The 71,064-nt window shown below is 41.2% G+C and overlaps 4 protein-coding genes across 7 annotated transcripts; 2 read left to right on the forward strand and 2 right to left on the reverse strand.

The window, feature by feature from the left end:
* Window positions 1-3,604: 3,604 nt before the first annotated feature.
* Window positions 3,605-11,962, reverse strand: kcnk1b (potassium channel, subfamily K, member 1b). The gene is made up of 3 exons (XM_085428389.1): window positions 11,358-11,962; window positions 8,429-8,824; window positions 3,605-6,388 (listed from the first exon to the last, which is right to left on the reverse strand). The coding sequence occupies exons 1-3, from the start codon at window positions 11,710-11,712 to the stop codon at window positions 6,132-6,134; spliced, it is 1,008 nt and encodes a 335-aa protein (XP_085284515.1). The 5' UTR covers window positions 11,713-11,962; the 3' UTR covers window positions 3,605-6,131.
* On the forward strand, window positions 11,959-15,030 carry LOC146655785 (uncharacterized). The gene is made up of 2 exons (XM_085428390.1): window positions 11,959-13,803; window positions 14,107-15,030. Exons 1-2 carry the CDS (start codon window positions 13,412-13,414, stop codon window positions 14,144-14,146), a joined length of 432 nt encoding a protein of 143 aa, XP_085284516.1. The 5' UTR covers window positions 11,959-13,411; the 3' UTR covers window positions 14,147-15,030.
* A 3,126-nt stretch (window positions 15,031-18,156) lies between these two features.
* On the forward strand, window positions 18,157-40,167 carry map3k4 (mitogen-activated protein kinase kinase kinase 4). Of its 3 annotated transcripts, none has more exons than XM_085428391.1 (27): window positions 18,157-18,389; window positions 23,960-24,150; window positions 24,257-25,662; window positions 27,355-27,615; window positions 27,782-27,934; window positions 28,015-28,172; window positions 28,310-28,426; window positions 28,520-28,619; window positions 28,786-28,869; window positions 28,975-29,244; window positions 29,344-29,493; window positions 29,855-30,016; window positions 31,362-31,495; window positions 32,010-32,088; window positions 32,179-32,257; window positions 34,044-34,140; window positions 34,440-34,562; window positions 35,847-35,947; window positions 36,040-36,120; window positions 36,240-36,431; window positions 36,519-36,589; window positions 36,694-36,810; window positions 36,889-37,048; window positions 37,139-37,261; window positions 37,640-37,746; window positions 38,973-39,152; window positions 39,244-40,167. In XM_085428391.1, exons 1-27 carry the CDS (start codon window positions 18,358-18,360, stop codon window positions 39,262-39,264), a joined length of 4,749 nt encoding a protein of 1,582 aa, XP_085284517.1. In that variant the 5' UTR covers window positions 18,157-18,357; the 3' UTR covers window positions 39,265-40,167. The 3 variants fall into 3 exon arrangements, with proteins under 3 accessions (XP_085284517.1, XP_085284518.1, XP_085284519.1); XM_085428393.1 differs by lacking the exon at window positions 18,157-18,389 and adding an exon at window positions 18,528-18,662; XM_085428392.1 differs by lacking the exon at window positions 34,440-34,562 and having other exon boundaries at window positions 18,158-18,389.
* A 5,703-nt stretch (window positions 40,168-45,870) lies between these two features.
* On the reverse strand, window positions 45,871-51,218 carry agpat4 (1-acylglycerol-3-phosphate O-acyltransferase 4 (lysophosphatidic acid acyltransferase, delta)). Of its 2 annotated transcripts, XM_085428396.1 has the most exons (10): window positions 50,924-51,218; window positions 49,357-49,537; window positions 48,945-49,114; window positions 48,698-48,859; window positions 48,427-48,580; window positions 48,189-48,291; window positions 48,035-48,110; window positions 46,970-47,168; window positions 46,843-46,861; window positions 45,871-46,311 (listed from the first exon to the last, which is right to left on the reverse strand). In XM_085428396.1, exons 2-10 carry the CDS (start codon window positions 49,532-49,534, stop codon window positions 46,275-46,277), a joined length of 1,098 nt encoding a protein of 365 aa, XP_085284522.1. In that variant the 5' UTR covers window positions 49,535-49,537; window positions 50,924-51,218; the 3' UTR covers window positions 45,871-46,274. The 2 variants fall into 2 exon arrangements, with proteins under 2 accessions (XP_085284522.1, XP_085284521.1); XM_085428395.1 differs by lacking the exon at window positions 46,843-46,861 and having other exon boundaries at window positions 50,924-51,216.
* Window positions 51,219-71,064: the final 19,846 nt, after the last annotated feature.

A 71,064-nucleotide genomic window follows, 5' to 3' on the forward strand; every position in this document is an offset into this window, starting at 1 on the left:
AGTGCCTGCACGAATCTTGATGTGAGCTCAGTCTTGATGTCCTCCAAAAATCACACTCCACAGAGATAGTTTTTCACTGCAGAATAGCTGTGAGAGAACAAACGCCTGTGGCTACATCATCCAATTAGCATCTTTCGTCTCTTCTCTCCTCCCTTCTGGTACTGTCAGTCTGTCTCCCCTCTTATTCATTCAACACATAGTTAACTGGAGCAATCTGCAAATGTCTTTACATATACACAGCAACTGCAACCTGAAAGACATTGCTTGGTGTGATTTTAATCAGTGGTATCAATCTTGAGTACCTTTTAAGTATAAATAACACCCACTGTATGTCAGTAAAATGAACATGTTGTGTTTGCTGTAGCAAATGAGAGCAGTTGCAGACTTAGCAGTGGGGAATAGTTGTGCTTGAGGCCTCTCGCGTTCACATTGTCCCAGTGTGTGTGTGTTTGTGTGCCTGAGCGTGTGTTTCAGGATATAAATAGAGTTGCTCCACCATCAGAAAGCGGTGCTATAGGGTAGATGCCAGTCGTCGCCTCAAACTAGCCCAACCCACCCCTGTCCTGCCTGACCCCTGAGTGCCGGCACTGTGAGCATATGAGGGCCAAAATTGTTCTAAAAGCAAACAAGATGAAATGTCAAGCAGTATGCAATATATGACTGGGTGCTACTACAACAAGTTTTACTTTTAAGTTATGTGAGAACGAGTGTTTAATTTAAGCTGGAATATATCAGTCTTAAATGACGTGCAATTAACACCAGATGAGGACTGTTTAGAAACAAACTTTACATGATAGGTAATACTGTCAGGATGAGACTTCATATCTGGTTGTTTGGATCTGGATCCCTCAGACAGCTTCCCATATGCTCATAAATCATGTTAAAAACAAAAAGGTCAAATGGCAATGTTAATGACAAGAAACTGCTGTTAAATTTCAGTCAAGTGTGTAGAGATGAACCTTCAGGGGATGCTTCTGTTCTGCCCCGTTACATTCTTGACTGACAGCCCGGCTGCGTCTTCTGACAATCATACGTATGTCAAAAGACGCAGCCAGCGTGGGTACAAATTAATAGCAATAAAAACCACACAAAAAAAACTGAAACAATGGATGAAGCATCTTAACTGGTAATAGGCAAATACAGAGGGGAATGTGGAGCTTTAGCCAAAGATGGAAGCTATTTGGTCGGAGTATCTGGAGTCTGGAGTGACTCCAATCTCATTTTGCTGTAAGCACAGATGTTACTTGTGCATGCACAATGCTTCATTTTCAGTGAGGGGGCAATCTCGCTACTTTTTATTCAGCACTGTTTTCTCTGTGTTGGCAGTTAAATGTCATCCATAATTTACAGGCATTATTTAACAGCGGAGATGGAGAATTTGATTAAAATGAAGATGGACGGATGGACGGATGGACGGATAGATAGATAGATAGATAGATAGATAGATAGATAGATAGATAGATAGATAGATAGATAGATAGATAGATAGATAGATAGATAGATAGATAGATAGATAGGACACAGCTATTCCAGTTACAGTTTGAAGACAGATAATTGCACTCTCACAATTGGCTTCGAATAAATACTTGCTTCGAGCGTGTATTATATATTCATGGAGTTAATAACATGGATGTCAGCTCATTGGCTGCTGCAGTGAGAGGTGCCTGCATGTCAAAGTTGGTTACACTTCTCTTTGACATGAAGCTGCTTAATAAAACAGAAGCACTGCACAATTAAATTGACTTTCCTTAGATATGTGCCACCTGCAGCTAGGAAAAAAAACAGCAACAACAGCAATATAATATGTAGGTAGGATCGATTGTGAGGCTGGAGGGCATCACAAAATCACGGACAAACCAAGATGCAAAACAAATATTTCAAGAGTTTTGCTGTTTGCTTTATATATTTCATTGTATCTGATATTGTCTGGTCCTAAAGCCTCTATATGTTATGCAAATTCAAATCCTTTGCATGATATTGTGGGAAGATTTTGATTGCAATCTTGCATATTTCAACAGCTACTAATGTCCTTTCTCTCATAAAGTTTCCCAGGAGCCTAACTATTGTTTGTTTGCTGAAATGAGAAATAGTTTCAGATTAATCACTTCTTTCGGATCCTGCAGAGCCTCATGTTCACCTCCAGCTTGAATGACTGGCAGAAACAAAGTGTGATGAACACCCATATCCATTTTTAAGGTCATAATGGTGCATTCAAGTATATATATATATATATATATATATATATATATATATATATTTAAAAAGCCTAGAAAAGACCCTGTGGTTATTTGTTCTGCTTTTACTTTCCAATTCCTCCTACACAAAACCAGCAGAAACTGACTGCAAATTTCCCCTTCATATAATCATGTGTTTCTACAAGAGAACACAGGTGTCGGGGCACATTTCCTATGAGCTAACACTTAATTTTCCTGTGTTCAAATTTTATAGCATTTTGCATGAAATGCCTCTCATGGTCCTGGGTCTTTGAACAAGTGTTTTTGAGTTTATTACAACTTTTGTTTATTTATATATTTTCTATTTGAGTTTGCTTGGTGGTTATATTTACAACTTTATTTATTTGCTTAGGGAATTTACTCGTAAGTTCTTACATCCTCTTTGCATAACAGTTTAATTGTTCCCGCAGTGCTTTTTGTTCCATCCACTTGTGTCACTTCCCCTATATTAAGTTCGCTTACATGTTTGTTTCCCTGTTTAGTTATCACTTCCATTCTCACTTCAGTCACTTGTGGCAGTTTTTTATTTCTAGGATCTTACGTTTAGTTTTACCTTCTCTCCTGTGTCGTTGTCTTTGATTACTATCACCTACATCTCGTTACCCAGCTGTGTTCACTTACCCCCTTAATTGCTGTCTTGTGTAAAGGGAGGTCAGTGTCCCCTTTAGTCTTTGTCACATCGTGTTCTCCCAGCTATCCAATCGCCTCTGCTTATCCATTTCAGGGTTGCGGGTAGGTGGCTGTAACCTATCCTGGCCGCCGTAGGCTGAGAGTTGCCAGCCTGTTTTGGGGCTAACACAAAGAGACAACCACTGATACTTGCATTCACACCAACATCCAATGTAGAATCACCACTTAAGCTAATCCCAATAACTGCAGCGGCATCCCGAGAGAACTCACACTGACATGGGGAGACAATAAACTAGAAAGGCTCCAGCCAGATGGTGTATTTGAACCAAGGACCTTCTTGCTGTGAGAAAACAGTACTAACCACTGTTCTCAACCAGCTGCTTTGTACTTTAGATTCAGTTAGCTTGCCCAACTTTGTGTTGGATTTTGTTATTAACTTTGTTGGCTTTGGAAATTGCAATTGCAAAAATAAAGGTTAGTGTTTTGTTACATTTTTTTTTTTTTGCACTTTTTAAAAACACAACTTTAAAGTGTTGTGTTGCATTTTTGTTGTGTTTAATTGTGCTTAGTGCCAACATGGACAGTTTCCAATTTCGTTGTACTATTGTACTAAGTATGACTGTGAAATGACAGCAAAGAGTTATCTTATCTTATGTTATCTTATCTCACTTGTGTCATCCTAATAGCCAGCATTTTGGGTCTGTGCTTTGCAATTCATGACACAAAACAAAACAAAGAAATCCAATTAATTAATAACAAACACTTTATTTAAGACACACTTTTACAGTTTATTTGTTTCTTATTCCTATGCTGAAATGAAGTTCATGTAAAACCTTGATACACAATGGTATTCATGACAATCGTAGTCTTGCAACACTAAAGTACTTAACAAGAAATGTAAATCTATAGCATCCACCACTGAAGAGATATGTACAAAAAACTCATGAATACAAATACTCCAAACATGCCATTTCTCAGCATGAATAAATAACGTCAGTGTACTTCCATTTGTAATCCTTCATACGATGTTTATTCCCGAATCAAAGCTAGAACTACCTCACCTGATAGCCTTTGCCTTTGATATAACATGTAGGATCAAAGCCTTAGCATCAATTAGCTTAATCTGTCTACAAAGCAATTTAAACATCTTACAGTAAAAATAAGGCGAGTAACCCCCAAGTTTCAAGTTCTCCTTCTTCTCCTGAAGAAATCTGAACAAGATCAGTGTTTCACAGTTCACATGAAGGACCAGACTGGCATAAAAATAGAAAGAGAGAAAACCACTGATCTACAGAACACACTGTTGCAGATCAGTGAACCAACTCGAGTGGTAATCTTTCAGGTCATGACACCTGTATGCACTGTTCCAAACAAATGAAACTGAATTTAAAGTCAGCAGAGGAGTCAGTTTTTCTGCACTCTCACAGGGCTTTAAATGTCATGTAGCAAAAAAAAAAGGCATTAAAAAACATTACATTCAAAACCTGATGAAAAGCTGTAACCTGATGCGAAAGACGAGGTCAGAACTTTATCTCCATAAAACAGATTGTACCGGTGTCACCGTTCAGAGAAACGGGAGGTGCTGTGATTGAAAACGAGGTTTTTCATTACAGCAGCATGCGTCACTGTTTGAGCGGTCGTCTGTTTGCACCAAACAGATTAGAGGACGGATGATGACCATGAAACTACTGTATCTGACATAACACTTTCCCTCAGTCCTAAAACTCGTTCATTTAAAGTCACTTAAATCGATTTAAATCTGAGACAATGGATAAAAACTGGGATTTAGCTGCGCTCCTACTCTGGAGTTCATAATTTCCTCTTTTCCTATTGCACCGTGTATAGAAATGAATTGCTTGAATTAATTACCGAGAATATTTTGTAAACCTTCCCCACTTAATATTCAAAAACGTACACTTCTTTATTCAAACTTTGTACATACGCTAAAAAATGTGCTGTTCAACACTGTTCTTTTCTAGCTTAGAGCAACTCTCAAGTTTTACGAAGTATCCATGAACAAAAACAAAGTCTTTCCAATAAAAAAATTAAAAAAAATCTAAGGTTTTCAGGAATTCTTGTACTCGGGTCCTTGTGCAAACTGAGCTCTCTTTGTTGAAGGTAAAATGCCACGGGTCAGCCCTCTGCAGTTCTCTGTTCGAACCGGGCTAACGTCACATCCCTTTTCAGACACTTTAGCACATGTTAAGCCATTCAGATGAATCAATAAATTATAGTGCTTGACACAGTAACAACTCCCAAACAGAGCTGCAGCATGAGAAAATCCACAAATGTTTTTCCCGATGTAATATGACAATGTGGAGTGCGACCGGAATATTTAACACCTCTATGAAGATGACCCAAGCAGACTTAAAAAGAGAAACAACATGCTTGTAAAGTGTTTCTAATTGGAAGTCCGCTGTGGGGGGAAAAAAAGCCTGTTTTTTTAAAAAGCTTTCTCAAAACGATCATGTTCTCAGGATGTATTCTGATGTCAACCTCATAAATCCATCGTGAAAAACATAATATGCAACGAAAACAGGAACCTGAAACTCAGCAGGAGCCAATTCAACAGCGAGGAGCGCCACAAACTGTGCCGAGCAATAATCTAATTTGACTTTTAAAAAAAACAACTTTTAAATAAAAATCTGATGACACGTTTCAAGTAAACAGCTTAAAATAATTAGTTTCCTTTTAGATGTATCAACATCACTTTGAAGCATCTTCACGGCGTGGAATAATTGGAGGTGTCACATTTACATTTTCAAACATTAACCTGATTATGTACATTCCACATATCTGTCAAGCATCTCTATTTACAAGATGCACACATGTTTATGTACTATTTTAAGACAGACAACAGAGATTTGTCCTGCATTTTAGCTAAATTCAAAAAAGCCTAACTTTGAAAGTATTCCTAAATATGCAATAAATAATGCAGCTTTCAATGGTGCCGAGCGTCTGTAGGACAGAAATACAGCAGAAGGTTTTTTTCTCTTTTATCACTGCCTCTGTATTTATAGCCACTGTTACAATATTCATTTTCTGCCTTATTAATATACATAATTTTAATCTCTGCTGCGTAACACTATTGTCAGTATTGTGGTTCACTAAAGGAAAACGTTTGCTTGATCTGAGATCTGCTTGATCTCTCTTTTTTTCTTTTACGACTAAAATTTGCAGGGCTGAGTGTTAAACAAAGCCTACAGCTAAGATCTACTCATTCTCTCTGCCTCACTTCTACATTTTTAATCCCTTAATAAGTGAATTTTACTGGATCATAGGATCGTCGTTGGGAGAGGCCAGAGTTGGGACGCTAACAAACATCTGGGATTTGTCCTGGCTCTGGGTTGTGCCGCTGTTGGACACCGTAGTGAAGGAGAGTTGATCGTGTTCCAAAATGGCGAGGCGGTCGACCGGCTTCTCCTTCTTCAGGTAGAACATTTTCCTGAGCTGCTTCAGTTGTTGCAGCTCACAGAAGGTCTCCAGCACCACTAGCATGACTATGAGGCCCAAGATCAGGTAGACTGATGAGACAAAAAAAATAAGGATTAGGAGGCATATGAGTAATGATCTGCAGTGCTTAGTGTAATTAACACCATATTAAAAGCATTTTCTTTAATCCTGATGTGAAATCACTTCCCCTGGATTTAAATAGAGGTTTAAAGCCTGACTTAATCTCATACCTGCAGCATATTTATCATTTATAATGCAGCATATTTTTTCAGCATGGTAGCTGCAGATGATGTTTTGCTACTTGATACAAACCCAGTGGATTTACTCATAAACACTGTTGTTTTATGGATCAACACAAGAGGGCAGTGCAAACCATCCATGTTAACAAAAACATGGAGCATGCTTTAGAATGAAACAAAGAGAAAATGGAAAGGATAGTGTAACACTGATAGTTGGTGGTTTTTTCCATATCAAAACAGAGCCTGGCATTTGTAGGAAATGCTATTCTTTACTGTTTTTATCAGTTTAAATGCACACATACAGAATGCACTGAATAGTGCAAATCCCGAGTGCAACTCACAGAAGGAGTGGCTGCTTAACCCCAAAGGCAAGACTGAAGAGATTTTAGCAAATGAGGTAGTTTGTTCAGTATATACTAAACAAAACGCCTGCTGTTTTTTAGTTGTTCCACTTACATCACAATGGTAACACAGTTATGGTCATATCACTTCCGATGCATGTAATTCTTCACAGAGGAAGTTGTACGAATGTGTCTGGAGCCATTCATGCAAACAGACACGTTCTGTTCCTGCCTCGTCTCCTCCTACAGACTGGCACATTGTGCCTACAAATTGACGTCTATTTCTCTCTCTCTCTGGCTCTCTGACCACACACCCACATCACAAATGCTGGAGACAGTCGAGTGGAATAACATTTGACATTCGTGTGCACGCACTCCCTGATGAGACTCTATGGGTTTAAACTGAGTTTCACTTTTTTGCACTCTTAACTTTAACGGTGCTGCTAAGAATATGCTGCACAAGACAACCAGAAAATGCAGGCAAGACCTTCCTGCTGTCTCCAGTAGGTTATCGTCCAGATTTAAAACTGCTCTAACCTTGTTTATTAGAATAACTAATATGGCTTTAAACACATAAAAAACATGCATATAACTGGCAATTTTAACTGAAGGTTTTAAGAAATTGAATGTGCAGACTCAAGTAGAAGGCAGTGATTACTTCTACTTTACTGTAGAAAAAGCTATATCCTAGACACCACGTGTATATGGCCCTTCTTTGATGATGACATAAAACCTACCTGCCTGTAATTCTGATGCATCCACTCACAACACGGCGCATGGTGTAATTTTCACAAACAGGTCAAAGATAGACCCAGCTAACTGTGTCACAAAGAGGCAGATCAAAGTTGGCCATATTAAAACCCGCTAAAAGTGATTTTTCTCACATCGGAAAAATAACAGCATTCGTTCTGACACATTTGCAATTTAAATGAAGTGAAGCCTGTGAGCTAATTTGGGCAGGCAACTGGCTCACCCACACATAACACTGCTCTGCTTTCATCGTACCAAACACGCCCTCCTGATCTGCTGGTCTAGTTAAACAGCATAAGTTCCTGTCTCACCCTCTGACGTGTTAGTCCTGTTGCTGCCCTGCATTATCTGCTGTTTTATCCCTTACACCACCCTCAATTTAATCCATCCGTGATAATGAGCTCAAACTCTGGCCGTATTCTACAGCTGTTATTTCCAAATGAGAGTTGAACAAATAAAGACAATCTCTTTAGCATATGTTACACATTCTGACACTATGTGTGACTTGTTGAGGCTCTTTCCTCACTTTATAGCTTAATTAGGAAGCGAGTGCTGTTTTTAAGTGCAAACAAAGCAGGTCCTAGTTTATGAAGGATGTTGTAATTTTGAGAATCAGAGGCACTAAGAACGATACCGTAATCCAAAAATGTATTTTCTTAATAGTGATTAGACCAAAATAATAGATCTACAGAATAATTTAGTTATATAATATCACTAAAAAACCTCTGATAAGAATCAAAGTGGACAGTTAGCTACTAACACTCTCAAAAGCGACACTCACCAGTGATGCCCACTTTGTAGAGCTCCCTGAACTTCTGATTGGCAGCCTCTCCGGGCACGTAGTCTCCGAGGCCAATGGTGCTGAGCGAAATGAAGCAGAAGTAGAAGGACTCCAGGAAGTTCCAGTTTTCTTCCAGCGCCGAGAAGATGGCAGCAGGGATAAGGAAGAAGCAAGAGACGGCCAACATGGCGAGCACAGTGGCATGAACAATGGCCACCAGTGGCTTGGACAGGCCCCAGTGTGTGTGGATGTACGTGATCGGCCTCCGTGTGCTAAATACCATGATCCGTTGCACCACAGCAGTGAGGAATAGAAGGGTGAAGGGGATGCCGATCATGGAGTAAATAATGCAGAAGGCCTTCCCGCCGTCTGAGAGTGGTGCTGTGTGCCCATATCCTGCAGAGGAAAAACATTAAGACCATCAAAAGCTGCAGAATAATGTAGGATTGCAACGCTTCTGTAATCACTGCTATAAATCATAGTCTGTTGTTCTTTCTCCTGCCACGTCAGGTGTGACTGCAGGAAAGAACCACGCAAATATTTACCATGAAAGGCGATCTGTAAATGCACTGTAAGATTGTAGCTTGTTTGCATTTCATGGGAAGAGAGCTCAATTTAACTAACAGCAACATCCTGCATCACAGTTACTGAGTAAAACAAACATTTGGAGGATATAAAAGTTACGACTTCTTTTTTTAGTATTTTGTGGCACGCAACAAGTTTCCTTTATTTTTTTTAATGCAGTTTGTCTTGAACTTCAATCTAAATTTAAGATAACTGAACTTTTTTTTTTAAATTTCATTTAAAAAAGTATATATATGAGCTAATTTTGACTTTTACAGCAGCAACAGATCTCAAAAGTCTGAAAAGTGAGTAGTATTTTATTCCAACTAATTACATTATTTGGCAACAGGTAGGTAACATGCTTGGGTATAAAAAGAGCATCTTATAGCGGCACAGTTTCTCAGAAGTAAAGATGCAAGAAACTGCATCTGTAATCTGTGGAACAATCTCAGAATAATGTTCCTAAACGTAAGACTGTGACGACTGTAAACATCTCATTATCTACACAGTACATAGTGTCATCAAAAGAGTCTGAAGAAGTCTCTGTGTGCAAGAGACAAGGCTACAAATCAGTAGCAGACTTCTATAATCTTCAAGCACTCAGGTGAAACTGCAATAAAAACAGGAATGATTTTGTTGCCACAATCACTGAATCTGCTCAGGAACACTTCCAGAAATCATTGTCTGCGAGCACAGTTTTCAGGTTAAAGTAGGTCCTGTCTGAGCCAAATCTCATTTTGTAAGTTTGTAACAAACGTAACAAAAAAATGTTATGTTTAAAAACAAAAACAAAAGAAAAAACATGGATACTGGATCCTCTGGATTACAGAGGAGAGGGACCATCTGGCTTGCGATCAGTTCAAAAACCTGCATCTCTGATGGTATGGGGGTGCGAACCCGTGACTATGGAACTGACATTGTGCACATCTGGGAAAGCACCACAAATGCCAAAAAAGTATGTCTCTGCAGCTGGTCTCCTCCAGATGTTTAGACTTATATTAAAAGAAGAGGGGAGGCTAAACAGTGGAAAACATGGAACCTTTGCGACTTTTTGCAGACATGTTGCTGCAACCAAATTCAAAATGAGCAAACATTTTTCCTAAAATGATGCATTTTTAAACATTTTATTTTTTCTGTGTTTTATTGTGAATTGAGATTTGCAAATTCCAGTTCCAGCATTTATATTTTAATTGCACTTTATATTAGTATGCATACAGTCATTCCTACACCTTCTCTGCAGCCATGTTTCTGTCTGCTTAAGCTTTATCAGTATCTGTGGTCTAGTTTAAGTCATGCTGAACAACTTTGTGCTCACTTTTCTAAACTTGCATTGGTGTGAAAACATACCAGACCTAAAAAAGAGGCTGAAAACACAGGACTACCGCCTCACAACATGCAAGTGATAAAACTGTTTCCTTGTGACAAAAATCCCAAATAGTTCACCTCCACTTGTTAGTTAGCAGCTACAGTGTAACTACATCACTTCAGAATAAGACCTGCCCTAGGTAATACCATAATTGTCACTGCACATCTATTGAGTAATGTGTTTTTGTAAGGTAACAAAGGCAACAGAAAATATCCAACAATAACAGGGAGTGTCTGAGACTGAATGGTAAAATGACACGCAGGCAAAAACGCAGACCTCAGTCAGGTCCTGTTTACAGTCATCAGTTCTGTTGAGACTTAAAACAAGATAATGCGATCATTTTTTCCCATTTAGGAAGCAACTGGGGCACAGGGTCCCTTTACTACCGTGTATGTTGTAACCTCACTGCTGCCAATCTGTCAGGCTAAAGTTCTTCCTGTGCGCTGACTGATCAGCAAGGCAGGCGTGCCCTTTGTGAAGTTATCCGGGAAAAGAAATACATAACTTCTAACTTAACAAAGCTATTTCTTACACCTTGGAAAAAGTGACAGAAAACCACGTGTGTGATGCACTTGCCTAAAGCAGAATATGTGTGGCTGTCTGGGAGGGTTAAGGCCTGCTTCTCCAGCTATAGCTGTTAGAAGAAGATATTTAAATTTCTATCGCTAGCTGTAAATATATATATATTAATAATAATAATGGATTGGATTTATATGGTGTGTGTGTGTGTGTGTGTGTGTGTGTGTGTGTGTGTGTGTGTGTGTGTGTGTGTGTGTGTGTGTGTGTGTGTTGCAGCAAGGGTTGCTCTTTTAGAGTGGGTTAATGTGTGTAAACGGGGTTTCCGGTGTCAACATAAACGCAAAACACAAAGATTATATATTTCAAAATATAAAGTCCCGTTTGTACTAAGACCCGTTTGTGTGGCCTTGTCATGCGCCTTTTCTGCGCTATTCTGCGCCATGCTCGGCTGCAGCATCACCCGGCCTGCCCAGGACCTACCTGTGGTGGACAGCACCGTGCTGGCGAAAAACAGCGCTGAGGTGAAGTCCCAGTTCCAGTTGGCCGATGCGTTATTCAGGATGGATACCCCGTAATTGCTCGCCTCCAGCGCCTTCCTAAGAAACTGCTCCAGCCGCTCCTCGGAGAGGCAGTCATTTTCCTGGAGGAACTGCTTCTTAATGGTCCTCAGATCCTGCCGCAGGAGGTCTTCGTAGGGCAGCTCGACCGATGAGAAAACAACTGCGCCGAATATGAGATAGAGGAGGTAGCCCACCACCAGGGAGACGAAATACCACGTCGATTTGTGAGTCTGTATCAAACGCACACAGGAATTGCTGGCTAAAGACTGGAGCATTTTTAAGAGGTGTATCACACCGGTGTGATACTAAGCTACGTTTGTCTACGGTGTTAATTTGACCGTCTAACGTCCTAAATTGACAGCATATATCCTACACGCAGGGATGTAATAGAGACAAAGAGCAAAACGAGGAACCGCTTTCCCCTGACTGAAACCTGCCACTTGGTGCTTTCAAGTGCAGTCGGTAATCTCGACGTAATATCTTTACAAAAAGAGTGTTTATACTACAAACGCGTATCGAGTTGGTACGCTGTCGTCACTGGAGATCCTTTGGATAGATAAACCCCCCCAAAAGGCACATTTCTAAGAGGCTGACTCCTAATCTAAGCGTTTAGCTTTTACTCAGTGGGGGAAAATCCGAGCTTCAAGCGCTTCTGAAGGCATCAAATGATGTGGCGACGACAAAGGGCGTGTGACGCAAGAACTTCCCCTTTCTCCCCCCGCAGGTAGCCGAGCCTGTCTTTCGATTTCTAGTCAAAACAATCGAGAGACGTCAGAAAAGACCACAGATGGCTGTCATGTTGGGTAGATGAAGAAACGCCCCAGTGTACCCACAGGGGGGCCTGGGGTTAACTGAGGCGTGGAGACTCAGGTCCCAAATGGCTAAATTATTATTGGCCCAGTTCTGTGACAGCCAACACTTACTTCTGTCCTACATACAGAATGACAGAATGACGGCCCATTGCTGGTCCACTCCTGGCTGCCAGATCTCAATCACATGAACTGAGGTTTGTGGTGACACAATACCTAAAATATCAAAGTTAAAGCTAATGCAGGTAGAATGGGTGTTAATCATTGTTATTAAAAATGAAACAAGAATATTTTGGAAGACATAACAACTAAATATGTCAGATAGAAGTGATATATCCAATATGTTCCATTGTAAATATATATATATATCACCATCAGACAACATACAGTCGAAATACGCAAGGGCGACTACATCACAGTTGTACTTACTGAAGAGTGTTCTTTGCATTGATGACATAGAAAGGAAAAATACTGAGTCAAAGGTGTGGTATGGTTTACAACGATGCATCAACAGTCATTATGCATGGATTACCCTGTCAAACTTCTGCTTTTGTTTCTTTAAAGTTACCTGCCCTTCGAAAATATGTTTTGCGTTACTCGAAGTGTTTTCCTGTCACACAGCTTTTTTTTTTTTAAGTTTTTCAAGTGTTTAAAAGTTTTTGCGGGATTGCTTGTACAATACACCGAATAAAATCAGATTATATAAAACTCTTCACTTTGTTTCCAACGCCTGAGCAATGAGTAGCTAAATCTTTAATTGCTTCTCTTTTTCCACAGAACAGGGGAGATCCTGGTCACGTAACTGAGACCGATGGGAGAGGAATGACAATAAATTATTTATTAAAAGACTATGCAATTAACCTAGGTTAACACAAATTCAAATAAGAGCGCCACCTATCCAAATAAGACCGGTAGAGCACCCAGATTCCATTTAATTTAACGTTTTCCATTGTAACAATGGAAAAAAATTACTAAATTTACATGTACTTAAATTGCATGAAATCATTATTTTGGGCATAAATAGTTAGTTTTGAGTGTATAAATACTGAGAACTGTGCACCCAGTTAAAAATTGGCATTTCTGATAGTCACTCAATGTTATTCCTGCATGAGGGCTCAGATTTTGCATCATACACACTTTGTAACAAGTGCAGGAATTACATTATATGATAGTGGACACGAGGAAGAAGAGGAGGCCTCATCAGCCGCTGTTAATCCAGGGCCTTGAAGTGGAGAGGGTGATCAGCTTTAGATACCTGGGTGTCTACATCTCTGAGGACCTCACCTGGTCACTGAACACCACACAGCTGATCAAGAAGGCTCAGCAGCGGCTGTATTTCCTAGGGAGGCTGAGGAAATTTGGTATGTCGGCCAAGATCCTCAGCAGGTTCTACAGCTGCATTGTGGAGAGCACCCTGACCAGCTGCATCACTGCATGGTACGGCAGCACTACTGCTATGAACCGCAAACACCTGCAGAGAGTGATAACAACTGCGGAGAAGATCATCAAGACTCCACTGCCCTCTCTGCAGAGCATCTACCATCGCAGAGTCCAGAGGTGAGCTGCCTCCATCCTCAAAGACCCCACACACCCCCAACACGGACTGTTCACACTTCTGCCCTCGGGGCGGAGGTTCAGAAGTGTGAAATCCACAACATCCAGACTCACTAACTCCTTCTTCCCCACTGCCATCAGACTCTTGAACAGCTGACCTTTTTTTGAACAGTAATAATAAAAATCTTTTGCACATCCTGCAAATTAAGCCAGCATATTAAGCTAAAGCTCTTTTGCACACATCTCTGTTTCACATCTCCATATTTTGTCTGCTTTTCTGTCTTCATTCTGCAACATCGGCTGCAGACTACAGCTACAGGTACCTTGGTGTTCATCTGAACAATAGACTGGACTGGACTCATAACTCAGACGCCCTCTACAGGAAAGGGCAGAGCAGGCTGTACCTGCTGCGGAGACTCAGGTCGTTTGGAGTGGAGGGCCCACTCCTGAAGAAATTCTATGACTCTGTTGTGGCTTCTGCTATCTTTTATGGCGTGGTCTGCTGGGGCGGCAGCATCTCTGCTGGGGACAGGAAGAGACTGAACAGGGTGATCCGAAGGGCCAGCTCTGTTCTAGGATGCCCTCTGGACCCAGTGGAGGTGGTGAGTGACAGGAGAACGGCGGCTAAGCTGTCATCCCTGATGGACAACATCTCCCACCCCATGCAGCAGACTGTGACAGCACTGAGCAGCTCCTTCAGTGGGAGACTGCGGCACCCACGGTGTGGGACGGAGAGATTTCGCAGGTCTTTCCTCCCCACTGCTGTCAGACTCCATAATAAAGACTTTAACTGATCAAGCACACACATCCATACATATGCAATAATACTAAGTGCAATAATCCTTTCTGTCATCGTTGTATTTTTACTCAGTTGTATATAGTATTTGTATTTGTATTCTATTTTTATCTTATTGTATATTTATTTTATCTTATTCTACTGTATATAGTATTTTATTTTATTCTATTCTGTACAGTTGTGTACTGTACTTATTCTTATTGTATTCTAATTTTTGCCTCATAACTTTTGCACTGTCCACTTCCTGCTGTGACAAAACAAATTTCCCACGTGTGGGACTAATAAAGGTTATCTTATCTTATCTTTATTTATTTGTACTATTTGTATTTATATGTTCTATTTCTATTGTATATGTTAATCGGCATCTGTGGATGGACAGCAAAGAAAGAATTTCATTGCACAGAGAAATGCCTTTTTGCTTGTGACACATGACAATAAACACTTTGAATCTTGAATACAGTTGCATACATCCAATCTCCTAATAAAGCATTAATTTAAAAGATGAATTTATATCTTGAGGCTCCATGTTGTGTTTGCAAAATAAAAATATTTAACTACAATCTGAAATACAGCAGGGTGTTGATGCCTTGAGTTAGCAATATGTAGATAACATAATTATATCAGCTAGAAAGTAAACCGAGTGACAACCTTTGTACTCAGTTTGAGCACTCAAACCACTTTCTATTTGCAAGTCTCATTCACACAATCCTTTTCCTTTACATCTAAGCACTTTTTCTTACATTCACACACAAACTCACTCTTTGATGGATGCAGTGGGGGTAACTTGGGGTTCAGTATCTTACCTGAGGATATATGGACTAGAGATCAAACCATCAGTCTGATTGGTAGACAACCTGCTCTACTACCTGAGCCACAGGCGCCTGATGAAGGATATTGAAGATGCTGCTGGGTTTGATATGAAACAGTAATAACTCTATTAGATGACATACCAGGTAATACTGGAACAGCAGAGCGAACAGTGGGCTACCAAGGTACACGGCTGCAAAAACTGAACGCAGAGAGCACAAATCTATTGTCACTGAGAGGCGAGGCATACCAGCAAGAGACCTGCAGGTGGCAGGCAAGAGTCAACAATTAGAAGGGCTTTCTTCAGTTCTATACAACCAAAACTGTTGCTGTCATTAGATTAAAACTGAGAAAGTAAAAATAATGACAGATCATTAGATCTTCTGCAAAATTAGCATTTTTTTTTAAATTTTTGTCTAACATATGGATCTCATTACATGAAATGTTTTCTTTAACCATATCAGCACCAACAGCTTCTGGGTGTTTTTGTTTGTTTGGGTGGGGTTTTTTTGTTCCTGTTACACTTTTGCTCACAGAAGGTTTTTGTTTTTTTTGGTTTGTTTGTTTTTTTCTTACACCCCTAGAGACAGTTTACTTTACAAAAACTTCCTTAATCTTAACCTAACCTATTTTTACATGCAACATTTACTGGGAGTTTTTGTCACAAAATTAAAGATACTTAGTGTACATGAATGTACCGTTTTTTAGATGTTACCTTTATTTCTTCAAAAAAAACAAGACGATTGATATGTGTAATCCTAATCATTTCAGGTACACACAGTCTCTTGTTCAACCTACTCCTTTACAGTATAATTGCTAACTGGGAGAATATGATGGGATTGTCCTGGATCACATTTTCTGCTAAAATTCTGCAGTTGCCGGTAATTATTTTAATTTAATTTAATTCCAGGATATTCTGTCTTATTTTAAAGGTAAAGAAAAAAAAACATTGTGGATAAAAGCTTAAGGAAACTGTCCTCATAAATATTGTGTTTACAGTTCAGTTGCTCAGGTCAGATGATTTATTTTCCTGCATCAGCAAATCCGTGACACCATGAGTAAGGCCAGTTCCTAATTTCACAAGGAACAGATGATCTCATGTTCTCATGCAAGTCAAAAGTAATAAGTTGCAAAAAAAAGCCGGATATCACTTTAAGTAATATAAAAAAGTTAGATATATTAAACACTCCAGTACAAAGACCAGAGAAAAAAGTAGAACTGAGCTGACTTTACTTTCATTTATTTTTTTTTACATATAAAGAAAACTTTTATACAAAGACTATAGATTAAGATCTACATAATAATCCTATGCAAAAATAAACACTACATTTTATTTAAGTTGGTCAGCAAGGAAGTTTTCTATCAATGTGAATAAGAACATAACGATGTGCTCAGTGGATTCTAATTTTGACAACTCCAGGTTTCTAACTCGTGTTTTAATGTATTCTGACAGCAGACGTTTTTGTGTGTCAGCAGTTCACACTGAAGTGATTTCCTACTAAACTTCCAGCTAATAAAGCTGTGGTAACAATCCGGGATAAGCCTTATAACTTTATCATATGCTCTTGTACTCTCACAGATGGACAAGTACTGATGCAGACGGAGTTTGGGTTTGAGATTGGTTGGAATGATTTTTCTTAATTACATTATCTATAGCCATGCATGTTCTCTTGATGAGGCAAGAGAGTCATCTTCTTATCTCAAGAAAACACAGATAAGAAGGTGATTAATCAAAGGAAAACAACTTTTGTTTTCATTACACAACATGATTATGGAGACCTTGGTAGCCACGAAGATGGCCTAGTCCCCTTATCTGGTTACAGATTAAGTTAATAATCACTGAAGAAGGAGACTAACACTTCATTCATGAAACTGTGCCCATTTTCTTCTTTAATGAGGACTAATCTGATTGTTATCTTGCCTTAAAACGTGTTTCCCTGTGCCATTCCTTAATTCAAAGGGCACTTGATTTGACTTGGGCTTATTCTTATTCCTACTTTTAAAAATATCAATGTTAAAAAATTAAAAGTTTTTACAGAGCAAAAGTGAAGCGTCTCCACATGAACACACACACACACACACACACACACACACACACACACACACACACACACACACACACACACACACACACACACACACACACACACACACACACAGAAGTAATCACTGCAGTCTTCTCTGGAAAATGGGAGGGCTGTTTATCTCAGCAGTAATGTCAGCAGTTCACTTTCCTGCTTAAAGAGAAAGAACCTATGGTACTGATCCAGTCATTCTCAGTTCATACATTAGTACATTACATTTTATACATTCTACAAAGGATAAAGAAAGGAAGCCATGTATTTTTATATTGTCTTTATTTAGGTAAATTCTCGCATTAGTCCACAAATTACATATGAATTTTCACCATATTTTACACAGGATCCATGACAATGAAGATGAAATTTATTAATAATAATTCATTTATTTATTTTTTTCTCTATCCTGTCGCAAACACACCCACTCGTGAACTTTTAATTAAAAATAACCAAACGCAACCACAGTCTTTTCACGCAATGAACACTTTTTTTCACAGCTCTGTATAACAAGTGGTTTCGAGTGTAATTCATCATATCAGTCAAGTGGTGACAATGTGATGACTGTTGTAAGTGCGACAACTGCGATTGCTCTCTGAGGATAAAAACGAGCACTCCGACCCTGCACTGATGGCCGAAGATGATCCCTCCGAGTTGCCGTAGCGCTGCAAGGCTGTGGCACTCCTCCTTCAATGAACGGTGGAAAGATGGCGACAGCATACGCACAAGCGAGAGTCGACTGTACCGGCGGATAAAAAGTGCTGTAAAGAGACAAAATCCACCTCCTTTGCAGAGATTTAGCGGTGCAAAGTGTGTTTGATATAGCTAAGACATGGTATAGCCCATGCACAGCTTGAAATAAGGAGCCACCGCTTTGTTATGGAGCCGCCGGATCGGAACAAGCCCAGCAGGTAAGCGATTTCGTTGAACAGACACTTTATCGCCAGGATTTCGCAGTTGCCGAATAGTGAGCTAGCCATGACACTGCAGTCGGAGCGCTTGCGCATCCAGCAGAAATCGACTTCCTGTCAAATAGTGATACCCGTGCAGTTAATGCATTTGCAGAACACTAGTTGTAAACTTTTTGGAGAAACACTTTCCGGGGGAGCTTGCTGCATATAATTTATTCCCAAGCAGTGCTCGGTTGGCCGTGAGAGAGCCAAAAATGCTCACCAAATACTGAGGTAGCGTTATTAACAATTACCAACCGCTATAACAGTGCAACAGTCCCAGCTAGCTAACATCCACATTAGCCGCCGCTAGTCAGTTTATTGTTCAGGCGCAAGTTTGTTGACAAAAACTGAGGAGGCTGAAACTGCGTTAGTTTTGCACTGCAGGGCTCTAAATGGGGACTTGAATATATATTTTTTTATTATTTTGTCTCGCCGAGCTGTGCATTTCCCTTCCAGTAACAGAAAAGCAAAAACTTCGCTACAGTAGCTAGCATGTTGCTTCACTGTTATTGTTAACTCCGTGGGTACATTCGGCGCCGGTGCTGGACGTTGAATCTGCGCTTTCAGACTTGGTGCATTTCATGTTGGCTCACTATTACTGCAGGAATAAGAGTGTGGTTGATAACATGTCGCAAACGTGCCGCGCTGCGGATGTTTGGGCGTACTGTATGCACTCAAGTGCAAAGTTAGTGCGCGATATATTTTGTGCAATCGCGCAGAAGACCGCGTTTTAACCAGAGTCTCAGGAGATTTCGATATGGGCGCATCTGGTAATCGAAATGCCGCAGTGTTTGCCCCTGACCGCTGGCGACAGACCCTCAGGAATCTGCTGTTGTGTCTTCCCCTCTCCTCCTCCTCCTCCTCCTTCTCTCATGCAGTTTTTTGGGAGGGGGGCAGAGCGAGAAGCATTTTTCATGTTGGATCAGCTCTTGTCATCTGCCATAATCACATTTTTTGAGTAAATAGCCAGTCTTTTCCTTTTTGGTGGCTATTTCGGTAATGATTGCGTAGCAGCCACTTGTTATTACCTTGCGCTTTTGTGGTCACTCAGTCGAAGTGGATACACAAACAGCTCGCGTGATTGTGCAACATTGGCCCTGAGTTAGTATATTGCTGTCCGACATGACTGCATGAAGAAAATTGATGAGCCAGTGGCCACATTATTGCTGAGAGTATGTTGGTTATGTTGATGTTACTTACATGCTTATTAGACCACGTTTAGTTTGTGCACCAGCAGATGAAAAGGTAACCGTTGCTCTATGGGAGCTCACGCAAACGCTCAGCGGTGTTTTACTAGTTAACAAATGTTTTAAGTGAGTCTAAATCTGTCTCTCCTGCAGGGGTTGCTTTCCTGCTGTTTCTATAGTAATGGGACTACTATGAACTGCCAGCAAAACTTGTAAACAGCAGAGTTTACATGTTCCAGGCTGCAAGGTTTGCACAGAAGCGACATTAGTTCAGCGTCTAGCGTGCTCCATGATGCATGGCTCTGCATATACATTTAAACTGCAGACTGAAAAGACAACAACAAATAAGTTTGCTTTTAGTCTTCTCGGCTATCTACCTCTTTGAGCTTATATAAGATTGTTTCGCACCAACAGCTATTTTAAGAAACATCAGTTATGTGCTCGCTCTGCAGTTGAAGGCTATCCCTATCTTTGCAAGTACAGAGGTCCTTTGTCAATAATGTCTCGTTCTCAAAGTCAGTCTGAAGACACTGTGGCTCACAAGCATTCCAGAGATTTCAGGATGTGGTGTGCTATGTGCAGTAGATAGCTGCCTGGAGCCCCGTAGGCGCACATTGGGCAGAACTCATTAATGCTTCGCTTTTGCCAGGAGCACAGGCTGTAGAATACAGATGGATCATCCTCTAGCATTTCCTATCTGCATCCTGTCTTTGCCCACACCTGCTTTAGAGAAAGAAACTAACACTCTCACAGGCTGCCACTCTCATCTGTCATTTCCTTTTAAACAATAGCACTTTTGTAACTGCTGAACTGTGGCAACTGATATTGCTAATGCAGGAGAGCGACCGTGTAATAAAAATGATTAAGCACCGCTGAATACCATGTTTGTCTATTTTGAATACATGCTTTATAATGTGCACAGCTGCAGAACAGGGTGCAAGTTTGAAACTAAAAGAGGTGTTGCTTATTTCTCTCTGCAGTTTCAGATTACGTTTCAAAGGTGGAGCAGACTGCTGCTTTCACCGCATTTATAATGCATGCGTCATAAGGTGAAAAACATGTCATTACACCATTTAGCATTTAACTCGCGCTCCAGCCGACAGTGTGCAAACAGCGTCTGCTTTAGCTGCCGCTGGTGCAGTCTTTTCTTAGACCAAGACTGTTCCCTGTGGTGAGCAAAGTACAAGTCCAGATATTAATCAAAGCAGTGTTTTAGAAATAAGTTCACTTTTTTTTCTGGAACTATGAATCAGAGTGCGTTTAGTGACAAAATCAAACTTCTTAGCTGTGCATTAACAGTGTGCTTTGCATAGTTAGTGCATGCAGGAGAAGTTGGGAGGTCACGCTGTTCCAGCAAAGGGTGTGGTGAAGTACATCTTGTTCATTGTTTCTGAATTGTCAGCTTACGATGCAAAAACTGATTGCTGCTTCAGCTCTGCCAGTTTATCAGGCGTTAACAGCACGTCAGGAATGCTTAATGTTGCACACACGTGTGCTGCATTTCCACGGAGCCCACCAATTGCTTTTTAATCTTACGCGCTCAGCAGTGAACGATGGTTTGAAATTAGTACCCCGCAGATGCATGCTTTTTACAGTGGGGGGGGGGTAATTCAAAACTGTATTTAGCCTACCAGTTAGGCATCAGTTATGGCAGCATGACCTAATTAAAGCAAAGTGTGCTCTTACAAAAACCCGACCACCTTCTCCTCCTTTTCCTCTCTGTGGAAAAAAAACAAAAACAAAAGTCCCCTTTAGTTTGGGCATTGTGAGCAAGTGTGCTCACTAACCAGCTGTGTGGTATTCAGCCGTGGGCCTCACGGGCCACGTGTCAGCGTTATACAATAGAGAGCCCCTTGCTGGTACAATAGTGTGGATGGTTTGTGTCAAAGGTCAGCCCCCCCGCGACTCTGGCAGCCCTTGGTATCTCTGCTTCAGTCGCTATACAGAAAAGACTCTCGATTTTTGTGCCGTTTATTATTCACTTAGTGTTCTGCCTGGGGCTTTAGCATTCCACTGGCCTTTATGGGAGCCCCAATGAGCCATCAGATGAGCCATTGAGAGCAGCCAGACACCATCTGCAGTGATTATTCACTATCAGCAGCCAGGCAGGGACAGCTTGAAGACCACAGTGCTGCTATGGTTAACTGCAGGACACACATGCTGGTAACTTTGTGCAGCCTGTAAGTAGGTTAAGAAATTCACAAGACAAATTTGCGTATCCCTTCCTGCAACGGCACAGCCTGTGCTCGAAGCGTGTCATGGCAACCTAACAAACAACCGGCCCCAGTGGCGTCATTGGTTCCGCTCTCATTCCTGAATGATTGAATCACAATGTTCTGCGTAGAGGAGTACGTTTTTAAAACTTGGTCTCATTCCCTCGCTCACATGTATGTACTATTTCTGTCCTTTTTCTCACATGGACACACACACACATCCAGGCTTTCGAATGTTTACAAATGCGCACACAATGTGATCACTTGTGACACACGCATGCACGCACATGCCGTAGGAGTTTTTGAAGCATAACAGGTTTTTAAATGCGTTCTCGTACTAATGCAGGAGTACGGTGTGTATTTCAGCGTTCAGCAGTTTTTGTAAATCTGCTTTCTTCTTGCAGCTTCCTGATACCTGTCTCAATTATCGCATAACAAAAACCAAACTCATTTGTCTGTTGTTGTGATTAATGCCTTTATTGTAAGGAACACAGTTGCCTACTGTGCATGCACACTGGAAAGTACTGCACGGCGTTTTGTCCGTCTCTTGCAGAACAAGTTCCCTCACAGTACACTCATAGAGTACATTCATAATGAAGTCAGTGTGCTTTCATTTAAGGGTTGATCTGCGATTTGTTCTGTGACTGTTCTGGGTAAACTGGTTGTGCTGTCACGGAGATTAATGGGTTGTTAGAGGTATTGACAAAAAATTTCAAATATTTTAAAACAAAAGGGCTTATTTCCAGTGAAGTTACGAGAACATATCTAAAGCATTCAAGTCGGTAGGTCCAACAAGTTAACATCTGAGTTTATAGGCTGTTTCACAAGATGGGAGCTTCTAAGTGCTTAAATAATTCGAGACATTTTCCATGAACAGAAACTTGCTGTTCACTTTGCAGTGACCCTGAGAATGACGGTTGTTTTGTGAGAACAGGTATTCGTGATTGCAGCTAATCTTGCACATGCAGCATTTTCAGCAGGTGTTCTGACCTGTGTCTGCCTGCATGTAGCTCCACAGCTGCTCCCACACACTCTCTCTCTCTGCATGTGTATGTGTGGAGAGTCACATAGGCATTCTGCCGGGGGGGGGGGGCAGATGGGTGAAAGAACTGCAGCCCCGTCCACTCACACTCCCCAGGTGACAGCGACACACCCATCCCCCGGTTTGAAGCTGCCAGCACACAGGCTAACAGGCACGTGTAGGGGAATGCCTTTGAGTCAGATGATCAGCAGAGGCACACATGGTGACTTGCATAAATATAATAGATGTCACCCGTTTTCATTTGCCTCCCCTTCTTCCCCATTGTTTTATTTTGGCTGGGTCAGCCCTTGTAACCTTTCTCTCTAATCCTATTAAAAAAAAACCTCTCAGAAAGGCCTTAGGGCACAGAGCTTTGACATTGTAATCTGGAAAGGCGTGGTGCTCTTCCACATTACTACCCCTCCCCTTTTCCCCTTTTTTCCCACAAGGAAGTGTTTCGAGTGTTTGTAATCTTTCCTTTCTGCAGAATTAGCTGCTACAGCCTTTCAGAATTCTGGTAAGCGCCTGTGGTATCCAATATTTATTGTTTCCTCAAGATTTACTGGAATCTCCTGGGGGTGTTATGCTGTTTTGCATAAGAACCATATTTGCATGCAACTGTGCAGTATGACTTAGACAGATTTAATGATGGGTTACTATAACTCCCTTTTTGGTCAAGCTATATGTTTACCAAGACACACACAAACAGTTTGATATCCTGCACCTGGATGCCTGTGGTCATGCACAGACTATTGCAGCCAGAGAGATTCCCCCCTCCAGGGCAGACAAGTCGTCACACTGCTGTGGGTAGCAGCAGACGTTCAGTCTAGCTGCAGTTTAGCAGCCTGTCTCCTGTGGCATTCAGGATTTGCTGCACAGTCTGTTATTGGTGCAAACAGACGAGCACTATTTGACCTTGTGCACACATTTCTTAGGTCGTGCTTGTGATATGAATGAAATGGTTTCATAATGCCAAGTCGTTGTGTCTCCAAATCTAGTTTCTGTTCCAGGTAACAGTTCTTATGCATATAGGCCAGTCTAATTTAAATATGCAGATCTTGCTCAGACCAATGGGTTGTCTTTTCTGTTGTCATTCATGCCTGACAGGCAGGCCAAGCCAGTGGAAGATGCATCCCTACGGAGCCAAGAAGTGGCTGAATCCTGTGACTCTCCCAGTGAGGAAGAGGAAGCTCTGTATGGGACATCACCTCCATATAACGCCCGTCAGGTGAAACACATGTCTAGCAAACACCTGAGGAACAGTCAGGGGAGGAGCGCTGGGGGGTCTCCAAACAAATGTAAGTTAGTAAATCGATTTTACAGATAAATGTGTACTTAGAAACCCCACATTACATGCAGGTTTTACACACAGTGTTCTGACTGGAAGTCTGTTTCTTTTCCCAGCTGACGCCAGCTCATCTGCCCTGAAGGACAGTCCCAAGGCAGTGGAGACATCTAAGGAGCACAGCTACAAACAGGGCAAGAAGCTGCGGTCTGCACAGCGCACCACAGAGAGAGACCACAAGAAGACATTTGAAGGCTCATTTATGCTGGATCCCCTCTCAAAGCCCCTCATGGAAACCAGAAAACATTACTTGAGTTTGGGCTGCAGTCGCAGTCTTCCTGTGTCTATGCCCCATATGTCCCGCACCCACCGGCAGACCTCAAGGACAGATTGTCCTGCTGATCGCCTCAAATTCTTTGAAACTCTGCGGCTGCTGCTCAAGCTCACATCTATGTCCTCCAAGAGGAAAGAGAAGGAGCAGAGAGGCCTGGAGAACATGCCTTACTTGGGTCACAATAATGAGGTTATTTGGCTGGAGCTGCAGGCATGGCACGCACGGCGTTCCACCGGTGACCAAGACCTTTTCCTTTTCACTGCCCGCCAAGCTATCCCTGACATCATTAACGAGGTTCTGCACTTTAAAGTCAACTATGACAGCCTGATAGGGGCTCAGTGTTCAGAGTCTCAAGCAATTCAGGGGGACTATCAGAGAGTCCCTGATCTAGTTTGTGAAGAGAAGAGGGAGCTTACTGTAGCAGAGAGCAACCACTGTGGAGTAGATCCCTGGGGCTTTAGGGCCTGCCCCTCATCAACAATGAATGCAGCAGAGCCTCTTGGCTCTGGCGCTGATTGCAGGGAGCATCTTCAACGTCAGCGGCTGGCATTTGAGCAGGTCAAGCGAGTTATGGAACTGCTGGAGTCTGTGGAAGCTTTGTACCCCTCTTTGCAGGCCTTACAAAGGGACTACGAAAAGTATGCAGCACGAGACTTTCAAGGCAGGGTGCAGGCGCTCTGTCTGTGGCTCAATATCACCCAGGACCTAAACCAGAAGCTGCGCGTTATGGCCACAGTGTTGGGCATCCATGACTTATCCCGTATCGGGTGGCCCGTCTTTGAGATCCCTTCACCTCGCTGTTCTCGCGGAAACGAAGATGAAGAGAATGACGACGACGACGAGAACGACTCGATAACCACTTTTACCACAGAAAGTGACGTCGAGGACAGATATGGCGAGGACAATGGAGAAGCGAGTCCTGTCACAGAGGGAGAGTTGTCTCCCACCCTGACTCCTAAATTTGCCCGTTTGTTGTCCGAAGATGAATTTCTTCCAAATGCTACTTCAGGAAATGCAGAAGCATCCGTGGGAGGAGGGGTGTTCTGCCCAACATCCATCTACAGACCATTTGTGGATAAAGCTCTAAAACAGATGGGACTACGTAAACTGATCCTCAGACTGCACAAACTGATGGATCGCTCTCTTCAGAGGTCCAGAGCAGCACTGCTCCGCCACACTCTTGCACTAGAGGTGAGGCTGTTATTCTAAGAAATCTGGTAATAAAAAGGAGTCACATTAGTAAAGCTACATCTGGGTGTGTCATATATCCAGGCCCTGCTGGTTAATGACTTAGTTACTTTTCTATAAATCAATTAACAGCCATATGATGTTTTGTTTTGTTTTTTTTGTTTTTTTACAGATCGAGCTTTTTCTTGTTTACAAAATATTTATAAACAAAATAAAAATAGAACCAAGTTATAGAAATGATTAAACAAATTAAAGCCAAATTAATTTTACCACAAGCTCTGCAACAGAATTATTTGAAGTGTGATCGTCATTGTATGTTAAATATAATTGGTTAATTAAGCTGCTGTGACTGTTTTGGTCATTTGAATCTTTAATATAAAAGAAGAAAAGATTAAAAAGATATAAAAGATTTATCAGTATTATTCTACTGATAGATACTGATACATTGATTTCTAAAATTGGATTGGTAGTTTAAGTTGTCATTGAGAACAGTAATGGCTTGTAAGCACCAAATACTCAAAAGGGGTTCACAAGTCGGCCCAGGTAAAACCCCCTACTCACGCCAAGTCATAAACAATTGGGCTGACTTGTCTTATCTGCATTACCTGGCACGTCGTTAGCATATGTATAGAGTTTTAAGTAGGGGGGTTATGTTTGCGCTGCCCTTAAGGAATGTAGTCTGTGAGATGTGGTTAGCTGCACATCTGCTTGCCAACTTTTTTTCAGATGCTGATGAAAGGCTAATTATTTCCTTTGTTTAATTTATTTAAAGTAAAATACTTTGAGGTTCTGCCAATTAATATAATGGTATATATTACGCATTGTTTGCATGCTGTGGATTGTAACAGACTGTTTCCCAAACATCTGTTCAATCGTAATTTATTGTAAACAGTGAAACAAGATAATCAAATGCATTTTTCAGTAACAACATTCTTTGTAGAAAAAAAGGAAACACTAGGAAATGAAAATTTTGTTTTTAATCAATTATTTACAAGAATTAATTTCAAGGAATCAAAGTTTAATTCATTGCACTCTAGAGCTGAATTGCAACGTGACAACTGAGTGGCCTCATAATTCATGCAAAAATGTATTTGTTATTAAGTATGTGTGGTTTTTCTAAGCGGATCTATACCCAGAAAGTTGATTCTGTTCAGTGGGTGAAATATTTTGTCATTCAGCTGAGAAACAGTGAAGTTTCTCCCACTAAAAATGTAACATTCAGATAAACAGAATCAACTTTCTGGGATTTCCTTGCGAGGATGATTAAGCATGCATCAAGACAAATGGGTACGTAGTATGGAGCTTTGCACTAGCAAAAGATCCCTGATTTGACCCCACGCGGAGAAACAATTCCTTTTAGGGTTTCCATCAGTGAGAAAAAAATCAAACATGCAGAGCTGCCTGCTGTTGCAACCCATTGTGAATAACAGAGCAGACAAAAGTAGAATTCAGTGTGTGTGTGTTTTTTTTCCCCAGTTAAAGCAATGATACAGTAAATTAGTTCTAAACAGCTGAATAGCATTTTTGTCCACAGAAGCAGTGTAGCAACTTGTTATATTGTTTGTATGTTAATATAATTTAATTAGTCACTTGAGGAAACCTCATTTCGAGAAGTTCTTACAGGTAGAAGCTTACAAGAAGTCCCCTTCCTCCGAGACTTTCTTAATTAAGTTCACACTCCTCTTCCACTTATAGTTTGCAGACTTTCCAGACCCAATGCTGTACAGCGATTACCTGCCTGAGCTGTCACGACACGGTCAGTTCAGCGGTCCTGCTGACCCTGAGCTCGGAGCGGACCAGGTGTCCTGGGCAGATCTGCTGGACATGGATCTTCCATCCTTCCGGCCAGCGTTCCTCGTACTGTGTAGAGTCCTCCTCAACGTCATTCATGAATGCCTTAAACTGCGACTTGAACAGAGGCCCGCTGGAGAGCCCTCGCTGCTCAGTATCAAACAGGCAAGCAGCTGTCCAAGTCCTTGCTTTTTTCTCCTCAGTTTTAGTTTATAACTTCTCAACAGTCCTGTGATGCCTGCAAACATGCAGTTTAAACTTTTGGTGAACAATTAGCCTTAACATTTGTTGTACACAAGTGTTCTTACATGCGTTTGCTTGTGCTCTGCAGTTGGTGCGCGAGTGTAAAGAGGTCCTTAAAGGAGGTCTTCTGATGAAGCAGTATTATCAGTTCATGCTGCATGGTGTGGTGACTGACGCTCAGGGCTTGCAAATAAACGCCAATATTGATGAATTTGAAGAAGATCTTCACAAGATGTTGGTGGTAAGTTTCCCAGCCATTCTCCCGCCTCTATTTTCAAACTGTAGTTGGTGATTATTCACCGTGTGCTGCTTTTTGTGCAGGTTTACTTTGACTACATGCACAGCTGGATCCAGATGTTGCAGCAGCTGCCTCAGGCCTCTCATAGCTTGAAGAACCTGTTGGAAGAGGAGTGGCACTTCACCAAGGTCATCACTCCTTACATCCGTGGAGGAGAGGCCCAGTCTGGGAAGCTTTTTTGGTGAGTGAACCCGCAGTCGGTCAGAAATGTGCCATTTTTAAAACCGAGTGACCGCATTCTTGTTTTAGTCACGGCGCCTGCTTGCAGAAGTTTATTAATCATTTATATAAAACTGAGCAGTGTTCCGCTCTCTGCAGTGACATTGCTGGGATGCTGCTCAAATCCACTGGAGAGTTCCTTGATGCTGGTCTGAAAAAGAGTGATAATGAATTCTGGGAAAGTGCGGATGACAGCACCGCCTCAGATGAGATCAGGTGAGGATGATTTCAAGATTTCATCAAGTTTTTATTGATGTTTTTGTCCCACTGCATTTTGATTTTAAACTCTGAAGCTTTTAATTTTTGCAGGCGGTCCGTTGTTGAGACTAGTCGGTCTCTTAAAGAGCTGTTCCACGAGGCCAGGGAGCGAGCATCTAAGGCCCTGGGCTTTGCCAAAATGCTTCGTAAGGTGAGAAACTGACATAGGAAAGACTATTCACTTCCTTGACTTAAAAAGAAAAAAAGAAGATGCAACAGTACTGGCTTTGCAGTTTGTCTGTCACCCTGTTTTCTCTGTTTGCCGAAGCACCGGGATTGTGTTTTGACACGTAGTTTGTGTGCACCCTTCTCTGCAGGACTTGGAGGTTGCTGCAGATTTCACTATCACTAACGGTGTTACTTGTCTCCTCGAGGCACTGAAGAAAAGAAACTATGTCAAGGTGTTTATTTTGTTTTGCTTTTATTATATTTTATTTTGCCAGTTTCTGATCTTCCTTCTGCCCTGGGGTTATTTATGTAACTGTTTAACCCCCCCCCCCCCCCAGGTTCAGATTCCGGGCTTGGAAGAGCTTCAGGTTTTTGTCCCCTGTGGCTTGATGAATCAGCGACCCGTCATCCTGCAGCTTCTTAATGCTGCAGCTGGCAAAGACTGTTCTAAAGAGCCAGATGAAATCGCTGAGGACGAGGCCTACCTGCTCATGAGCAAACACAAAGCTGGGGATTCCACCACTGATTCTGACTGGGCTCAGTGGGATGGACAGCTTCTCAAGCTGGTCCCACAGATGGAAACTGTTGACACTTTAAGGGCCATGAAGGTTTGTGGCATTTCTAAATTCAGTCTGTGTGCAAGTGTGTGCGTCTGCCTGTTTGTACCTGACGTTTATGTGTCTCACAATGGTTCGATATGCTTTCAGGTAGAGAACATGCTGTTGATAGTGATGCAGTCAGCTCACCTGGTGGTTCAGAGAAAGGTTTTTCAGCAGTCCATGGAGGATGTGCTTACTCCTAACCGAGAGCAAACATCGAGTCAGCCCCTCATCGCAGGCGCTCTGGAAGAGCTCAAGGTGCTTATATAACCACATGCTTGACATCTAACCCATGGTTTATTCTGTGTTGTTGTGCAGACAGGTGCATGTCGGTGTCCTACTTTCAAATCAGTTTTTATAGCAACTGCTATCAGCTACCCTGAATTTCTGCCCTATTAACATTAGATAAAAAGAAGAAACAGAATCATTTTCAGGTCATATTTTAGAAGTGCTTCCTAAATGGAAGCCACTAAACTTTCAGCAACTTTATCTGTTACTTTCAAAATAAAAATCTCACGTGGCTGCACTTGATAATAAATACATGCATTAATAATCATTTTTATGAAAAAGGTTTTAAACATGTCTCTTTCTTTTCTCGTGTTTCTCTCTCCTTTCACAGAATGAGGCACTGCAGCTATGCATTAAGATAAGGCATGCCATTGACTGCGTAGATAACATGTTTACCACAGAGTTTAAGGCCGAGATCGACGAGTCCGAGTCAGCCACTCTGAATCATTACTACAGGGAGGCGATGACACAAGGCTACAACTTTGCCTTCGAGGTAAAAGACTGGAAAAGTGTGGGCAGATGCTGTGTCTCAATTCCTGTTGCTGCACGCTTGCTATTTTAAGTACATAAATGCACTCAAACTGAGAAGTACAGCTACATACAGTACTGTGCAAAGGCTTTGAGCAGAAGCAGTGATTTATTGAAACATACATGGAAATCCAGCATGTAAGGTAGGGCTGGTATTAAGTTTAACATCCAGGCATCCATGAAAACAGAAGTTATTAAATTTAACGGAGTTAGAAGTTAACAGGAAGTTAGCTCGCTAGTTTACACCTAAACATTTCATACCATGTTCTGACTGAGATTTTTGAAACGAATTAAAGCGTACAGCTCTGCTACCACTTCTGACATAAATGAAGACAGAAAACTAAACAGCAGTGGCGTTTGAGGGGTTACTGAAGTTGGACTACCTGGTATATAATGTTGTGCTACATGATTGCTAGCGACACAGCTATGTTAGCACAACATTAGCACAGTGAAGCTGGAGGATGAACGCCAACTTTTCTTCCACTCGATAAAAGTTAACGTGAGGGATTCTGGTAGTCAGGGACAAATGCAATCGCATAGCAGGATGCTATACACGGGCCAAACTTCAGTCAGGAGAACAACTGAGATTTTTCATCCACAATACAAGGTTAGTTATTAATATACTGCAACAACATGGGAACAGAACAGCTGCGAGAGAATTCAACATTATTGAATCAATGTTATGGAAGTGGAGGAAGCACAGTTCTTGGCTTTCCCCATATTTCAAAAGTGCTTCATCTCTTTGCTATGACTGTCGCCCGGCATAATTTGCAGATGATAATGGTTGTAGCCGCTGCAATGCTTTCGACCAAAACAGGTGCAGCTTGATGACATCATCAACATGCGCTATCGCGATAGAGCGGTATAGTCAAAATCCCTAACGTTGGCCAAATTTATATCGTTTCTATCGTATATCGTTTATATCGCCCACCCCTAATGTAAGGCATAGGAATAGTTTTTCAGGCTTTTTGAAGGGCATTCTTTGGATGTTGGCTGCCTTTGTTCCATTCTCAATCAACTTGACTGTACTTTGATAATCTTTCAGTTTTTTATGACTTATTTTATAAATATAACAAAACAAATTTCCTCTGAAAACGGTCAGGCATAAAGACTGGACTGAAAATGGATGAAAAAATGAGCCAGGGCCCAAAGAAAAACTTTGAAAGACCTTCAAAAAGCCAGGAGAACCACTGTAATGTAACTGTAATGTAGTCTGGCTCCCTAGAAGCAAAATACAAAGAAATGAAGGAATGACTCAGGACTTTTGCACAGTTGTTTAGCATCTTATCAGTCTCTTTTTTTGCTTCCAGTATCACAAGGAGGTGGTGCGTCTGATGTCAGGAGAGTTCAGACAGAGGATCGGGGACCGTTACATAGCTTTTGCCCGCAAATGGATGACCTATGTCCTGACCAAATGTGAGAGTGGCAGGGGCACCAAACCCAGGTAAGATGTTCCTATCAGCTGAACACTTATTGTTCACTGTGCTCCTTCCTGAGTATCTGCTCTGCTTGGTAGTCTTCTGGTTTGCAATATGCTACTCAGGGATGCTTTTTGTAGCTAAAGCCAGGCCTACTGGTTGAGTATTAAGCTATAAGATTTTTATTCTGCTGCTGCCATATTTATTCACTGTGGAAAACTCACAATGTTCATTAAAGATGAGCTCTTTGTCAAGAGCTTTTCCTTTGAGCCATGACTCGTTACTATGGCAACCTTGCACTCTTAATGCAGTGAAGAATTTGACAGAAGCATGACATTTTGGATAGTGTCTAATAATAGTGTGACAAATACTCAAACAAAAACAGTCCCGGTTAACTCTGGGTATGAGTCAGTTGTCATATTAGTGCTTCCTGTCTTAAATGCTTAAAAAAACCAAACCACCCCCCCATAAATCATTAACTAAACATTCTGTTGTGGTTTGTTTTTGCATGCACGGATTAACAATGTTTCGCTTCCACAGGTGGGCGACTCAGGGTTTTGACTTTCTTCAAGCTATTGAGCCTGCCTTTATATCAGAATTACCAGAGGATGACTTCCTGGTAAGTATAGTTTCCTACGACATAAACAATAGGCATGCTTGGAATACAATATTTTTATACTAACTGAAAATTTATGTTGTGTTTCTTCAGAACTTACAAGCCTTGATGAATGAATGTATTGGACATGTGATTGGAAAACCCCATAGCCCTGTTACTGGCCTGTACTTTGGTAAGAAGCTTTTCCACGATAGCATCTTCCATATCAGGATTGATTTCAGGTTATACGCTGCAAGTTTACAATCTGGATGCCATGGAGAGGGCACTGCTACACAAAGCAGACACAGCAGCAATGACATTACAGTTCAGTTCACATAGAATATTAAAAAAGTGTGTGTGTGTCTTGAAGTTGACTTTAACTTCTTTAACCTCCTAAGTCCTGAACTCTTCCACTACATGCATTTTTAATTTCTCTTTGATATTTGAGCATATTGGGACCCGATGAATGTAAAAACAAAGAATTACCAGATTTCTTTTTTTCTTTTACCTAATTTTTGTTTTTAGGAAAAATAAGAGCCACATATGAGGATATTCATTTAAAATTTTGATAGAACAGTAGCTGCATAATGTCCTCGTAAGTGGATATCAGGCCCTTGTAGAGCAAAATTGAGTATTTTGGTCTAAATAACCCAAAATGTGATGTCCACATATGTGGGCGCCAGGTCCTAGGAGGTTAAAGTAAATGAGTAAAAATATGAAAATCTGAGGAGTCCTGTTATGACATTACTTGTTACATAATGCACGTTAAGTGTTTATGGAAAAATAATTCTACCACCAAATAATGTTTTTATGGAAAAGGTGTTATGTTATTGGAAAATTAGATATGAAGTTGGCAAACTAGTACCAGAATAAAGCAAAATGTTGCTACATCTATGTCTTTGATGGAGTAAAGTAGTTCAGCACAGTGGTATATGATTATAGACCATCAATTAAAGTTGGGATGTTGTGTAAAATGTAAAGAAAACCTCTCATAAACCCAGATTTTATTTACAATCAAGCGTAGAAAAAAAGCTAATTTGATGAAATTGATTAACTGACTTTGATGACAGCAACATGAATCAAAAAAGTGGGGACAGGCATAACATCCCCTCTTCCTGTACAAATGCTCCATAAATGTCTGAACTCAGGAGACCGGTTTCTGTACTTTTGGGAGAGACGTGTTGTCCCATTCTTGTCTGATATTGTCCTGTCTGGATTCTAGCTGCTCCTGGGTCTTATTTGTCATATTTTTTGTTTCATGCTGTGCCAAATGCTTTATGCTGGAGAAAGGTCCGGGCAGCAGGGAGGCCAGTTCAGCACCTAGATTCTTCTTTTAGAAAGCTACGCTGTTGTAATAGCTCCAGTATGCGGTTGCTTCAATTCATTTAAAAAGATTTCTGGCCCAAAGAAGACGACAGCATCTCCAGATCACACGTCGATGTTCACGTCTTCATGTTTGCATGTTAGAGCTTTAACCTGCTTTTGTGACTCCTACAGTAAACTGTGTTCACAGCCAGACAGGATCATGTCTGTTTTTGGGCCTCAGGGCCCAAAGTTTACCGGTATCCAGTTGATTTTCAGCTTTGCTCTTTGTGTCCTTCGAATCCTTTGATGATATTATGAACTGCAGATAATGAGATATTCAAAGTTTACATTAAATTACATCATCAGTTAAATTACTTCCAATACATTAACTTAGATTTTTGCTCTGTAATTTGTAGACAGTCTTTTGCAGATTGGTGAACCTCTTTCTGTGTTTTATTGAGGATAAAATATGGCTTTATGAGATTAGTAAATCATTGCAATTTAATACAGTGTTCCAACTTTTTTCGCACTGGAGTCATAAAAACATGACTTAGATATCTTGTTACTGCTAACTAATTTCTCATTCCCATGATTTAAACCCAGTGATGATCTGTTTTTTGGGGGGAGGGTTTGGACAATTGAATAAATTTAGCATTTGTTGTTTTTCTTTTCAGGTCCCAGAAATAGTCCTCGTCCTGTAAAGTTGGTGGGTCGTTGCCATAGTGATCCACCAAACCCCCCTCTGATCATCCCTAACGCTGAAGGGTTCAGGTGGGTGACTGCAGTTTTAAGTTTTTCAACACTTTTTCTTTTAATGTTTAAACTCTGTCCTGCATGGCTTTGCTTTTTTACCTTCTAATGTTTTTTCTGGCTAGTTAAGCTTGTGAAACATTTGAGCTTCTTTGTTTGTGCGTGTGTGTGTGGTGTGCTCTGTGTGTGTGAGAGTGAGTGTGCATATCTGTCCGTGAACCAGCCACCCAGTCACACACCTACATATAACTTCACACATCCCATGGAAGCCACCTTACCTCCCAAGGCAGCGCTCCTCAGTTTGTTTTTTCACCACACAGCTCTCGAAGTCTCCCCTGTGATCTCCGGAACCAGCTGTTCCCAAACGGCCCTCGCCCTGTCCCTCAGGGACCGGGGGAACAGAGCCACACCAAAGCACCCGGCAGCACCCCCAATGACGTCAGGTAGCTTTGCCCCCCTCCCAAAGAAGAAACTGTTGTCAGAGTTCAGCTCGGTCAAAAAAAGGGGGAAAAAACCCAAAAGCTGTCAGAAATGTTTTTGTAAGGCTTCTGTAAATGGAGGAAGAAATGCTTCATGTTATTTATTAACTGCAAGATCCAGGACATTTCGTTCTGTACTGAAGAGTTTAAAGCCAAAAAGTATTTTACCTAATTATCAAATCTGGGATGTCCTGCCAGTGTATATCCTTAACGGTAAATTAAAAAAACGTAAAGAATGAAACACTTCTAAGCTTCTGATTGCATATAAACCAACAATATTTGGGAAATTTTGGGAAATATTCGATTGACTGTTGTACAATGAAAGTCACACACAGGCTCCACATCAGGGCATCACAGATGCAGATGATCAGTCTGTTTGATTTAGTTTAATTGCTTACGTTTTTAAGCTATTTGACTTTAGATCAAATGAAATAACAAGGCATTTCCATTTTACCTTAAATGTATGTGTAATTAATTCATAGCATGCCTGTAAGATTACAATTATTCTAGTCTCGAGGCTTGATACACAGTGATTTGCATGGCTATAAAAAAACACAGATTTAAAATGTAGCCTCCTAAAATGTAGTCCTGCAAAAATGTCAACAACTCCAAAAAAAGAAGACTTCCACAGGTCTACTGATTAAGGGAAGAGGCTGTGATTGTTGTGCATGGTGTGAAAACGAACACTACTTCACTGAAGGAGTTGGCTATGAATTCTGCTTTTTAGTGTTATCCACATCTGTCTTGCTTTGATGCTGGTGACTGACTGCTTTTAGAATTCCTGGTGCATTAGTACAGAAATCCGAGCATGCATACTAAAGGTCTTATCTTCAAGTGTGAATGCCACTGATGAATGCTGAGCTGTTAATGGCTTTCATAAGGCCCTCTCTAATTAATCTATATCTTCAACATCTCCTGAATTCAGATTCTTTCCCTCTGAATTTGTAGTAATCTGTTAAATCATGTAATTTACAGTATTAAGTTTCATTATGAACACAAGTCTGGGAAAAAAGCTTTAATTAAGATGCCTTTAGAAAAAAATGTTACATTTTCCTCCGTTTATTTAAAGATAAAGAAAACATTCAGTGCAAAATGTATCTAGAGTGTACTGTTAAAAAGCTTATAAAGTAAAGTTCCTTCTTGGTAGATGAGATTGCACTAACTTGCGCCAGACCGAAACACTCCATCTGAATAAGTAGTTTTTGATTGAATCACAGCATTGCATCAGTTTCTTCTTTGTCTTTGCAGAGGATCCAGTTTCCATGAGAATGACCGGCTGTCATCAGTTGCAGCAGAGTTGAATTTCAGGTCTCTGAGCCGCCACTCCAGCCCTACAGAGGACAGAGAAGGTGGGAGCTTTCAGCGATCTATGGTGTTTGATCTGCTTTGCATATTAGCCTTCCTTGTCTGAATCTTCTTTTCTTTTCCTTTCTTACTTTAGAACCTTCGTATCCTAAGGGAGACCCTAACAGTTCTTCACGCAGAAGCTGGGAGCTCCGCACCTTCATCAGCCAGTCCAAGGGTGAGATTATTTAGGGATAGGTACCAAAATCTGGTGCTACAAGTCACAGAACTACTATTAACTAAATCACAGCAGAAATGTTTCCAGAGTTTAAATATTAATCCTGTCTCCTTTCTCAGACACAGCAGCGCGGCAAAGCCCCATGGAGGCCGTCCGTCTCTCCATTCGCAAATTCGAAGAGAAACGCTACGCCGTGATGAAGCAACGCAACATCATCGGCCAGGTGTGCCACACACCCAAGTCGTACGACAACGTCATGCAAGTTGGGCTCAGGAAAGTGACCTTCAAGTGGCAGAGGGGCAATAAGATAGGTACGACTTTGGTGTGACTGTTTTTGATTATGATGCAGTTTAACACTCTTGCAAACACAAATGTGATGCCTTTGTGCTTGATCACAGGTGAGGGCCAGTATGGGAAGGTGTATACCTGTATCAATGTTGACACCGGCGAGCTGATGGCTATGAAGGAGGTATGCGCTTCATCTAGTTGGAATTCAATAGTATTAACAGATCATAGTGACTGTTGATGTTAACAGACATTTCTCATTCTCTTTTTTTTTTTGCCTCCACTAAGATCCGATTCCAACCAAACGATCACAAAACAATCAAGGAGACTGCAGACGAGCTGAAAATATTCGAAGGCATTAAACACCCGAATCTTGTGCGCTACTTCGGAGTCGAGCTTCACCGGGTAAGAAGCATCAATTCAGGAAGCCACCTGTGGCACGTGGAAGTGGTGTGGTATTAATACTTGTGTGCTCACCTGTAGGAGGAGATGTACATCTTCATGGAGTACTGTGACGAGGGCACTCTGGAGGAGGTATCCCGGCTGGGGCTGCAGGAGCACGTCATCAGGCTTTACAGCAAACAGATCACTATAGCCATCAACGTCCTGCATGAACACGGCATTGTCCACCGGGATATTAAGGGTCAGCGCCATGCACTTATTCTATCTCACTGTTACTTTATTTGATCAGCAACCGTTTCCTCATCCTCCTGTTTGTTTTCGTCCCCATCAGGAGCCAACATCTTTCTGACATCATCAGGTCTGATTAAGCTGGGTGACTTTGGCTGCTCAGTAAAGTTGAGAAACAACACTCACACAATGCCAGGAGAGGTGAACAGCACTCTGGGAACAGCAGGTAACACATTAAATAAACCTGCAGTGTCAAAATATGATAATCGGCCCACCACAGACTTCAGTCTGGCTCACTGGACGGCTTTGAAAAATGTGAAAGAGCACTGTTTTCATTCATTTTGTAGCTTTTGCTTCTGATAAAGACCTCCCCCATGACCATCAATACAACACCAAAGTAAAAAAGTAATAGATAAACAATCAAATAACAGAAAGTTCTTGTTTTTTCGCAGTCTCCTGTAGAAATGTGTGATTTTTACAGTTTTGCATAATTTTCACATTTTCATGTGCTGCATTAATATTTCTGTAAAATCATTATTGCATTGTTATTATGCATTATATCATACTATTGCTATTAATATCAGATGTGTTGATATTCTTTCAGCATACATGGCACCTGAAGTTATCACCAGAGCGAAGGGCGAAGGTCACGGGCGGGCAGCAGACATTTGGAGTTTGGGCTGCGTCCTTATTGAGATGGTGACTGGAAAGGTAACAAGCTAAAGAGAGGGTTTTCCTTTTCGCACATTCAAAGCTTCACTCTGGTATTTTTCCAAGTTTTAGTAAGCTACTTCAATAGAAAGGAAATTAAATTTAATGTTGAGCTTGCCCGCAGGGGTCATTTTGAGCCATGCTGGTGGCAGTGACCACCACTGCTGTTGTTTTCTAATTTTAACTTTTCTAATTTTAGCTTAGATTTTACAAAATGAGTGTTTTACGTTTCAATTTTTAGAGGTTTTATTAGTTTTATCAATGTTTTAGATCATTGATTGCAACGTTAAAATACACCTTAGAATAAACTAATAAACAAAGCATATAACATATAACACAACAGCTAACACATCTAAACAAATACATTATTACAGTGGAAAAAATGAAAAGTAAAAAAAAAACAAAAATCAGAGTTTATCATCTTGTCCACATCCACCACATCTGCCACCAAACATGCAACCTCATGCAGCCTCCACACTGCTCCACCTTTCCCCTGCTCTGTGGATTTTACTCTTTATTTGCTCAGATTTGTTCTCCACACTGTGGACTCAGCTACGGTTCCCCCGCTGTTCAGAAAAGCCAGCAACTCGCCCGGTTCTCCACATGTTGAGTCACACACTCCTCCGCTTTGACCTGCTCTGCTCTGGCTCAAAATCCCATCCTCAGCCTGGCAGCAATTATTCATCTTTTATCTAACTACAGTCCTCTCCATATTTATTTATCAATCACATGTAGCTGTAGCTCATGTTATGGCAGCACATCATGTCTGTAAACAGTCTGTAAACCTGCATGCCGCAGTAGTGGTTTTACATTATTTTCTACGGCATCCATGGTTTGAGGTAAAGGTCATAATTTCTTATTTTTTTAAGTCTAAAGTCTAAAATTCAGTATTTGATGAATAATCCTATTTTAGGAAAAGTTACACAATTTTTAAACTGCGTAAGGGGGTCAAAATGACCCCCTTTGGCAGCTCTAGTGTTTAGCTATAGGGTGCTGTTTCAGTCTGAGCTGTGACCACTTGTGCAAAAACCACTTCCAGAGTGAAGGGAGCATGGTTACTGTTGCTAATGACATGTTTGTCCCCAAACTGCAAAACATATTGCTTGTTAAGCATGATTTAACCTTTTTTTTTTTTTTTTTTGTAAACCACTTCAGGAAACTCACTTAACAAAATTCAAAACCACAAGTAAAAAAAGCAACTCGTATTCGTACGTTTCTATCTGCAGAGGCCCTGGCATGAGTACGAGCACAACTTTCAGATCATGTACAAAGTGGGCATGGGCCACAAACCTCCCATCCCCGAGAAGCTGAGCACAGAAGGGAAGGACTTCCTCGGTCACTGTCTGGAGAGTGAACCCAAACGACGCTGGACAGCTAGCATGCTGCTTGACCACCCATTTGTTAAGGTGAGATGCTGGGAAGGTTAAACATTTCTAAGTTGTAATTGAATATTTCCATGGAATTCACATTATATCCCCGACCTCGCATCTGTTTCAGGTCTGCACGGATGAAGAATAAACGAAACCTCCTGTGTGGCTTTAAAGTTTACAAGTTAAAGCACTACTGTACATGTTCAAATAAGAAAAGAGAACTGTGGACACGGAGAAGCAGGAGGTTACTGCTGAAGGCACATGGATTTAAACTGAGGAAGTAATACAGTATCATTTCAGAGGACAACTGGATCTATATAGTATTGATTTGTTGTGTCTTTATCTATGGACTGAGAGAGGACGGGTGGGACTGTATATACTGTAAAAACAGAAAAAAGAATTAGTTTTAATTCCTGTATAAACAATATTGTAAAGTTAAATACCTATTGCCACATTTGTTTGGTCTCACTGGTGAAGAGATCTCTGAAAAGGCATTGAAGAATACTTGTTTTTTTCCTTTCATTTTTTTTATCAAAGGGGAATGGACAGGTGGTTGGGGGTGGGGCAAAACCTATAGCACTTTTAAACTGTTTACCCATGGGGACAGTGGAGTTACTGCTTGTCTGTCCCTCTGAGACTGAAAAGGTGTGGTAGGCCTCAAAATGGAAGGAGAGGCTGCTTTACCTTTATGAAATGAACCATCCAAATGTAATCAACAAATCGTATTGCTTGCTATTTGGCAAGCGTGGGCACTGGGAAGGATGTTTTTTTTTTTTTTTGTTATTCTATTTTTCTTTGCCTTTGCTGAGGAGAAAATTTCAAGTTGGAGCAATGTTCAAGTCTACTGGCCGCCAGTGAAGAGCTGTTCATGTGACTAAGGCGTTACAAAGAAAAGGAGAAACAGGGCCTGCTCTTCCTCCCTGCTGCTGAACATAAAACATTCTCACGGCCGAACACAGACACTGACACACAACTTCTGGTTCTCTGCTGCTCTCACAGTGTTTGCCATGTACAAACAATATTAATAAATGAACTCTCTTTTTTTAAAGAATGTGTTCTGTCTGTCTCTCGCCGTGAAATTTTAACTTATTATGTGTTATCCACTCACCAGTAACTATTACTGGGTCAGACCCACTTAGTCTTCAGAAATACCTCAATTCTTTGTGGCCTAGATTCAACAAGGTGATGGAAACTTTCCTCAGACATTTTGGCTCTATAACCATGACATGACTCTCCCCTCCTACCACACCCAAATGTGCGCTATTGGATTGAGATCTGACTACAGTGAACTCTTTGTCATGTTCAAAGGAAACAGACATAATTTAGGCTTTGTGACGTGTTTGAAGTAGCCATAAGAAGATTGATGCGCTTTCATTATAAGGATAGAAATGGGGAACGACAATACTCAGGTAGGCTGTGTGCTTAGAAAATATCCCCCACCTTATGTTGTTTAGGACTAATTCTGGGCCTACCATCTGAATGTCGCAGCAGATATTGAGACTCATTAAACCAGGCAATATTTTCCGAACTTTTGTTGTCTAGATTTGGTGAGCCCATGTGAATTAGAGCCTCAGTTTCCTGCTCTTAGCTGACAGGAGTGGTTGGGGTGTGGTCTTCTGCTGCTGTTGTAAATGGCCTGTATTTATATAGCGCTTTACTAGTCCCTAAGGATCCCAAAGCGCTTTACATATCCAGTCATCCACCCATTCACACACTGGGTTGTAGCCCATCTGCTTCAAGGTTTGATGTGTTGTGCATTCAGAGATACTTTACCTCATACCTTGTTTGCAACAAGGGGTTGTTAGAGTTGCTGTTGCCTTTCTATCAACTATAAACCCTAGAGATGGCTGGGCAGGAAAATCCTAGTAGATGAGCTGTTTCTGAAATACTCAGACCAGCAAATCTGTCACCAACAACCAACCGTGCCACATTAAAAGTCACTGAAATCACCTTTCTTGCTTATTGTGATGTTCGGTCATCTTGACCTGCATGGCAAATTGCACTGAGCTGTTACCATGTGACTGGTGAACAAGCACTGGAACCGTGAGTGTATTTCATAATGCAATCTTTGATCCATAGCAAAACAGCTCTGTGCTTTTTCTTCTTCTTACATTTTCAACATCTGAAGACCAGTGCCAAGAAAAACACAAGTGGTGAAACTGGTAGCTGTTAATGTAAAATCATCTGAGTTGGAGGAAAGTGTTGAACTTTGTATTACCAAAGCGTCTCTGCCAGTCTCAGTCAAACTTCCAGGGGAGCTGAGAGTATATTTAGAATTTCACATGCGCAAATCAGAATGAAGGGAGGACAGTTTTGCGCGGGACGTTTCCCACAGTAAATTTCTTTTATGTGAATTTTTCCTTCAATACATGAAGAAAATATAGCGTCAAGACCCCGGTTATGTCTGTGCCTGTATCAACTCTTAATAATCCATCAGTTTAATGTGTCCTTGACCTTGCATTTACAATAAATACTCTGTTTCCTCAAGCTAATGACATTAGAAAACTACATTTCACGTGAATAAATAAGATAAACAGATAAGAATAGACCTTAATTTGCTAGTCTTATTTTCTGTATGATAGTGTTTGCTGTATTTTACCCCAATAAGCCATCTTTTGATCCAGAAGTTTAGCACGCAATTGCAAACAGCTGTAGCCACACAAGCGAAGACAGCAGCAGGTACAGAAGTGGTCAGAAGTTTACATATACTCATCATGGGAATGTCGTAATTTTGGATTTTTAATGGTTTCTTTGAACTGTTCTTTTCCAGGGTGGAATGATAGATCTTTAATGACTTTAGAAAATGAGAATTGCGTGCATTATTTTAGGTTGGCCATAATCTACACAGGGTCAAATATATACATAGACCCGCACAGAAGTGTGGTTAAAATGTCCCATACTAAGTTGGATCTCAACCAACTTAGTATGGCTTTTGGGAAGCAATCAACAAGCTTCTAACATGATTTTGGTTGCATATTTGACCACTCCTTTTGGCAGAATCCCTAAATTTTATTTAAACTTGTTGGTTTCCTGGCACGGGCCCAACTTTGAAGTTAGTTCATAGTCAAAAGAATTTTCAATAGGATTTTAGGGCTTTGGGAGTCCACTCCTGAAGCTTAATGTTAGCATGCTTTCTCCACTCCAAAACCAGTTTTGATGTGTGTTTGGGATAATTGCCCAGCTGGAACACTCAACTGTGTCCCAGTTTTAGTTATCTGGCTGTTGATTTGAGGTGAAATTGGAGGCACTCCTCTTTCTTTATTATTTCATCCACTTCACCAGTACCAGCAAAACAGTCCCGGAGCATGCTTGACATCTGGCACATTGTTCTTAGGTTTGATAGCCTCACTCCAAACATGCCTCATCATTGTGGCCAAACAGCTCAATCTTTGTCTCATCTCACCATAAAACGGTTCTCCAGCAAACATTTGGTTTGTCCATGTGGGTAGCTGCAAATTTCAGTTGCGCTTGAATCTGTCTATTTTGGAGCAGGGGTTTCTATCTTGAAACACCCTCTCAGACCACAGTTATGTAAAACTTGCTTCATTTTGGACAGTGACTGCTGCCATTCTACACGTTTCTATTTCATGGCGCGCTTCTCTAAGGGTAACAGTTTCTTCCAGACCATGACAAAGTTGTGACACATCTGTATAACTTTTACTTATGCAGGATTATTTGAACTGATAATTTTGGAATCTGCAGTTGTTTAGAAATGTCTCTGAAAGAGCTTCCTGACTTCTGGAAACATAAAAGTTCAACGAAATCATTAAAACCCCCAAATTACCATGACATTCATGCCCATGACAAGTGCACATAAATTCCTGACCACAACTGGAAGTACCATTTGTTAAATTAATTTGATTTACATATACAGCTAGCATTTTCTGCTCAAAGGCCTGTGACCATATTCACAGGAATTTCCATAAACAATCTGGGAATAGTGAACATTCTGAAATGAACCACCACTAAGCCTGCTATCACTTTAAAGGTTTTATTTTAGAGTACTGCTGTTAAAGTCGTTTAACTGTTAACTGTTATGCAAACTGATGTCTTTGGATGCAAAACTGTTTTTGAACGTGTTTACTGCAACAAGGTAAAATTACACAAGTCTTCCTTTAAGCAACAACACCTAACATCCAAGTGTGATCTGTGTAGCTGAGAATGGCATTAGTGTACACAGCTTGTGATGCAATAGGCCATTCTGGTGCTGATTATACTGCACAGGAAGAGGGATTTTAGCAGCTGCAGTAGGTCTATTGTGCTGTACTGCACGAATCAAAGCTGTAAAACACAGCCACGTCTTCATGTCACACGCCTGAATTGATGGGCGAGGCACAGCATTATCAGCTCAAGGCTAGTGCTTTCATAAGGTGTGACAGCACCTCAGGCCACTATGACATAAAGATACAGATTAAACTCGAAGAAAGGACAAATGTGACACCATTTGTTGTGAGTCACTACTCATTTCTTTTTGTTTTGGTTGCAAGAAGCCAGGCTTTCTTTTTTTTTCCAAAGTGGTTTTGAGCAATAGTTCTCCAGGTTTCCAAATGTCCAAAGTTTCTCTTCGGACATTGGCTTCTTTTTCACTCATTTTCAGTCCAGTTCCTGGTCCTGACCATTTCCACAAGAATGCTTTTGTTTGCTTGCTTGTTTATTAAGCCATTTCACACTGGCATATCATGCACTGGGAATTGGAGAACAAAAGAAGACATTATAGTTCTGAAATAAATTATCTGCTGCAGATGGACAGTTTCTGATAGTCATGTCCTTTAAAATGAGACAGAAATTCAATAATTTACAATTTACGGTTTCTCAAAAGAAAAAATTAATATGGTTGTTGTGTCAAGTTACACAACAGCAGTTCTTGTGTAATACTGTAATTGTGAAAGTCAGTGGTGAACGGACCGTAATATTAATGAACCGGTGTGCGATGGTCTTAACACATAACTGAACAAAAGGCAGAAACATCCAAAGATGAACTTCAAGAAACCTGGAGAACTATTCCTGAAGACTGCTAAAGAAATGAGAAGAAAGCTTGCATAAGACAGTTCAGGCCGTGTTTAAGAATAAAGGCAGTAATGCCGAATATTGACTTTCCTGCTTGCTGGAATTGTACAAACTCTGTTTTTGCCTTTTATACTGTGTTTCCACAAATGTTGGAAAATGATTCAGTACAGTGCTGCACACAGTCCTAATGTTTTTTAGTTAAATATACAGAAATGAGGAGTTCTCTAAGGCTTTTAACTTTGTGTGAGAGACTTCTGTTTTATGCACTTGACCAGGGTTTCATATCTTATCTTTTGATTAAGAGTTAATCAGAAAACAACCTATATCTATGCTGTGAAATTTTCTGAGAATTTCCTCCAGGTTAAGGTAAGATTTTAATAGTTTAACTACATGGTTTATATTGTGTAAATGGAAAATGGGTTTACATTATGATGACTCACTACTGGACTGTGGGCACGTTTGTTTGCATTGGAAAATGTTCTATAAACACTTGAGAGGCCTGACCTGCAAATGTGTGAACTTTAAAAGACCTGTGATGCATACAGAGCTCATGTGTTAATGTGCTTCAAGTGGCTCAAATTTAGTAATTTTTTTTAGAGATTTTTTACTCATCTTTTGTTTTGATTTTTAGTCACCATTTCCTGTGTAAAATTATTCATACTGATTTATTAATTTAACCACTGCCTACACATGTAGGTCACTTTTCCCAAAATAAAGTTGATGGAGCTGTGCAGAGATACCATCTTTCATAACATCAGCTAATATGAGGCTTGAGCTTTGAGTTTGTATCCAAACTTATTGATCCAATTCTTTCTCATATATGTCTAAATCGAGGCGTTCAGCATCAGCCTCCCTATTAATATTTTTAATTCTGTTATTGAAGATATTGATTCACTGTTTACTTATTTACTAATGTAAACCAGCACCTGAGGACATCAGGATCAGCAGGTAAGAAATTTTAGCTTGTGTCCTGCTGGCGTGTTACCACCAGGTGTCTCTGTGGTTTGGCATTTTCTCTTTTTCCTTCTTGTTGCATGATTACTTTTCCTCACTGGATGCTTGCATCACTGTTTAACAGTTTATTTTTTTTTTTTACCATTTTCTCATTCTTTGATGGTCGTGGGCAAACAGGAGACACATGGAGTTTGAGCTTTGTCCTCTCAGACCATGCAAATCGCACCAACTTCAATTACTTTGTCACACAGCCGTAGATGGAAAGACTGCAACAGTGAATGTCAACAAAAAGTTACTGGAACTTTTGTTTTTACTGCCAACATATAAACGGACGGACTATATTTATGGAACCGTGCGGCACATCGGTTCACTTACTGATTTATTTAGAAAAAAAAGAAAGCCACACGTGTAGATTAGATGTAATTTAGCTGGTCAATCTTCCTTATTACCTGAAGAATATAAACTGACTACGAGTTTCTACATTACGCCCAGTGTAGTCGCAGTTGAGACGCTGCTTTAGCATCTATTCAATGTCTTAATGCTCCAAAATATTCTCATACTGGGAGTTAAGTCATCCTTGCCTTAGCAGACGAGGAAATATCAACTGGAAGGCTCAGGTTTTTTTTTTTTTTAACAATAAACTATTTGCTGGTGAAGTCCTGTTCTTTTGTCTGGATTGTAGCCAAATTTGAGCAGAAAAAAAGGCCCTGATCTTCGTCATACCATTCATTCACTACTTCTTTTTTTTTTTTTTTTTTTTAAGTACAAACAACAACAAAGGCCACTTTTTTTGTGCAAAATTTTTATTTTCTCTCACCTCCTAAATGTCATCTGTGCATTACAGTGCAATCATTGAGGTAGTCCACTTGCCTTTTGGTTGAATTAAATTTGTTTCTATAGCAAATGTTGGTCTTGGCTGTTCTCAAACATACTCTGATTTTAATCCTGTGTTTAACCTGCTAACCAAGTCCCCAGTCTTCTGCAGCATAGCGTTAGTGTAAAACTATCCTGTCTGCGCTTGCTTTGAAGCAGGTCTGCACTTGCAAATGGCAGTCTGGCAGGACTGTTTTGGCACAAGTTTTCCTGACGGCAGTTTGCAGATTAGTAGCTCTGCAATAAAAAGACGCCGTTTCCAGAATACACTAGTTGTTGTTTAGAGAAACCTCCTTATTCCCATAGTTTGAGGCTCTTTTTATCTCAGTCTGGCCAATCATCCAGCGAACTCCCAGTGAAGCTGTGGGAAGAAAAGACAAAAAAAAAAAAAATCACCACAGGATTCAGAGAAGCTACAGCATTGTTTGAGTGAGTCACAAAGAAGTGCTGACAGGCTTTGAAATGGGACATTTTTATTTCCACAGTAAATTTGACTTTGAATGTGGTGCATATGCCCTTTAATTATCAAGTGTTTTTATTATGACAATTTAGTGACGTGGCTGAATACGTCACTTTGAAATGAGAAGCAATGTTGCACATTAACTGGCTCTTTTAAATAACTGATAACACCTAAGCCATCTCCTCCAAGTCTGTATCAAGGCCTCTTATTTATTGTGGAAACTGCAACATGCTCTTGAAAAACCCGTGCTGTTAGAGTGATTAATTCCATTTAACAGTGAAACCGGTGAAATAATAATAATAATAATAATAATAAAAAGAATCAGGTGGATGACTTGATATCTAACTTTGATATTTTAAGCACATGCCTGAATGCTGTTATGGACATGCTCCCAATACTGATGAATTAATAAAATAAAAGAGGGAGACTTACATTTGAGGTGTCAAATCTGCTGCTTTATGTAACATTTGGACAAAAAGGAGCTGGTTAAAGTGAGGGATGGGCCGTATTAAACCATATTATGGTGGCTTGACCTTGCCTGTGAATGGATGACACAAACCTGCAGAGCAGACAGCCACGGAAGCTACGATGGTAAATACTGATCCAGAGCTGATCAGCTGAGTGAGCAGCAGGCCTAGAGGGTACAGGAGCAGACAGGACCAGAATAGCCAGTTGATCAAGGACCATGGTCGACGAGGAGGACTCATTATGGGGCCCGGGAAGCGCCCAGTCTTTGCGTAGTGCTCTTGAAAGCTATCCTGTTAACAAATTAATGCAACGGCAGCTCAACACCAAAACCCACAACAGGGAAGCACGGCTAAAGTTGGTTCTTTTAAAGCCACGTGGCTGCTGTGTGTCTTAAAAAAAAAACCAGTAAGAGCTAAAATGGAACCAAGTGTGTACAAAGTTTAACATTCCCAAGTTCAGATTCAAGAGTTCAGTTATAAAGTGCATGGATTGAAAAGTAATTAAAAAGGTGGCATGGCAGTCAGCCAAAACCACAGATAAGCTCACCACACCTTCAAAACTGTGTATATAATAGGTCAATTTGTTAAATGACATTGACTCTATCTCTATAAAAAGGTCCGCGAGCCAAACTGTTCCTACCCTCAAAGTTAATTTTTACCACTAATGCCATTTGTGGTGAGCAATAAATATTTCCTCACACTAATCTTCCACTCAAGTGCAAAAGCTTCCAGCTTTTTAATATTGTTTGTGTTCTCTGCTGGAGCTGCTTTCTTTAAATTACACCAAAATCTTTATGTTTTCATGTGGAATTCAAATCCGAGATGATTCCAGATCCAGGTTTTGGCTGTCTGGGCACATCTGTAAGATCAGTGGCTGGATCAAAAAATTTCAAAGACACTGTTTACCAGTTCCTGCAGCACCAAAAATACCCCTACAAGAGGATGGAGCCACCCATTTATTTATAGTACTACTATTCAGTGTGAAACAGTGCATCAGCCTTCAGGGGGAAAAAAAAAAGAAGAGGCACTTATTTTAGGCTACATATCTAATCAGTATGGCTTCTATTTCAGTAATAAGAAACTGGGTGATTTAGTACCTCTACCTAATGCGTCTCTTTTGAAAATCATGCATCCATCAGAATATTTAAGACTCTCACCTTCTCCTGGTAAAGTTTGTGGAGCCACTCAGCACATTCCTTCTCATCTTCTGGGATCAACTCTAGAGGAATTCTCCTGCATGTCACAGAGATGAAGGTTACACCAGCACACAGGAAATGAAAAGCAACAAGTGTGTGAAACATCAGTTCCTACCTCACATACAAGTCTGCGTGATATTTTTTCCCGTTAAGAAGCCCCAGCAAAGTCGGCATTTCATTGTTTCTGAAGTTCAGCGTGGAATCGTAAACAGCCGCAGCTGCACAACACGGAACATGCGGCGGTTAGTCAGCGCCACCTTTCATTTGATTTGCAAATCCACCCCCCGCCCCATAAAACTGATCGGGTACTTTCTGGTGGCCACATTTAAATACATAGACAAAGACAAACTCACCCGTCCCTCTGAGGCTCTGAACTGTTACCCAGAATCCTTTGGTTCTGGGCAAAAGATGATACTTTAGTTTGGACAACCCTTTGCTTTCAGCCACCTGCATGCTGACCTGGTGCTTCTTTGGTGTGAAGCGTGTCCCTTCGCAATGAAGCAAGAACTTTTGCCAAAAAAGAAAAAAAAAAGTTGGGTGTTATATAGTTATATTATAATTATGGCCACAAAAATATCACTCTCACTTCTCTTGATTCTAAAATTACCACAGACTGAAACCCACCCAGAAGTTTTCTGGGTAATCCCGCAGTTTCTCAAGACTCTCATTCACCGTCCTTCGATCTTCCTCCCATTTCCTTTTGCAGAAAACTATCTCCAAGAAGTACCACATCCAGCCGATGATCGGTACATAAGCCAGCTGTTTTTTGGCTAACACTTTTGAGCTCTGGAAGTTGAGAACACATTGAAAGAACTGGAGGGAAGCATTGAATTGAGGGGTGGGTGAAGTTTTCTGGCTTACTTTCACTTACCCCAAGAACTCCAAATCTCTCACAGAAGGTCCAACCACACAGGAAGTCTATCTCAAAAGCGTGGTTGAGGACCACAATGGCATTCTCTTTTCCATACAGTGGATAACTCTTTGGGTCAGTGTAGAGTGTGCACTCTGTCCCAGACCACCACTCCAAGATAGCAACCATCTCTAAGGACAAAGACGCAAACAGGTACATGTGAGTAAAGGACACCTGGATTGCTTTTGTGAAATGATGCCATGCAGTACAGAGTTCTGGGAACTCGTGCAGCAGAGGGTTGTCATAACTTCACACCAACAGCACCACTGAAACCACTGAAACTAAAGGTTTCTTCTCCCAGAAGCAGAAGAAAAAACTTTTCTGCTTCTGGGAAACAGCCAGGTTGTAATGGTACAGCTAAGGTTATACATACGGCTGGAGATGCAGTAGGCCAGTCTGATGTTGATTCTGCGGGCCAGCTGCTTACTGACCAGCCACACAGGTAAAGTACAAAGCTGCAACAGGTTGATAATAAGGCCGCTGACCAGGAAGACATAGCAGATGATCAGGTGGCACAAGAACTGGGATTTTAGCAGCTGAAGAAGCCCCATGTTCTGTAAAAGTTCATAAGAAGACATTTAATTACATCAGGTAACAACAATAAAATAAAATCGTCTCATTTTTTGTTGGCTTCTGATTGCTTGTGACTCAAAGGTAGAGAAACTATGTCCAGTACTGTACTGTCCTAAAGTCTGGAACAACCTCTTTTTTTTTTCTTTTTTTTTTTGTTAATACTTTGCAAGTAGCCCGACCTTTTTATATTTGAAAAAGAAGCTTTGAGCAACAATTCACCAGGCTTTTCAGTCCTTGTACATGACCACTTTAAAAGAAGTGTTTTTGTTTTTCATTTTTTTGCTTGTCAAGCCACTAAAAAAAGGATCCAACTCTAGAACCAGTGCCGTGTCTCTCTGATTCAAGCAGCCTGTTGCAAACACACATAATTATAATTGTTCCCATTTCTTTTGTTGAGACTATGAAACATGTCAAATATAACACTGTTTGACAGGGATAAAAACAGTATCTTTGCACCATCAAGGAGGGGAAAAAAAGAATCAACAAACAAATGAGGAAACTGGACGAGTGTAGGACAAAAGAAGTAATGACAGGACTAAAAAACTATTTATAGCAAACAGTGACAGTACTTGAAAATTGTGTCTCTGAGAAATATTTAAAAAAACAAAAACAAAAGATAAATGACCAGACACAGGACCTGAGAGATGCATGTGGGCCTTCCTCAACTGACAACGATTTGAACCAAAAATGTCAAATCTGGTTTCATCACTCCATCAGGCCAGTTGCCATATTTCTTTCAGTCCAATCCACATTATAGTCCTTTTCTTCTCTCTTTTTGTCTCATATACTGTCATCCCATACATAGACACAAGATTCAGTATATTTCCCAACTGTTTCTTTCTAATAGTTCCTGTTTTTAAACGTTTGAAAAACAATAATAAAGAAAATAATATATACATTCTCCACCTTTGAGGCACAAGCAACCAGGATATAAAATACAAAGAAGCAAAATATGTTATATACTATTATTAATTTGTTCCACGCAAAGCCAGGCTGTGATCAAAACTGTTCTCAGAGTTTCTAAAACATGAATCGAGTCTGACATAAAGGATTTCTTTGAACGTTTTTACTCCCCCCCCCCTCTGAATAGTGTCTTTGAGATGCATTCCAGAGCCAAACAGCCAATCAGAGGGCAATTGTTTGCTGTTTGCTCCTAACAACACATGACCTTTTCAGGAACAGGGAAAACCATATCACCAATTATTCATAGTCAATCCCACAACGGCCTTCTCTGTGTTTACTGAGTTTTCCTTACGCAAACTGTTAGGTTAGCAGCTGTTTCAGAGCACAGAGAAACACGACTGGAAAATGACCAAACTGCTTAAACACAAAACCCATGTACACACCTGCAAACACGTGACACTTACCTTGATTCTGTATTAGTGCCCAGTGTTCCTGCCTCAGACACCTTTCTACCTTTCCAAACAGTGTAAATGAACAAATTTAAAAGACAACCAAACACCACTATCCCACTACACGTCCATGCCACCTCCAGTTCGCGATGTCCCTCGTCCTTCAGCTGTTAGTGCGCAGGCCTAGAACTATGCACCACCCGGCCATCTGGTGAAACGTCCTTCAGCATGAGGAACCACACCCATCCGCCTGCCAAACCTGGATCGCGGGATGAAGACATGTGTGAACCTGCGCCACCTTCGAGAAACTCTGCAGACAGCCTCGCGCGAAGATCGTCTACTCTTTGTTGGCCCAATCAAAACACAGGATTTTCTCTACATAATGAAGTGGAACATATGACTAATACAACGACAACAAATATGACGTTGTAATAATAGACTTTTTCTTCTCATATAGTTATTATGTCCGATATAATCTTTAAAAAACAAAATGTTTTTAACAGAAAGTTATACTATATCCCAACATTTCCTGGTGCGGTTACACTCTTTTTTGTTGTTGGTCTCACAAACTCGGGCTGAGTGAGACCTCTTCTTTTCCCTTCCAGCTCCGATGCCAAATTTGGTCACAGGAAAAGCGGGAAGCGCGTGGGAGGCATGGGCGGCGCAACGTTTTCGTCATACACGTGATAAATTCTTCTGAAACCCAAGAAACGTCGTAAGTCGCTTCCTTGTTTCGATTTGAGTGGGTAAGAGTAGTAACGACGGCCTCGTGTCTTTTAATGTAGCATTTAGCAGCACACAGAGTGGGCGTCCCTTGAATGTAATTGGCTGAAATCACTTTCGTTGCCACTAGCTAATGGAGTGCATGCGGCCAGCTCCCCCTGCTGGTAATGTAGTGTATGTACGTAGAAGAAAAATGTTTAAAGGAGCAATCGATCTCAAAATAAATGCAGTGAATACAAATCTGGACTCATTAACTGTTAAATTTAAGGGATTCCATTAGTTTTAGAAATTATTTATATCATTTAATTACAGGTCACAAAGGTAAAATATATATTTTTATGAACAAAACAAAACAACTGTTTAGAATGTATGTCAACAATGATGACAACATAATAAATACATTTTAATGACTTTAATTAAATATTATATTTTAGTAAATTTATTATCGTAAAGTAGCACATGTGGTTCTGGGTTTGCATTCAACTTTAACAGTTATTAAACTATATTGCAATTTATCTCCTTTTTTAAACTGCAAGTTATATCTGCAAAGTTAGACTTTGTCAGTGTCTGTTTTATCCAGTAAGATAAAGTTATCTCACTTTATTTTTCTGTTGCAAAATGAGACTGTCAGGCATACCAACATTGTACTTAAAACCTGCCATAAATTTTTCCTATCAGACGAAGTAAGTCTGCGATCAATCTGATATACATAGGCAGTTTAAGCTCAGGTTGGCTGCGACGGATTGGAGACCTGTCCATGGTGAACCTTGCCCTGTCACCTGTGGCAGCAGGGCTCCAGCCCCCTTACAAAACTGAATTTGAGTAGAAGAAGAAAGTTTAACATCTTGTCCACACCTGCCTCAACTCCACCAGTCCACCCAACCACTACTGCTGCTCTGTCTCAGCTCTGCTCCTCTGCCTTAAACCAATTTGATTCAGCTGATATACTTTAGATTTCACTCTTTCACTCTGCTTCTATTAGTTCTCCAAACTCTGGACTCTCTGCTCAGTTCACCTACAGTTCCCCTGTTGCTCTGCACAGCACATAAATTTTTAGATTAAACTCAAAGCACTATTTGAGAATAAAGTCAAAATGTAGCAATTAAAGTTGTCGTTTTAAGTGAAACAACTGCCTCCAACAACTGCCACAGCTCCTGCACCCTCTACAAAATCCTTTGTGTAGATGAGTTAGTGAAACATCTTGTGATACAGTGTACATCCTCCTTAAATGGGTGTAACCATCAGTATCCTTGCATCTGTTGATTAGCTGGAATGTGGAAACGGCAAAAAGAATACGTCATACACGTACATACGTAATACCACTTGCTGACACCAGAGGGTAATAAAGATTCACTAAACACGACTCCATTAGAAAAGAAAAGTGTCTCAGGATAGATAGTCCTGTCATTCCCTATGGTATAAATACCAAATCTGTGTTCTATTTAATCTGCAAAAGTGTGATATGCCATCCTTAATGGACCCATCAAGCCAACAAACATATATTTCTTTTTTCTACTTTTTCTTTTGTAACCCAAAGCTTTGGTAAGAAGACTGATGGTGTTTTATGACAGTCCAATCTAGTGGGTTGATGAGGTGTTTCTGGCTCTCATTTTAAGGTCGTATAAGTTTAAACAAATATTAAAGTGGCTCAGGTAGTCCCTTATCGTCAAATGCTAAACACAAGCAGAGCAAAGGGGCTGTAGGGAAGTCTAGGATACGCAGGCCACTTTGTAACCACAGAAATTACGAGGCAAAGCATCTCAGAATCTTTGTCTGCACTACTACATATTTAAAATACTCCTAGGCAACAATTTTGAGAGATTTTTCCCACTTTCTTGAAATGCTTTTCTCAGGTTTCAACATAAGCAGCACATTGGACTAATTTCCAGTCATTTTGTGTTTCCATAAAAATCCTTCTTCCATATGTGTGTTAAACTCGGGTTTAAGCTCTGCAGAGAGAGTTTGAGAAAAAATCATTATGTTCGGTGAAGGTGAAACATGGCAGCGAAGTAAAAATAAACAAAACATATTTCTGAGTTTATGGGGACTTAATAACAGCACACTTCAACTAGTTATTTCACAGTGACAGACATTTTGGATGCCTCGGTCGAATCAAAATAAACTAAAATAACGGTTCACCCGTCTTAGCAGAAACACTGCAGGATAAAGCCAAATCAGCTTGCAAGAGGCGAATACATGAGAATCACTCTGCATTGGGGTGAAAACGTGCCTTGAAATTTGCTGCTAAACCAAAAAACGCTATCTATCAGAGTGCATCTCATCCAAAGTAGGCAGCCAGGAAGTGTGTATCTGTGTGAGAGTGTTGGTGTGTGTGTCTTCCCATTTCTCAGAAGAAAAGTGAACTGATATGTGGTTACTGGTTTTGAAGAAGTGATGCGGGGCTACCGAACCACAACAAGTTTGCCCATTCCAAGAGATGTCAGCTTTCATTCACTGAGTTATATGTTGCTGTAAAACGTTGCCCTCCTTTGGCCCCTTCTTGGTACATCAGGCAACTGGAGACCATACAAGAGCAATGTTGTGAGTTTGAGTGCAGCTCTTGACGTTTTTTGCATGACATCTCCTTTCTCTTATTTATTGCCCACTGTTAAATCAAGCAGAGAGGCTATAAAAATAATTTTTTAGGGGGAAAAAAAGCTTCCCTACAAGATTAAACCAAAGAGCAGATGTAATGAAGCTGGACTACATGCGTCTTTGACATGTGAGAAAGCTGGCCAACTTACCACAACACATCAACTTTAATCTTGAAAATCTCTGTTGTCACCCTATTAGGAATGCGGAATAATTTTTAAATAGCCTGCAACTTTATTTCCCCTTTTTATGTTTATTTGGGGAAACTAATTGATTACTCTCGAAAAAAATCAGACGCAGCTGAAATATTTCAGTCAAGAGTGAATCAGGTTGATGCAGCTGGCCAAAGCCAAAAGTTTGTAGCCAGGACGATCTTTACTTTTGGCAGCGTGGGGCGATTTGGATGCTGTATGCTGTATGAAGAATGCAGCGAGGATTAGGTGAAATCGCTGCGATTGTGTGATTTATGAACCGTTTTGCGTCAACAGGCTGTGACTGGCTTCGACAAATTGACGCTCATTCAACCACTTTGCGTAACTCTTTAAGGTAATAGTTCTATCAGCATATGTTTCTCATTCGTCCAGGGGTGTTGGGTCTTGGTATGAGAAACCGCTTCCTCCTTTTAATGCAGTGAATTTATTTATGATTGTGCGATGCGTGGCTTGGTAACTTGATGTGCACGTGATGGTACAAACTGCTTTGAAAGTCGAAGGAAAACAGTGTAGCGCTTTTCCGAGCACAGTAAACAGCTGCGTGACGAGTCAAAAGAGTTGCCCCGGCAAAACAATCATGAAAAACCTTGACTTGGAAAAAGCTGCGGACATTTAGTAAATAAGGTGCTAAATTTGATGAGCAGCTGTGGATGTCTACATGTTGGAATCTCATGAAAAAAGATAATGGGATCAGGTTTTCTAAATGAATGTTTTAAGCTCTTGAATATATAGAGGGGAAAAAATACAGTTCAGATAAAGTGACAACATAGCCTGAGGTCTAAGCCCTATTTGACACAGCGTATATGCACAGTAAGCCAGTAATGCGATCCTGATGCATGCAGTGTCAGTTTCTCAAGGGGCTTGGCTTCTAGCATGGGTCAAAGTAACTGTGGGCCCCACCTGACACATCCACACATCTGACTGTCAGTGAAACACTGGGAGGTTTTCTGGAGACACCTGTTCTGGTTCTCTCAGGGGTCCTGAAAAGAGTGCCAAAAAGATCGGTCGGAGGGAAGTTATTTGATGTAACGCCACTGAAGAGGGCTAAAATGCTGCGTAGTTATACAATTACATATCCTCTTTTTCAACTTCTACTCTTGCTTCCTCTGGCAGATTTGGGATTTGAATGTGCAGGAATGAGAAAGTGATTGAACACAAAATCACACGTGCAGAACTCTGGATGCTGGTTGGAGCGAGAGCAACAGTAATGCGCCCAAATGGAAATATGTGTTTCTGCTTCAGTAAGCAGTCAAGGATTTCTCTTTGTTGAAGGGATCAATATTGTGCAGGAAAAAAAAGAGACAACATGGAGATGCAGTATGTGCTTGTGGAATAAAATGGATGTTTCCAGGATTTTCCTGTCTCCAGCTTCCGATGGGTTTGAAACTAGTTTGCTCCAGTTACATTCAGTGGAAAGAGAAGTGTAGAGCTCGTGCTGCACTTTCTAAATATCATCTGCCTTTAAAGTGACACGAGGTGCTGTTTCATTTTTCTTTACTAAATTGTGTATCCACTGTTAATGCTTACTTTGCAGAATCAACATTTATACAGCATTTTATCCATCTTACTTGCAAATATGAATTTTTATAGATGAAACTAAAACGGAGCATTACACTGCTGCCTACGTATGGATAATTTTATAAACAGATATAAGAATACAGACTGTATTTAAAAGCCAATTTGGCCACCATGAAGCTAAGTGAAGTCTTATCTGGAACCCCAAGCTGACCATACCCATCTTTATTGTTCTTTTGTTTACTGTAAAGGGAGCATAACTTAAAAATGAACATGGTCTACTCAGTAAGACATGAAAATATTGATTTATGCCATGAATTTAGTAAGAAAGTGCTAAATGAAGTCATAGATCAGGGCATCTGCAAGGTTGTTCACCTATAGACCTTTATACAGTCACACTGCTTTTTGCAACCAGAGGAGTTCACCTTTGCAACATAAAAGCTATGCTCACAGTTTGATGATATGAAAATGGGATGGGACCGTGGTGCAGTGATTAGTGCTTATTAGAGGGCTCTGGGTTTGACTCCACCATCTGGGACCTTTCTTTCTGTAGTGCACATGTTCTACCTGTGCTTGCATGTATGCATGTTAGATTAAATGGGAATTCTAAACTGGCCATAGTTGTGATTTGTGAACTTCTCTGTTGGCTCCATGACAGGCTTGTGTACCCTACCTCTTGGTTCTATGATGATATGACAGCTGGGATAGGCTCCAGCCTCCTCCCAGTAGGACATGCCCATAACATCTCACCTGGGAGGAGATACCCAGGAGCCACCCTAATTAAATGCCCCAACAATTTCAGTTTACTTCTTGGTGGAGGAGCTGCGGCAGTCCCTCCAAAATTGAGCTTCTCACCGAGTTTCTAAAGCTGAGTCCAGACACCTTTGTTTCTTTTTGGATATAGGGGTTTATCCAAAATCTAATTCATTTGGTCATTACCCAAAGCTTGTGACTTTAGATGTTTTTATTCTCAGCTCTCTCTTCACCACATCAGAGTGGTAGAGTGTCAACATCAGATGCTGCACCAGTCTGTTGATCTAATCTCCCGCTCCCCTATACCCTCACTTGTGAACAAGTCCCCAAGGTACCTAAACTGCTCCACTTGACTCAAAGTGGGCATTCCACCCTTTTACTGCGGAGAACTTTGCCCTCTGACTTGAAGGCGCTAATACTCATTCTCACCAATTCTCACTTGGCTGCAAAACCCTGCAGTGCTGGAGGCCACCAGCTGATGAAGCCAATAGAACCACATTATCTGTAAAAGGCAGATATGAGATTCTGAGGCCACCAAAGTGGAAGCCTGGCAACAGAGGGCATTGCTGTCAAACATTGCTGTCAAACACAGAAACCGGGTATGAGTCCGACTTATTGCCAGCAATGCAGACAAAGCTGTTGTTGTGGTTGTACAGAGACCCAATGGCACATGACAACAACACACCCTGAGAGGCCAAATGCTTTTTTAGTCCACAAAACATAAAAAAAAAACCATCTATTGTCCTCTCATATTATTAAAGTATTTTTTCACTTTATTCTTTGATGCCTTGTTATTGCAAAAATATCAGGATACACTATAAAGGGCACACTTCATAAAGGGCCTTTTCAAATAAGGGAACTACACTCAACAAAAATATAAACGCAACACCGTTGTTACTGCTCCCATTCCCCATGGGATGGACGTAGAAACCTAAAATTCATTCCAGATACACAATATAACCATCCCTCCCAAACAGTGGTCACAAATCAGTCCAAATGTGTGGTAGTGGGCACATCTGCTATATTGCTATATTGAGATAATCCATCCCACCTCACAGGTGTGCCAAATCAGGATGCTGATCTGACATCATGAGTAGTGCACAGGTGTACATCAGACTGCCCACAACAAAAGGCCACCGTGGAATGTGCAGTTTTTTGCGCTATTGGGGGTCTGGGGACCCAGAACCGGTCAGTATCTGGTGTGACCACCATTTGCCTCATGCAGTGCAACACATCGTTGCATGGAGTCTATCAGATTGTCAATTGTGGCCTGTGGAATGTTGGTCCACTCCACTTCAATGGCTGTGCGAGGTTGTTGGATATTCGTGGGAACTGGTACACGCTGTCGTATACGCCGGTCAAGCACATCCCGAACATGCTCAATGGGTGACATGTCCGGTGAGTATGCTGGCCATGCAAGAACTGGGACATTCTCAGCTGCCATCTGCCCTGAACAATGTGAACCATGATTCATCCGTGAAGCGCACACCTCTCCAACGTGCCAGACGCCATCGAATGTGAGCATTTGCCCACACAAGTCTGTTACGGCGACGAGCTGGAGTCAGGTCAAGACCCCGATGAGGACGACGGGCATGCAGTTGAGCGTCCCTGAGACGGTTTCTGACAGTTTGTGCAGAAATTGTTTGGTTGTGCAAACCAATTGTTCCAGCAGCTATCTGGGTGGCTGGTCTCAGACGATCTTGGAGGTGAACCTGCTGGATGTGGAGGTCCTGGGCTGGTGTGGTTACACGAGGTCTGCGGTTGTGAGGCCGGTTGGATGTGCTGCCATATTCTCTGAAACGCCTGTGGAGACGGCTTATGGTTGAGAAATGAACATTCAATGCACGGGCGACAGATCTGGTTGACATTCCTGCTGTCAGCATGCCAATTGCACGCTCCCTCATTGCTTGTGGCATCTGTGGCATTTTGCTGTGAGACAAAACTGCACATTCCAGGGTGGCCTTTTGTTGTGGGCAGTCTGAGGTACACCTGTGCACTACTCATGATGTCAGATCAGCATCCTGATGTGGCACACCTGTGAGGTGGGATGGATTATCTCAATATAGCAGATGTGCCCACTACCACACATTTGGACTGATTTGTGACCACTGTTTGGGAGGGATGGTTATATTGTGTATCTGGAATGAATTTTAGGTCTCTACGTCCATCCCATGGGGAATGGGAGCAGTAACAACGGTGTTGCGTTTATATTTTTGTTGAGTGTATTTGGCAAAATCCACACATGCCAACAGTGTGAAGAAGTAAATATTTGTGAAGCACATAATTTTCCCCCTTCGAAATGCCTATAATATGATAAGAATTTATAATCCATCCATCAATTTTCTTAACAGCTTATCCAATTCAGGGTTGCAAAGGGGCTGGAGCCTCTCCCAGCTGTCAATTTGTATTCCATCTTGTGTATTTAATTGACACAATGCACTTTAAAAACTGAATTGTTTGCCGAGACAATAATAAGATGTGTGTAACCCAGTTCCTAAAATCATCTCAAACAGAAAGAGAAGAAAAATTAAAACATTTAATGTTCATTGTTCTGTTCTTACTGTCCCGGTTAATGAAAGTGAAATGAGATCAAAATAATTATTTAAACATAGAAGGGATGCAGATTATATATGATATGCTCTGGTCAAACAAGGGTTAAGTTTCTCAGAGGGTTGATGAGCTCTGATGAGAGCCTATTGTTTTACTCCACTCCTCACATGTCAGCCAATCGGTGAAGCTCTAGGCAGCTCTTGTCCCTCCTTAGTACCAGCTCCCAAGTTTTCAGTCTCTTGCTTCTACAGCCGAACAGAGCAGACGGACTAAAACTTTTGTTATCGGTAAGCTGGAGAAATTAACCTCTAACGAGTTAAAAGAAATACCATCTAAACTGATATTTTTCACAAATTATGTATTTGCACTTGTTGTTGTCAAGGGCAGAGCGAAACCGGAGGGTTTACTGAGCTGTGGCTCCATGTAAATGCTGAGCATCCACTCGACGGCGGTAAGCTAAATGTGGCTAATCAGACACGTGATGTGCGGAGTGTGGGTACAGTTGTTGCATGTCTCTGAAACGCTGTTGTTATGCTAGTTAGATCGTTAACTAAGTCATTAACATGTGAAAAGCTGTAAATGGTTAAAGCAGCTAAAAATAACTTTATGAGAGATAATTGTAATCAGACTTTATCCTGCTTCCTGTTTAAATTTTGATGTCAATCAGTTGTTTTACAATACTCAGTATTGAACACTTGGAGGTAATTTTTAGTGTATTTCCACTTGTACTGGTAGGCCTATGGTACAAGCGGGATTAAGCACGTCTATTTTAATACTCCTATTTGTGGACTGAGTCCTTGTGTTTACGTATTATTGAAATTGATTATTTGCACTTTGTTCAATTTCTGATAAGCATTTGCATATTATTCCATTTCTTAAAAGGGGTAATATACTTATTTATTTGTGATTAGATATATATGTACAGTGAGTTTATTTTGATCGATGTAATTAATGTTTACAATGAAAGTGAATTATATGGTGACTATAATTCCTGAATGTTTAAAACCTTGTAGATAATCTTTAATGTTACTGCAGGTTACAAATAATTGAACCTTGATACTGTGAAATTTTGGATATTGATACTTTGACCTTTGAAACTTGATATTTTAATGTTGTACAACATGACTGAACTGATGATGATTGAATTGATGATAGCTGATCTGAATAGTAGTTACTGCACTGTGACACTACTTTAGTTTAATTTGTGAGAGTTATCCTTAAAGGGCACGTGACATATATTTGGCCATTGTTTATAGGTCAGGTTTTTATATGGGACGAATCCAAAGACCAGGTCAGCGATTCCAGAACCCAGAGTGTTCCAGTGTTCACTGGATGGCGAGCCAACCCAAGATCCTAGGAGACGATATACATGTACACGCACACTCATTTGCACATTGATGGACTACAATCCTCTACTGTACAAGTAGTACGGTAGGACAGACAATCACACACACACTCCTTGTCAGACGAATTCTATGGGCCCCACCGGTACCATTTGGACTTAAAAAAGACTAATTCTTTTACTTGTGCACAATTTTATTTAATTCTATTTTTTTTTTTTGCTACTTTGGGGGAAATTTTTATACTTGACATTCTGTTAAAACCTGTTGTAATACTGTGTTGTTTACAAATTTCTTTTACAAGGCTTAACATCACTAAAGTACTTTTAAAGCCACATAACTGTGTTTGTCTGGTTTCTCTGCCATTCGTGTACCAGAGCTCTAAGAGTCGTTCTCAGTCTTCTGACACTAGCCCAAATTGCTTATTACTTTGGTAATTATCCATCGGTACTTTATGTAACTCCACGTAAGTGCTACAAAAGTGGCGAGCCAGCCAGGAGCTCTTTGGTGCATGAATATCAGCAGTGAAACCTCCTTAAAGTGTGTATTGTCATTGAAACATCTTTTGCTATTGCCACAAGATGGATTTTGTATTGAGCTCAGGTATCAAAGTCCCCAATGCAGTAATTGTTAGTGGTACACTCAATTCATCGGATGATGAAGGGGTTCTTGACTTTTTGAAGCAGTATGGTACCTTTGGAGCCGTCCCAGTTGTAGATCCAAACTCAGAATTTTTCAAAAACCTGATCGTCGAGTACCGAAGTGGTAACGCCATTGATGCCTTAACTGATCTTTTGCCATACACATATGAAGTTGAAGGGAAGCCCGGTGTAAAATACCATGTAAGAGCTCTCTCCAGCGTTTACACTGCCAAGGTGGGTGGCAGTGCTACTAAGTCCTACTTAGATGAAATAAAGCAGGTGGCAAAACTGAGTGGCAAAAGTTTTGAAGAGGTACTGAAGTCGATGATGACAGAGATCAGTGAAATCATTGGGAGTTCAGAGACCGATGATGAATGTATGCTCTCCTCCATGCAAGTTGATGATCCAGACAGGGAGAACCAGCTTCACCCCTCTCTTGAAACTTCTGAGATTGCACGCCAGCAGTTTTCTGAAGATCCACCCCAGGTAGGATTGATTCAAGGTGGTGCGGAGCCACACCTACCTGTTGATTTCAAAAAGAGCCCATTTAGTGCGGCAAACAGTTTCAACCCACCTGAAATTCAGAAAGTCATTGTGGAACACATCGTGAAGAAAGATGACTTGATTGCACATTCATATTCTCCAATGAGACTCCGGTCATTCTCTGGCAGGATCCCCAGACCCAGCGGTGAGACAGATTATGACACATGGCGTTCACATGTCGAACTTCTCAGGAAAGACCCTGCCATGTCTGAACTTCAAAAATCTAGAAAGATCTTTGAGAGCTTGTTGTCCCCTGCAGCTGACATTGTCAACAGACTGAGCCCAGAAGCTACACCTGAGACTTACCTTCAGTTGTTGGATGCAGCTTTTGGAACAGTGGAAGATGGAGAGGAGCTTTTCGCCCAATTCATGAACACTCTTCAGGATCCTGGTGAAAAGGCCTCTGCGTACCTCTGCCGTCTTCAGGGCGCATTGAACCTTACTCTGAAGAGGGGAGGAGTCTCTGCTGGGGATGCCGATAAACACATTCTCAAGCAGTTTTGTCGTGGATGTTGGGACCACACCTTGCTCTCAGATCTTAATCTTGAAAACAAGAAAAGCCAACCCCCAACATTCTCAGAACTTCTATTAATGCTCCGGACAGAAGAAGATAGACTGGCAGCTAAAGCTACACGGATGAAGAAACACCTTGGCTCAACCCGGCAGCGGGTTGTGGCGCACTGTCAAAAGACTTGCACCTGTAGTGAGCTACAGGCAGTGACTCAATCTGATTCTGACCCGTTGACAGATCTGAGGAAGCAAGTTGCATCCCTACAGAGTCAGCTTACTAATTTGATGGCAAAGAAACAGAAGAAAAGCTCGAAGCCTAAGGACAAGGCCGAGTGTGATTTACGTGAGATGGCTATGGCAACACCTAGCATCAAGGTCACAAGTGCGAAGCCTGCCAACTTGCGGCAGAGCACCCAGCCAAAACCATGGTACTGCTTCAAGTGTGGTCAGGATGGCCACATCTCAGCAAGTTGCAGTAATGACCCAGACCCCACTCTTGTCGCTGATAAGAGGAAGCAATTGAGAGAGAAGCGTCGCATTTGGGAGATGCAAAACACTCCATCTGCTGACCAGGATTTTTAGACGCAGTCTCAGTTGTGGGGCAAACTGGGACTGAAGCAGGTCAACATCGTCCCGCTAAATCTGGAAGTCAAGCTAAACCAAGAGCACAGGCCACTTTGAGGCAATCCCATGTTGGAGAACAACCTTTCAGACTACCTAAGAGGCTCATAGGCACAAAGAGTACAGGTCAAGTCACGATCAAAGGTAAGGTGTGCAGTTGTCTCCTTGACACAGGTTCTCAAGTGACCACTGTCACCAAGTCCTACTATGACCAGTATTTGTCTGAGCAACAGATAGAGCCACTACATGACCTTCTGGAGGTTGAAGGGGCCAATGGGCAGCTTGTACCTTACCTGGGTTATGTTGAGATTGGAATCACCTTTCCTAAAGACTTTCTTGGTGCTGAACTAGAAGTCAAAACGCTAGCTCTAGTAGTCCCAGACACCGGGACATTAACGAAGTCTTGTGTATTGATAGGAACAAACACTCTTGATGTAGTGTATGAAATGTACAGAGAGGCAAACCCAGAGGGCTACCATCCCATTCCTCATGGGTACAGAACCGTACTCAAAGTACTGGAGTTGCGGCAAAAGCAAGGTTCAGATGAAAACGTTGGATTAGTGAGGATGCGTGGCAAGGATGAAGTGAACGTCCCAGCTGGGAAAACAGTCGTTCTTGAGGGGACAGTATCAATCAAGGAATTTTACACTGAGAGATCTGCCCTGTTGGAATATCCTTCAGTATCTTCCCTGCCTGGGGGGCTTTTGGTGCAAACCTGTCTCCTTGACTTGCCAAATAACCAGTTGTGCAAGCTACCTGTAGTAGTTTCCAATGAGTCAGAGCATGACATTACCATCCCAGCAAAGAGTGTGATTGCAGAACTCAGTGCAATACAGACTGTCCTATCTCACAAACAAATTGTGAGTGAGCCATCAGAGTGTGAACCATCCAGGACCTCTAGTGTGACATTTGACTTTGCCGACTCTCCCATCCCTTCTGACTGGAAAGACCGCATTACTCAAAAGCTGAGCAGTATGCCAGGTCTTCGCCCAGACTGATCTGGATTTTGGAAGGACGGACAAGGTCAAACACCACATTAAGCTATCAGATGAGACACCATTCAAACACAGAGCCCGACCGATTCACCCGCACGACATAGAGGCTGTTCGAAAGCATTTGCAAGAGCTTCTCGCAACTGGAGTAATCCGCGAGAGCGAGTCCCCATTCTCTTTGCCAATTGTTGTGGTCAGGAAGAAGAACGGTCAGGTACGTCTGTGTGTTGACTACCGTAAGTTAAACTTACAAACAGTGAAAGATGCATACGCCCTCCCAAGACTGGATGACACCTTCACCGCACTCTCAGGTTCCAAGTGGTTCAGTACACTCGATCTTAAATCCGGCTATTATCAGATCGAAGTTGCAGAGAGTGACAAGCCCAAGACTGCCTTTGTCTGTCCACTAGGTTTCTGGGAGTTCAACCGTATGCCACAGGGAGTGACAAACGCGCCAAGTACTTTTCAGAGGCTTATGGAGAGATGCATGGGAGACATAAATCTGAAGGAAGTTGTTGTTTTCCTGGATGATCTCATAGTTTTCTCGAAAACCCTTGAGGAGCATGAAGCCAGACTCATGAAAGTCCTGGAACGCTTAAAGGAGTATGGCTTAAAGCTGTCCCCCGAGAAGTGCAAGTTCTTCCAGTCCTCAGTTCGGTACTTGGGGCATGTTGTTTCTCAACACGGAGTAGAAACTGACCCAGAAAAGACAGCCACACTTAAAACTTGGCCAGTCCCTCAGAACCTTAAGGAGCTGAGATCCTTCCTTGGGTTCTGTGGATATTACAGACGGTTTGTTAAAGGCTACTCAAGTATTGTGAAACCGCTGAACGATCTAACGTCCGGTTATCCACCACTGAGGAAGCATTGTAAATCAAAAGGGAGGAGTAATCAGTATCATGATCCAAAGGAGCCGTTTTATGGACGGTGGACCCCTGCATGCCAGAAAGCATTTGAGACTATCATTGACAAGCTAACGTCGCCTCCAGTCCTGGCCTTTGCTGACCCAAAGCTGCCTTACATCCTTCATACGGATGCGAGCACTACGGGCCTTGGAGCAGCCTTATACCAGGAGCAGGAGGGACAGCTGCGGGTTATCGCCTATGCGAGTAGAGGTTTGTCAAGTAGTGAGTCCCGCTATCCAGCACATAAGCTCGAGTTTTTGGCTTTAAAGTGGGCTGTAACAGAGAAGCTGAGTGACTACCTCTATGGCAATCAGTTCACCGTTGTCACAGACTCAAACCCTCTGACCTACATCCTCACCTCAGCAAAACTCGATGCAACCAGTTACAGGTGGTTGGCGTCCCTCTCTACCTTCAATTTCAGACTCCAGTATCGTTCTGGAAAACAAAATGGAGATGCCGATGGACTCTCGCGTCGTCCTCATGGCAGGCTACCTGATGACCTTACATCTCAAAAAGAGAGAGACCGGATATGCCAGTTCGCAAAACAACATCTGTCAGATCCAGACAATATTGACTCAGTCGATCAGGACGTTGTTCATGCTATCTGTGAGAGACAGTTTGTTTATCATTCAACCACCTCTGAAGCTTTGGGTGATGATGCAGGTATAACCCTTGTCGAAAGTCTTGCCATTTCTGGAGATGCTATACCTGACAGCTTTGAGCAGGAAGAAACATTGGGAGGCTTACACATCATTCCCCACCTGTCACCGGCAGATCTCAGAGACAGCCAGAGATCTGATCGGTGCATCAGACATGTTATTACCCAGATGGAGAGTGGGGAGAAACCCCCTCCCACATTGAGGAAAGAACTTCCAGACGTAGTCCTGTTGCTGAGAGAGTTGAACAGGTTCGAGCTGTGCAATGACATTCTCTACAGAACACGAAGAGAAGGCGGTAATAAACATTACCAGTTGGTCTTACCTGAAGACCTGCGAGAGTCTGTGTTGACAAGCCTACATGACAATATGGGTCATATGGGAATAGAGCGCACACTCGATCTGGTCAGAGCCAGGTTCTATTGGCCAAGAATGTCCTCAGATGTGGAGAAAAAGATAAAGACCTGCCACAGGTGTGTGCGCAGGAAAACGTTACCTGAGAAGGCTGCACCTTTGGTGAATATCATGACGACAAGACCCCTCGAGCTAGTCTGCATGGATTTCCTATCCATTGAACCAGACAGCAGTAATGTGAAAGATGTTCTTGTCATCACAGATCATTTTACTAAATATGCAGTCGCTATCCCAACATCGAACCAAAAAGCTCGGACTGTCGCAAAGTGTCTGTGGGACCATTTCATAGTACACTATGGCATTCCTGAAAAATTACACAGCGATCAAGGGCCTGATTTTGAGTCTCAGTTGATCAAGGGGCTGTGTGAAGTAGCAGGCATACAGAAGATTCGGACTACGCCGTACCAGCCCAGGGGCAACCCGGTGGAGCGTTTTAACCGAACACTCTTAAGTATGCTTGGAACTCTGGAGAACAAAGACAAGTCACATTGGAAGGATTTTGTAAAGCCTTTAGTTCATGCGTACAACTGTACCAAGAACGAGGTAACTGGATTCACACCGTATGAGCTGATGTTTGGGCGTCAGCCACGGTTGCCTGTCGATTTGGCTTTCGGTTTACCTGTGAGAGAACAACAAAACAAGTCACACTCCCAATATGTTAAGGACCTCAAATCCCATCTTGAGGAGAGCTATAGAATAGCTACACGGAGTGCTGCAAAGGTAGCCGAAAGGAACAAAACCAGATTTGACAAACATGTGACCACATCTACCTTGGAAATCGGGGACCGAGTGCTGGTCAGGAACATACGCATTCGAGGAAAACACAAACTCGCCGATAAATGGGAGCAGACCGTCCATGTGGTGGTGAAACGAGCTGGAGACCTCCCTGTCTACACCGTTAAACCAGAGGGCGGGGATGGCCCCATACGCACCCTACACAGAGACCTCTTACTCCCTTGTGGGTTCCTCTCTGCAGCCAAGGAAGTGAAACCTGAACAACCAGAACCCAAGAAAAGGCCCAGAACGCGACGGACCACTCAGAAAGACAATGAAAGAGCAGATCACCCCTCGGACGAGGATGATATTGTTTCAGTCCACTGGTTTGCAGATAGATCAGTGCCAAATGACTCGGCGTACATTGTCAAGCGAGATCTTCTGCTGACCCATAAATCAAGTCTTGGTCAAGATGATGTGACTGCAGATCAAGACAAGTTGGCTGGTAATGCTCCAGCTTGTGCAGACACCATCTCCGATGTTGTTCCAGCCAGTCATGCTGACCATAACCAACCGTATGACAATCAGATTGCGAGTTATGGAGAAGCCTTGTATGGGGAAGACTTAGCCGGAAATGACGAACCTGAAAAGGAAAGAGACTTACCCGGAAATGACGAACCTGAAAAGGAAAGAGACTTACCCGGAAATGACGAACCTGAAAAGGAAAGAGACTTACCTTCTACGGATCGCCCTGACATGAGGGATGAACAAATCCTACTTCTTTCGGACATGTTAGGGAGTGATGAGGAAGGAGAGGACTTGATATTTGACAGGGAAACAGTAAACAAAGAGAGAGATGAACAAACAAGCAAAGAAATTCCTGTTCGAAGATCAGAAAGAAGTCGCCAGCCACCAAAAAGGCTAGACTATGCTGAATTGGGAAATCCCCTTGTCACTGTGGTCAAATCATTATTTCAGGGTTTAACCACAGCTTTCATTGACTCTTTAAATTCTAAAGCTGAATTATTGTTCTTAGATGATGCAGTTCACAGTAGACATGCAAAGGGACTTGCATGAATTCAAGAGGGGAGGGTGTAACCCAGTTCCTAAAATCATCTCAAACAGAAAGAGAAGAAAAATTAAAACATTTAATGTTCATTGTTCTGTTCTTACTGTCCCGGTTAATGAAAGTGAAATGAGATCAAAATAATTATTTAAACATAGAAGGGATGCAGATTATATATGATATGCTCTGGTCAAACAAGGGTTAAGTTTCTCAGAGGGTTGATGAGCTCTGATGAGAGCCTATTGTTTTACTCCACTCCTCACATGTCAGCCAATCGGTGAAGCTCTAGGCAGCTCTTGTCCCTCCTTAGTACCAGCTCCCAAGTTTTCAGTCTCTTGCTTCTACAGCCGAACAGAGCAGACGGACTAAAACTTTTGTTATCGGTAAGCTGGAGAAATTAACCTCTAACGAGTTAAAAGAAATACCATCTAAACTGATATTTTTCACAAATTATGTATTTGCACTTGTTGTTGTCAAGGGCAGAGCGAAACCGGAGGGTTTACTGAGCTGTGGCTCCATGTAAATGCTGAGCATCCACTCGACGGCGGTAAGCTAAATGTGGCTAATCAGACACGTGATGTGCGGAGTGTGGGTACAGTTGTTGCATGTCTCTGAAACGCTGTTGTTATGCTAGTTAGATCGTTAACTAAGTCATTAACATGTGAAAAGCTGTAAATGGTTAAAGCAGCTAAAAATAACTTTATGAGAGATAATTGTAATCAGACTTTATCCTGCTTCCTGTTTAAATTTTGATGTCAATCAGTTGTTTTACAATACTCAGTATTGAACACTTGGAGGTAATTTTTAGTGTATTTCCACTTGTACTGGTAGGCCTATGGTACAAGCGGGATTAAGCACGTCTATTTTAATACTCCTATTTGTGGACTGAGTCCTTGTGTTTACGTGTTATTGAAATTGATTATTTGCACTTTGTTCAATTTCTGATAAGCATTTGCATATTATTCCATTTCTTAAAAGGGGTAATATACTTATTTATTTGTGATTAGATATATATGTACAGTGAGTTTATTTTGATCGATGTAATTAATGTTTACAATGAAAGTGAATTATATGGTGACTATAATTCCTGAATGTTTAAAACCTTGTAGATAATCTTTAATGTTACTGCAGGTTACAAATAATTGAACCTTGATACTGTGAAATTTTGGATATTGATACTTTGACCTTTGAAACTTGATATTTTAATGTTGTACAACATGACTGAACTGATGATGATTGAATTGATGATAGCTGATCTGAATAGTAGTTACTGCACTGTGACACTACTTTAGTTTAATTTGTGAGAGTTATCCTTAAAGGGCACGTGACATATATTTGGCCATTGTTTATAGGTCAGGTTTTTATATGGGACGAATCCAAAGACCAGGTCAGCGATTCCAGAACCCAGAGTGTTCCAGTGTTCACTGGATGGCGAGCCAACCCAAGATCCTAGGAGACGATATACATGTACACGCACACTCATTTGCACATTGATGGACTACAATCCTCTACTGTACAAGTAGTACGGTAGGACAGACAATCACACACACACTCCTTGTCAGACGAATTCTATGGGCCCCACCGGTACCATTTGGACTTAAAAAAGACTAATTCTTTTACTTGTGCACAATTTTATTTAATTCTATTTTTTTTTTTGCTACTTTGGGGGAAATTTTTATACTTGACATTCTGTTAAAACCTGTTGTAATACTGTGTTGTTTACAAATTTCTTTTACAAGGCTTAACATCACTAAAGTACTTTTAAAGCCACATAACTGTGTTTGTCTGGTTTCTCTGCCATTCGTGTACCAGAGCTCTAAGAGTCGTTCTCAGTCTTCTGACACTAGCCCAAATTGCTTATTACTTTGGTAATTATCCATCGGTACTTTATGTAACTCCACGTAAGTGCTACATGTGCCACTTGCATAATTAAACATTCCACACATGTTAGCATAATCGCTACGTGTGAGCTCATGTCTAGAAGTGAAACACAGAAGAAGAAATCTAACGAAGCAAAAGTTATCATACCTAAATAAACATGATGTGCGTTACAATGATGATAAGTTTACGAGGCAAAATCAAATAAAAAAAAAAAATTAATAATAATAAATTTTACGTCTGCAGACACATGGGTGAGTTCACATATTTGTGTGTCAGCATTCTTACAAATGACTGAAGTTATCAGGAACATTTTTACTGCTCCAACAAGCATGAAAAGGCCATCATTTTTTCCAAACAGCTCGTGGATACTTTTCCAACTCTTCGGGAGAGAAAGGATTGCCTAGAAAGATTTTCATCTTACACACTCGCAGACGTTCTGACACCGCTTTCAGACAATGTCAGCAAAATCTGCTTCTCAATGTGTGGAGCCAGCCGGAAGGCAGTTAACATATAAAAACTTGACTCTGCTTTCCAGCCGCTCTACTCAGACTACATAGCAGAACCAGCTAAATCAGGAGCAACGGAGGTTGGACTTTTCCTAAGTATAGTTTTTTTTAAAAAGTTTGTTATAGTAGGTAATTAAAACACATGGAACATGTTATTAATACAAATTAAATCTGTCTGTGTGTCAGAATTAATATCTCAGTATAAGCTGTTTTCTTTAAAGGGGTTGCAAAATAAGGGTTTGGCAAATCTTTTTAGTTTAAAAGTCCCCAGTTTGGTGAAAATGTGTCATACCTTCAAATATTATTAAAGTTGTTTGGTGTCGAGAGTGGAAAACTGACACTTTCAAGCAGTTGTGCAACAAGAACGTGACTTAACAAAAGAAAAAAAAGAAGATAGGAAGGAGAGAAGCGAGAACGGCTGATATCTTTAAACAGCTCGCCATGTGTATTTTCGCGAGTGGATGTTCCATTACAGCAGCACACAACATGGCTGAAAAAGCCATCAGAGATGTAAGAGGATATGGTGTGATCGCTTGTTTCCACTGCTGAAAAAGGGAGGGGAACTTGCAGCATTGTAGTGCTGTTAATAAAGAGCAGGCGAGGAATTGCTGTCGTCTCCTTCTGTGTTGAAGCATCGGTCTATGGGGCCTCTTCTCTCTGCGCACTTAACAGACAGCACAGTTGCCTCCGCACACGCAAAAAGGAAATGCAACTTTTTTTTTTAACTCTTGAAGCGTTAATGAGTTTTCCTTGTATTTTATTATTGTGTGAATTTTTCAGAGACAGAAAAACTCAAATTTGCAAGAAATATGATAAAATAAATACTAAGCATCCATAACTGGGGTAGGAACAGATAACCCTTGCGTGTCTAAACGATTATGGTTGTGCTTGAAACTTTGAGCAGTAAAAAAAGTCTCCGGACAAACAGACTTATTTGGCCTCACTGTTATTTCCTGTGCAGTGTGAGCGTAACATAATGTCTGGACTGGGTACACATGAACAATGTGTACTAAAATCTTTGA

The sequence above is a fragment of the Rhamphochromis longiceps genome, linkage group LG13 (assembly GCF_057381845.1).
Source record: "Rhamphochromis longiceps isolate RC_006_pf linkage group LG13, R_longiceps_female_GT1.1, whole genome shotgun sequence".
In the NCBI taxonomy this organism is placed as follows: domain Eukaryota; kingdom Metazoa; phylum Chordata; class Actinopteri; order Cichliformes; family Cichlidae; genus Rhamphochromis; species Rhamphochromis longiceps.

Coding starts and splice junctions, on each gene's coding strand:
- kcnk1b (XM_085428389.1), bottom strand. CDS start 11,712: ATGCTCCAGTCTTTAGCCAGCAATTCCTGTGTGCGTTTGATACAGACT. Junction 8,825..11,357: donor CACGGTGCTGTCCACCACAG/GTAGGTCCTGGG, acceptor TTTCCTCTGCAG/GATATGGGCACACAGCACCA. Junction 6,389..8,428: donor CTACAAAGTGGGCATCACTG/GTGAGTGTCGCT, acceptor TTGTCTCATCAG/TCTACCTGATCTTGGGCCTC.
- LOC146655785 (XM_085428390.1), top strand. CDS start 13,412: ATGATAGTGGACACGAGGAAGAAGAGGAGGCCTCATCAGCCGCTGTTA. Junction 13,804..14,106: donor TACCATCGCAGAGTCCAGAG/GTGAGCTGCCTC, acceptor CATCGGCTGCAG/ACTACAGCTACAGGTACCTT.
- map3k4 (XM_085428391.1), top strand. CDS start 18,358: ATGGAGCCGCCGGATCGGAACAAGCCCAGCAG. Junction 30,017..31,361: donor GCTACAACTTTGCCTTCGAG/GTAAAAGACTGG, acceptor TTTTGCTTCCAG/TATCACAAGGAGGTGGTGCG. Junction 32,089..32,178: donor TACCAGAGGATGACTTCCTG/GTAAGTATAGTT, acceptor GTGTTTCTTCAG/AACTTACAAGCCTTGATGAA.
- agpat4 (XM_085428395.1), bottom strand. CDS start 49,534: ATGGGGCTTCTTCAGCTGCTAAAATCCCAGTTCTTGTGCCACCTGATC. Junction 47,169..48,034: donor ACAAACTTTACCAGGAGAAG/GTGAGAGTCTTA, acceptor ATTTGTTAACAG/GATAGCTTTCAAGAGCACTA. Junction 46,312..46,969: donor CGTGGCTGTCTGCTCTGCAG/GTTTGTGTCATC, acceptor TTCTTCCCACAG/CTTCACTGGGAGTTCGCTGG.